The sequence below is a fragment of the Coloeus monedula genome (genome assembly GCF_965178545.1).
Source record: "Coloeus monedula genome assembly, chromosome: 29".
Lineage (NCBI taxonomy): Eukaryota > Metazoa > Chordata > Aves > Passeriformes > Corvidae > Coloeus > Coloeus monedula.
The window spans coordinates 1-65194 of NC_138809.1; the positions used below are offsets into that span (position 1 = coordinate 1).

Below are 65194 nucleotides of genomic sequence, written 5' to 3' on the forward strand. Positions count from 1 at the left end.
GCTGAGAGCCACAGGGTGGGGAAGGGCTGGTGAATAAAGTACCTAGTTGGTATTCTGAGTTGGCATCCAGTGTTCCATGGTGGTCCTGACCTTGTGATACCCCAGCTCCACGCTTCCCCTGGCTCTATCCCTGCTGTGACCCCAGCCTCTCAATACTTCCCAGCCCCCATCCCCAGCACCTTAGTGCCACCATCTCCATCCCCACTGTGCCTCCAGTCCCTACACATCCCTGTCCCCAGCCCTTATGGTTGTCCCCAGCCCTTATGGTGTCCCCATTCCCATCCCTGTGGTGCCCCCAGCCCCATGCTGCCCCCCACCCCTCATTGTCCCTCTTCCCACACATGGTGCCCCTTCCCCATCCCTGTGGTGCCCCAGCCTCTCAATGTCCCTGTCCCCAGCCCCGCAGTGCCCCCAGTCTCGAGTTGCCTCGGGGCAGGGGTGCAGAATGGACAGACAGCTGGACGCGGGGGAAGTCCCTGCTTCTCCGTTTATTACCAAGCAGCCTTCGTTTAAAAAAAAAAACAAACAAACAAACACAAACAGACATACAGACAGGCAGAGGCGGCCCGGCGGGGCGGAGGGCCGCCCGCCCATGGTTTGTTTGGTTCCTGACACCAGAGAGGTTCAAGTAGCCGAAAAGGTTCAAGTTCACCATAAGGCACTTTAAAGCCATGACGGGAGCAGAGCCCCCCCCGGCCCCATCACCCCTGCCGGCACCCCATGGCAGATGTGGGGCCGGGCAGCGCTGGTGGCTGGCAGCGGAGGGGCTGTGAGAGGGAATATATTACATCATCTTTTTAAATATAGATAAAACTCTTATTGTAGACAAATAGTGCCGGTCCCCTACACCCCCGGGGAGGCTGCGCCCCGCGGGGGGGCATGTGCAAAGGACAGAGGGGTGACCGTGGGGGCCCGGCCACCCCAGGGAAAGGGGGTCCCACAGGGCCGGGGGATTTCAGAAGGGGAAAGGGGCCGGGGGGGGCCAGGGCTGCCCCGCACCCGGGTGGGCTCACCCGAATAGTGCAACCAAGAGAAAGCAGCCGGGAGTGCAGGGGCGAGGGGGGCTCGCCGGGGGGGGGCTGCTCGGAGTGGGGAGGTGGGGACAAGCTATGCACAGCGCAGGGCAGTGGCCGCCCTCCCACTGGGGAGAGGATGGGGGCTCTCCCCAACTGGGGGGGGGGCCTCGGTCCATGGGTGCCCCTGCCCGGTCCTGGCATCCACGAGGGGTTTGGTGGAGGGACATCCAAGTCCCAATCCCCCCTTCGCCCACCTGGGCATGACCAGGTGGGCCCGGGCACGCTGGGGGGTGGTAGGGGCCCCCCACTCCCTTGTGCAAATCGGCCGAGGGGAGTTTCCCCCTTTGCATAACTAGGAATGAACCGTGACGGGAAAAACAGGAACAGAAACCCCAGTGGGCACGGCACAGCTCGGCATGGAACGGCACGACACCTGCCGCTGCATCGGCCCTATGCCGTCTCCACCGGCACGGCGCCATCTGGCTGCGGCCCTTCCTCACCCTCCGGCTCCTCTTCCTCCTCCTCGGGCTGCCCTGGAGGCCAGTAGCGGGCAATGGAGAGGCGCAGCCCCTCCAGCCGCCCATTGGAGAGGTCGAGGCCAGGGGTCCCAGCGGGTGGTGGAGGCGGCTCATCGCGGCGGCGGCGGCGGGTCCGCACCTCCAGGCAGTTCTGGCCCTTGAGGTGCCGCTGGAGGTGGTCGTCCTTGGCGAAGGCCTTGTGGCAGAGGTAGCACTCGTAGGGCCGGGCGCCTGTGTGCAGGTGCATGTGGTTCTTCAGGTCATAGCTGTGCAGGAAGCGGGCACTGCAGTGCTGGCAGGAGTAGGGCCGCTCACCTGTGTGCTTCCGCATATGGATCTTCAGTTTGTCATTCCTGGAGTTGGGACACACAGGGAGATATTGGCATTGAGTAGCTGACATGCCACTCAGCCACAGCAGGAAGGGCAGTGGTGCTGGAAGTCCCAGAGCAGGGATGCTCTGCAGGGCAGAGGGGTCTAGGGGCTTGACAGGGCAGGGGACCATTGAACGGCTGCATGGCTGAGATGCAGCTGGGTGCTGGCAGGGGGGATGCTGCTGGGTAGTCTGGCAGTGCTTACATAGTGTGGAAGACTCCCCTGGACCTGCATTACACCATGCCAGGGCTGGCAGATGAGGTGTTATGGGTGCCCATCAAGTATCAAGCCTTGGTTGATCTGTCAGCACTCAGAGAGTGCAGAACACCCCACTGACCTGACTTCACCAGCAGGTATGGCAGAGGGGCACCACAAGGGATGCTACTGGGTACCTTACATCAGTCCAGCAGCACTCATGAGCTGCAGAAGGCCCCATAACCCACTGCACCCCAACAGAGCTTGCAGGGGGTGCCATGGAGGATGCCATTGGGTACCCTATGTTGGTCCAGAGCACTCATGGAGTGCGGAAGACCCTCTGAATCTGCACTGCACTGGCAGGACTGGCAGAGGGGTGCTGTGCAGTATGCCATCAGACAACCCAGCAGCACTCAGGGGATGCAGAAGACCCCATGGACCATGCCAGGCCTGTGACCAGGCCCCCCTAGGACTGGCAGGGGGAGTGCCATAGGGGATATCATTTAGTACATGTCAGGCAGGGAGAGTCCATCCAGCAGCACTCACCGTGTGAATCGGACTCCACAGATCTGGCAGGCAAAGGGCTTCTCGCCCGTGTGCGTGCGCATGTGGCGAGGCAGCTTGCCGGCACCATGGATGACCTTGTGGCAGACAGGGCACTCCTGGGGCATCTGTGAGCGGCGCTTGCGCACCAGCTTGTCAGGGCTATCGAGCCCAGGCGCCAGCGACTCATGGTGCAGCGAGCTCAGATATGCCATCAGGTCGGGGTCGATGGCGTCATCGTCAGAAGCAGCCTCATCAGGGGATAGGGGGGGCTGGTAGGGGAAGGGGTAGGGGTGTGGGGGCAGCTCCTCCTCCTCAGGCAGCTCAAAGCTGTCATAGGGCAGGGGCAGCCCCTCAGGCAGAGGTGGTGAGGGCAGTTGTGGGGGCGGCGGGGGGCTGCCAGAGCCCTCAGCCTCGGCGGGTGGCTCCTCGGCATGGTTGTTGAGCCGGGCACCACGGGCTTGCAGGAACTTGCGGGTCTTCTTGCTGCGGCGGGCGATGGGGCGGGGGGGTGGTGGGGCAGGCACCTCACCCTCGGGGAGGGTGGAGAAAGCCTCCAGGTAGCGGCGGGCACGTTCGCAGTCGCCATCATCAGGGCCAGGTGCCTCCAGCCCACTGCCCTGCAGGATCTCCACACAGGCAGCAATGACACAGGGGATCTCCAGGAGCCGGGCAGCACGCAGCACCTCGCCCATGTTAGCGCTGCTGATGGTCAGCGTGGCTGTGTAAGCAAACTCCAGCAGCGCACCCAGTGCCTCTGGCCCCACAAAGTCCAGCTCACAGACCTCCTGCCCTGGCCCCGGCCCTGCAAAGAGCTTCTTGAAATAGCGGCTGGAGGCAGCCAGGACAGCACGGTGGGTGCGGTACTCCAGCCCCTGTGTCTTGATGGTGACGTCGCAGAGCAGCCCCAGCTGCCGTTGTTCGTTCAGGCAGCTTAGCAGCTCGCTGCTGTGCTCAGGGAAGGGGATGCCGATTAGGTCGTCCTCTGGGCTGGCCATCGTCCTCACCTGCAGGAAGGATAGGATGCTGCCTGACTGATACAGGAACAACCTGGGAGAGAGCACTTGGAAGAAACACTGCAGCTGGAGCATCGCTGTCACAAAGCCAGGGCACAAGGAACCCTCCATATACATGCTGGGTGGCACTGGGGTTTCAGCGGGACACTAAACTGGGGCAGGCTTGGGGCCCGCAGTCTGCCCTCAGTCCCCTCCATGCTGTGTCGAGGTTGGCGGGCACAGGCCCCTTGCCACAGGCCCCCTGCCACAGGCCCCCACGCTTCCTCCACTACCACCAGCACCCAGCCGCCCGCACCGCCACAGCAAAGGGGGAAATCTCAGCGTGGTGCCTTTGAACAGCACCAAGGTGCAGCATTTCCTGTGCCAGCCCACCCACAATCCCCCCCAGCCCACTGTCATGGCCAGGCGCAGCCACTGGCTCCCAGCAACCCATCCTGGGAACGAGGGCCTCACTGGCAGCAGGCACAGGTGGGCGGGCAAGTGCTGGGAAGAGCACCCTGAGGGCTGGGGGCCGCCCCATGGAGCCCAGCTGGGCTGGGAACAGGGGCCACACTTCCTGCCACGGCAGATTAGGATCAGCACCCGTGCCGCCGGTTCCTGCCCCCGCTCCTGGTCGGGACTGGGCCCCCTCCCTCCCCCTGTGCCCCAGCCCGGGGCCACTCCTCGCCCAACCAAGCCCAGCCTGCGCCAGTCAGGCCTTTCCCACGCTGCAGCTGGCAGAGCTTGGCCTCAGCCCTAAACCCAGCACTGCTCGCACTCCCGCTGTTGTCCCCATGGCGCACCACCAAGGACCCACATGTTCCTGCGGAGCCAGCACAGGTGGGAAGGGGGAGCCCATGACCCTCACAACCTGCAGGCAGGGTGCAGGCAGCAGTGGCAGTTCCGGAGCTGCAACCTGCCCTCTGACACCATGCCCAGCTATGGCCCTTGAGGCCAGCCAGGCTGCTGGGTGATACCGGCACTGCTGGGTGACAGTGGGATGGGAATCCAGCAACTGCAGCCCGGGGGAGGCAGAGGTGGGTACCACCTCTGGGTTGTGACTCTTGGTGCTGCCAGAGTTGTGCCATGCCAAGCCAAGCCATGGTGGACAGTGGCACGTGGCACTGGGCATCGCCAAGCCATGCCAGGCAACGCTGAGCCATGCCAGGCCCATCCACCCCAAACCCACCACACTGTGCCAAGCCACACTCTGCCGTCGGCAGGCAGGCGTGGGGGACGTGCCCCCTCTTGCCCATGGAGGGGCGGCGCGGCCGACGGCCCCCGGCACAGGGGCCCATCCCCAAGCCGGCCGCTCCCTGCGCTTGGGCGGCCGCCAGCTGGGGCTGCCTCGGCAGGCAGCTGGGAACGGCCCCGGAGCAACCGGCTGCGGAGCCGCCCCAGCCGCTGCCGAGCAGGCCCGACCGGCATGGCAGGCAGCAGCCGCCCCTGAAACTGGGAGCCAGGCAGTGCCGACCGCCTGGGATGCTGGCGCCAGCACCCATGGCCAAGCCCCCCTCCTTGGCAGGAGCCCATCCCACCACTGGTTGGGGTCCCCTCTGCCTGCTGAGGCGGGGGTGATCGGATTAGGGGTGATTAAACCATCAGGGCCCTGGGAGCCAACAGGCAGTGACAGCCCCCAGTGGGATTAGGCAGGATTAGCTGCAGGGGCAGGATTAAGATGGGGGGGCAAGTACCCCATGCCACAGCTTGGGCAGCTGGAGAGGGATGACAGGGATGTGGCACCTGCCAAGGGTGGCCCAGAGCCCCACAGACCCCCAGGACTGTTGCAGGCAATGGTCACAGGATAGGGTGGCACTGTGTCCTCCCTTCCAACACTGCCTCCCCCAGCGATGGCACCAGGACAGCCTCCCTTCTGCCCTTGTCCCCACAGCACCTCCAGCCCCACAAGCTCTGGGCACAGAGCACTCACAAGACTGATGGCACCCACTGGGACGTGTCTGTGGAGGTGTTTGGGTGCAGGGCAGCAGCTGAGACCCTGTCATATCCCAGCGGGTGGGGGGTGCTCTGAGAGATGGGCACAGCCACCAGCCTCACTATGTCACAGTGCAGGTGGACACAGCCTCAGTGCTGCCAATGCCACAGAATCCACCAGCACAGGTCTGGTAAGGGAGTTGGGACCCTTGCGAGCAGCCACAGGACCCAATGCCAGCAGACATGGCTGCAGGGCTGGGGCAGGGTGGGGGCGAGGTGGCGGTGACAGGAGGGGGATTTTCCATCGCACTAAACCGCCTGTTACGGCTCCTTTGCTGACACCCCCACCCCCCCGCACATCCTCCTCACTGGAGCGAAGTCACATGCTGAGCGGGCGCTGCCGTCGAGGAGATCACCGCAGTGATAAGGAAATGGCGGAGGATGAGGTGTGAGGGGACTGGAGCCACCCCCGGCCCCCCAGCATTCCCTGGCTGGTGCTGGAGATGGTGGCTGGGAGGGAGCAGGTGGTGATGCCCATGTCCTCGCCATGCCAGAGCTTTCTCAGTGATGTCAATGCTGTGGCTGGGCACATTTCAGCTGCAGCAGCCAAATGGGACTGAGGAAAGGGGGAGTTGCTCCCCATGCTGAGCTGGCTCCCATGCAGGGCGGGTGGCAGCACGAACAATGCCTGCCCAGGTCACCCTGACATCCCTCTGCCAGCCCATGCTGCCTGGAACAACCATGGCCAGGCTCCACCCACCTGCCAGCTCCCTCCATCCTAGGGGTCCAGCCACCCAGCCAGAGCCACAGACACTGGGGTGGGGCCCCTGCAGCACCCATCCTGCATGGGGATAGGCTGCATCCCATGCCACCAAACTGGGATGGTGCCCTGGATGAGGGCAAAACGCCAGCCTGCGCTGAGCACTGGGCCATGGCTTGGGGACGGTGGGAGTTGTGAGGTGGAAAGGGGTGTCTGGGGGGAATCTCCCGAACTGTTCCCCCATGGGGAAGGAGGGCAGAGGTCCTGGGGAGTACAGTCCCCACCCTGGGCTGCTGCCAAGTACCCCTGCTTTCAGTCACAAGAGTCACAAATGCTGTCGAGGGACTTCACAGCCACATTGGGGAGAATGAGTCACCCAGGAAGGGGAGCGCAGCGCAGTGTCGCCCCGGCCCCTCACCCTGTGGGGCCCCTCACCCTTTGGGAACGTGGACCCAGGAGTCCGGGCTGTGCAACCCCCCCACCCTGCTACTGCCCTGGCTGAAGCCGATGGGGAGCAGCAGTGGCCCTGGTGCCGATGGCCACAGTGTGGAGGGTGGTGTGGCTGCAAGGCAGGGGCTTTGCAGTCCCTCTGTCTGCCCAGCAGGGAAGGTGGCGGCCGGGCTCTGGCTCAGCTGGTGACCCTACAGCAGGCACATGCCGGCGGTCCCACTGCTGGAGGGAGTGGGAAAGCAGCACTGCTCTTTGAAAGAAGAAAAGAACGAGCAGAGACAAAAGGAAATGGTTTGGAGATTAAAGAGGATAAACAGTCCCCCACCCCACAGCACTGAGAGTGAGCCCCATGGCACTGCTCAGACCCCCTGATACTGGCCAGCTCACCCACAGAGCTCCCAGGCACAGCCGTGTGCTGCGCAGCCATGGCACATTAGCCATCGGCACTGAAAAAGGGGTTGGGGCGCTGTGGCCCAGGACTGCCTCAGCGCCCAGCCGGCACTGCACCTGGGGCCCAGTGCCAGCCCGGTGTGATAGCTGCCATGGAGGCTGGGCACAGGCATCCCTGTCACAGTGGAGCAGGACTAGCGACGTTGCCAGAACCACTCCTGGCATCTGTGGCAGGGACAAGAAGCAAAGTCCCCATGCCGCCCACCCAGCCTGCTGGAACTGTGCTGGCATCCTGACCCCCTCCTGCTGCCAAAACCTACCCCACTGCCACATCCAGCCGCCTGGCATTGCCACTGGGGGGTGTGGGCCCTGCTCTGCCAAACCAAAGTGACCCAGATCTTGCCACTCGTCCCTTCCCGTCCCATCCCGTCCCGTCCCGTCCTATCCCACCAGCAGCAAGGGTGGTGTAGGGCTCAGGCAACACCAACATCCTGCTGGTGCCAAAGCAGCTGGCCCAGCTCTCCTAGTGCCCAGTGGTACCACACTGGGTCCCCACCACCCTGGCAACTTCCTCCACCATACCGGCCAGTGATGGCAGGGTGGGTGTGTAGCTCACCTGCCCCGGGTCCTGGCGTGGCTCAGCGCTGCGTCGCGGCCGTGCTGGCGGCCCGCGAGTGGCAGGGAGGGGAAGGCAGGGTGCTGTGTGAACTTGGCCCCGCTCCCCGCTGCACTTGAGCTCAGGATCCCACCTCAAAAGGAGTCGACGCCCACACCCCGGGTCACGCACCTCCCAGCCCCGCTTCCCAGAACACATACGGCATTAACCCTTTGCAGCCGGCACCGCGCCGTGGGGCGCCAACCCGGAACCGGGCAGGGGGCATCCCCTGGCCCAGTCCCACGGGAGAAAACTGCCAGCACTGCCAGGACAGGCACTCCGTACCATAAGTATGCCTTCCTCACCACTGGCATTGTCTCCAAGCTGTCTGCCCCTGCCCCCCGTGCCGAGGAATCATACAGGCCCTCACCTTCTCCTCCGCCCCAAGGCAGGGTGCTGGGTGCTCGCCACTGGCCGTGGCCAGCCTGGCCGAGCTGGGAGGGCGCCTGCGCTTGGTGGGAGCAGGGCTGGGCTCGGTGCAGCATGCTGCAGCCTGCCCGGCCAGCCCTGGAGCCACCCCCTGGTCCTATGGATTCCTGTCCTGCTCTACCCTTGGAGCAGGTTCCTGAGGTCCCATGGGGAATGTGGGAAGCAATGCCGGCCCAGCTGGACTATGCTGCCTGATCCCCTCCACTCCTTGGACAGGGGCACTCGTGGGCCCCCCAGCCAGGCTGCAGATTCACGCAATCCCCCCATAATTACACCCTCTGTGTCCCCAGCTAAACAGCAATTAGCAGCCTGGAGAGCGTGCCCCACACCCCACCACCAGTACCAGCACCCGCCCAGGCCACCCACGCCAGACTGGTCAGGGGCACCTGCACTGCAGCACCCTGGCATGGCCCTGGATAGGCTCCAGGCACTGTGCTGGTGCCGTCTGTAGCAGGAGGCCAGGCAGAAAGGGGAAGAGCCCCACACCAGCTGGACAGCAACGGGCCTCTGGCCCAGCCCCAGCAATGCTCACAGAAAGAGCTGGGTTGTGCAAGAGCCCGTGGGCAGGCAGCGGAGATGGCAGGTGGGCAGAGGGGCATCGCCAGCGTGCCCTCCATGGTATCCCACCTCTCCCATCACTGTGGACCATGTGCTGGGCAGGAGCCAGCTGTGGTACCACGGGTTACCCAGTGCCTGGAGTGCAGGCAGCACACAGCCAGTGGCAGCAGGGTTGTGGGCAGCATTGCCCACCGCACTGCCACAATGCTCCAGGCTGACCAGCTGCTCCAGTGGGGGGCACAAAAGAGGGCACAGCCCTGGACAGCGTCCGTGAGAGGAAGGGAGGGAGGACGGAAGGGAGGAGGGAGGGATGTGGCACCTGCTGCCAACCCTTCCCCTGCCCTTTGTTCCCCATAAAGGAGGGGAACGGCGCCAGTCCCCCCTGGCCCAGGTGTGCCAGGTGCTAAGGGCGGGAGATAAGGTGGGCGAGGCGGGCAGGGAGGGGCATGGCACGGCATGGGCACGCAGCCCTGAGTCAGGGTTCCTACTGGTGGCCAGGATGGGGTGAGTCACTGTGGCCCCCCCACCCTGGGGGTGTTGCAACCACCCAGGTGCTGGCCACAAACTGCTGCTTGCCTTGGCTGAGGGGCTGAGGGGCAACTTTCATCCATCCATCCATCCATCCATCCATCCATCCATCCATCCATCCATCCATCCATCCTCCTCCAAGCTCTACCCTTGCCTTGGCCAGTGGCACCCTGACCAGTGTCACCAATGATGGGACATGGCCTCATCCCAGCTCCTCTTCCAACAGCAGGAAGGGCAACCCCATCTTCTGCATCACTTCCTGACAGAGAGCAGCAACCCGACCTGCCATGGCATGGGGTGCCATGGCCACACATCGCTCAGGACAGATGTGGCCTCTGTGTGTCACCTCTGGCCTTCCCAATGTGCCAAGGAGATGGCTAAGGCACAGGCAGGAACATGCAAGGGGGAAGGACAGATGGATGGATGGATGGAAGGAAGGAAGGAAGGAAGGTGGGGCAGCAGGACAAAGCTCTGCCAGCCACCAGCCTGGGACAGGCAGGCTCACCTGCAACTGGGCCTGCTCACTAGTCCCAGGGTGAGCTGGCTCTGGAGTTGCTGGCCCTGCAGCACAGTCATGGGAACCCCTTGGAGGGCAGCCAGACCCCTTGGGTCCCACTGTGCTGCACAGCCCCAAGGGGCCCCCCCAGCTGGTGGCACCTCCTACTCAATATGCAGGGTTCATGTCCTCACAGCACCTCGGGGACTGAGCATCGCCAGTGGCACAGGCTGGGCCCCAATGCTCCATCCTGGCACCAGGGTGGTGCTGGTCCTGGTGGGGTCACCTGGCAAGGACAGTGCCAGCCCACAGCCCCCCCTCCACACCCTCCAAAATAGCCCGGCTTCCGCCCCCACGGCAGCTGCCTGCTGCCAGCTCCCCGCTGCCCACGGCTGATCCTGGGGAGGGAAGGGGGGCAGGAGATTCTAATCCCCCCCCGTCCCCCCCCCGAGCCCACACAGCACAGCCAGTGAGGCCATGCCCACCACACTCACTCCGACCCACGTAGCGCCACTGGTGAGACCCCACCAGCCCTGCACCAAGGGGAGGGCGATGGCCCCATGGCTCCACAGTGGAGCAGGCATGGGCAGCCTCTGTGGAGCCCCTCTATGGGACATGGGGCTGTCCCCAAGGCCCACCATGATGTCTGCACCACACCAGCTGCCTTGTGCCACCCAAGCAGGACCCAAGGGCCTCTTCCCTTCTCTTCCTTGGCCCTGCAGTGGGGCTGACGATCCTCCTGTCCAGCCTTGCTATGGCTCCAAGCCCTATGCCCTGATGGTTGCCCATGGGAGGGGAATCAAAGCAAAACTGCTGGGGTGCCACTGTACCCAGCATATGTCAGCCAACATAGCCACACTCTCCACCCTGCTGGTGTCCAGGGTGGGCAGTGCCCAGCACCCACCCTGCCTGGGACCCAGTGCCTGGCAGCAGGACCCCCTTACCCAGTATCCACTCAAGCTACTGCCCATGGGGCCTGGGAACACGACAGAGACAGATGGGCAGAGTGGAGCACGCAGCACAACCGAGGCTGCCGGGAGAGGCCAGAGCTCGCCTGACCTACTTCTCCTTCCGCATCACCTGCTTTCATTTTCTCTCACCCTGGCTGGTCCCCCTGCCTGCCCATGGCTCCATTAAGTCATGCCACTAGCTCTGGGGATACAAGTCACCCAGGCCCCATGGCTCCCATTGCACCACCCTGCATGTCAACTGACCCCCCAGCCCTGGGCACGGGGCATGGCCGGATGCACTGAAGGTCACCGGCTACAGCCCCGGCACCATCACCACCCCCCCGCCCGCATGGCTACCCAAGCACCACCTTCCTGGCACAAAGCGAGTTTGACGGGTCTCAGCCCAGCCCCTCGCCAGGTCCTCTGACCGCCCTGGGGCTTGCTGGGGTGTGGACATGCAGCTCTCGGGGCATGTCAGGGACGCCAGTGCTGCCACGGGGAGCCAGGCGGGCGCCAATCCTCCAGACGGGGCGGCCGCTCCCACCGGCACCCTGCCTGCTCCCGCCGTGGAGTTACCATGGGAAGGCAGTGGTGGCGGCGCAGGGGGAGCGCAGGCTCCCGGGGGCTCCCGCCAGCAGCCCACACGCTGCCAGGAGAAATTTCTCCCTGGTTTCATCATCCGCTGCCTGCCCTGAAGGAGAAGTTCCTGCTTGACGCACGGGGCAGCAGCCACTCCTCGAGGGCTGGGGTGCAGCAGGGGCTACGCTGGTCCCGCACCCCCTGCAGTGCCCACTCCCCGCCCCCGGGTGCTCGGGCTTGTCGCGGTCGTGCCACGTGTGCACTGAGGGTGCACGGAACCAGCTGGCAGAGCCGTGCTGCCACAGCCTCGGGCTCAGCACCACAGCGCTGGGGGCAGCCTGTGCCCAGGCAGGGGGTCTTGGAGGGTCCCCAGGACCCAACACTGATGTGCCCCCACACACACCTGTCACCTCCCCATGCTCACCTCTGCACCCGTCCCCAGCATGGGCACTCCCAGCCCTGCTGCCCCACACCCTCCACTGCGCCAGAGTTTCCCCTTCTCTATGCACCCAGTTTTAAGTTCCTGAGCTCAGTCCCTCCCTCCGCACCCAGCACCAGCATCACCACTGAAGCCTTGAGTCGCTGCAGTTGCCGCGTGCCTCCTGAAGCGCCGGGGATCCCAGCCCGCTCCCCACTACCACTAGCCCAGCTGTAGTGGGGGAAACCGAGGTACGGCGCGACTCACCCCACGACAAAGCTGGCACTGTGTCCCCTCGCCAGGTGAACGCAGCCACGGATCAAGGGCGGCTGTGGCCCAAGACGTGGATCTGCTCTGGCGGGAGGGTAAATACCGCACCCCGCCCCGGGCAAACAGCGGCCGGGGGCAGCCAGCCAGGGGGACGAGGACAGGTACGGCAGGGCTGGGCGCACGGGGCAGAGTCCACCGGTGCTTGGCAGGTGCTACCACGACACCGATCCCGGTGGGGACCACTGCACAGCCCAGCAGTAAGGCACCCACTGCTGCTGCCAGTGTGCCAGGTCCGGGGCTCATCAGCGTAGCACAGCGTGCCGGGACACTGGGATACCCTCCAACTCAACCAATACCGGTGTAGAAGGGACTCCCTGAGTTGCCTTCCCCGTGCAACGATGCCGTCCCTACTCGGTGCACCAGGCACGCCGCCAAGCTGCTCACCAGGTTAGGAAGGGGGTTGGCAGCACCCAGTCACCCGTGGGAGACCTGCGGGGGACCCTGGCTGGATGGAGCAGCACAGCAACAGGACCACAGCGGAGCCTTGGCAGCCGCCCCGGAACGCAGCGGGGACCTCCCGATTTCCCGCAGCCCCGTGCGCAGGGACCGGGAACAGCCCACGAGTGACACCCCCCGCCCCACGGGCGACGTGTCCACCGGCTCCGGCGGCGGGCGGGGACACAGGGGACCGTGCACTGATCCGCGCGCCAACCGTGCCCGCCCGCCGCCCGCAGCATCCCAAATCCACGCGACTCACCGCAACCAGGCGGCAAAAGCGGTCGCCGCACCGGTCCCTGTCCCGATCCCGCTGCCGGTGGGTCAGTACCTCCGCGCAACCCCCGCCGGTGGGTCTGTCCTCTCCCACCCACCGCCGCTCACCTGCGCGCCCCGCCCGAGCCACAGACCGGTCCCGGGGCCACAGCCCCGCCTCCGCCTTCACCTGCCGCCGCCGCGCCCCGCCCGCCCCCTGGCCACTGCCGCCGCCGCCGCCGCCACCGGGGCTCCAGGAAGCGCCCGCCCCCGCCTGCTCATTGGGCAGCGCGCCGGCGGTCACGCGTCCGATTGGTGGGATGCCCCGCCCATCAGCCCCGCCACACGCCCCTCGGGAGGGCGGGGGTCTTACGGGCCCCCGGGACCGCGGTGCGCGGGTGGGGGGCAGCTGAGTCAGAGGCGGGTAACGGGGTCGGGCGGGGGTCGGCCCCGGGCCTGGGGAGGAGAGCACGCGACGGCCCCAGTGCGGCCCCGCCGGCGCCGAGCGCGGTGCCAGGCGCCGAGCGCGCCCCGCCCGCTGCGGCCGCCGAGTGCCGGGGCCGGCACGGCACTGCCCTCTCCGCGCCGCGAACACGGGGGGGCGGGGAACCGAGCATGGGGGGGGGACAGGGGGGGTAAGAACCGAGAAGTGTGCACCGAGGGAGAGTTTCGAGTACCGGGCACCGTGCATAGGGTGAGGTAGCGGGTGGAGAGCCGAGCTCGGGAAACCGGGCACCGAGAAGCGGGCACCGGGGGACTGGAGTGGCGGGCACGGGGACATGGAGAGCTGGACACGGAGAACGTGGCACCGCAGGGTGCCGGGCAGGCGGACGGGCGTGGCGCGGAGAGCAGCCCCCTGTTCTCGGCGGCGCTGCAGCGGGGCGCGGCGGCCCCCAGCGGGGTGGCTCCTTCGCAGGTGCCTGGGCGCGGGCCCGCGCAACCTGTTTGGCCGCTGCCGGCTCAGGGAGGCAGCGGCGGCCGCGGGGCTCACCTCGGCTCACCCCGGCCCCCCCCGCGCCTGGCTCGGAGTGCGGCCACTGCCCGGCGCTAGCGGAAAGTGTGAGGAGCCACCGCCGCCCCGGGGCTGCCAAGGCAAACACGGCCCCGCGCAGACGTTATGTCAGTGGGTGGGGGGGCCGCGCCGGGGCACTGCGCCGGGGCTGAGAACGGGACCCCCCACCCCTTCGCCAGGCCCCGGTACCTCGCCCAGCCGCCCGCTTCGCTCCCCCCAGCTCCGTCCCTCTGTCGGTGCACCTGCATCCCTGTCGACGGCACCGGCCCGCCAGGCTCCGGGCTTCCGCGGGGGCGGCGGGGAGAACCCGCAGAACCACCTCAATCCCCGCGCCGCTGCCACCGACCCCCGGCTCCATCGCTCCCCGCCCGTCCCCTCGGGCCACGGTTCGCCATAGCCGCTGCGCTCTGCCACTGCCTGCGGCTGTGCTCCCGGTGTCTCTCCTTGCCTGCTCCCCCCGAGGCGACGCCGACGGCGCGGTCGCACTGACCTCTCGCGGCGGGGCCAAGACCGGGGCCGGGCGGGGGCCGCGGGCTCAGCCGGGCCGGCGGCGTGGCAGGAAGGACCGGGTGGTCATCGCGGCCCGTGGCGGCTGCCGGCAGAGGGCACTGCTGGTTCCCGGAGCCGAGCCCCGTGGGCGGCACCGATATGCGTAGAGACACGGGGGTCTCTTGGTGCCGGTGGCACCGTTTATTTGGGTTAAAAACTGCAGACACGACTCGGGCAATTCGGGATCCCCTCGGTTACACTTGCTCGGGGCTCCCCCATGCTGCCAGAACGGTTGAAGGATCCCCCCGGGCCTGGGACCCAGCTTGGGTAACCCTGAACTGGTCCCGATCCCAGGAGTGTTCACCTGCCCTCCCCTTCATTCTACCTGCCCAACACCTATCCAGCTGTTCTAACCTGCCCCAGCACCTGCCCCACACTCCAGCTGTTCTCACCCCAGCAGTGCCAGTTCACTCCCCTTCCCTTTGTCTGCTGTGACACCCAGGCCCACAGCTCTCCCCTCCTCTTCACTCTGTCCCACCTCCCGTCTCTCCTACTCCCCCTGTCCCCACCGGCCCTGGCCCTGACAATGGGGACTCCTGCCGCATGCTTTGCTTTTTTTACAAAAATAGATGAATTAATATAAACTTGAACATTAAAATAATAAAATTTTTAAAAAAATTAAAATCATGCTCTGTGTCACTGAGAGCCCCATGGCTGGGGGAAGCAGGTGCTGGCAGGGTGGTGAGCCATGCAAGCAGGGCACTGCATCCAGTCAGCACTCGGGCAGAGAGTCCCACAGAGCCAGGATGATCCTGCTGCAACACAGCCCTGGAAGACACAGGCTGGGGAACAGTAGAAGGGCCCCCCAGCTTGCGAACCTGCTTTGGGGGAACTCCCTGGCACCCCCTTCCAGCCCCAGCCTCAGCATGGCTGGTTCAGCAGGACCTCAAGCCAACATGGGCAGGAGGTGATGAACTGCCGGGAGTAGCAGGGTCCCCAGCCCTTGGCAAAGCTGATGCGGATGCTGTGAGGGTCACAGGGTCCCTCCCCAGGGAGCTGCCAGCCCCCTCTGTCCCCTGCCCACTCATAATCAAACACCTTTGCTGAGTAGCCAGGCAGCACCTTGAGGACAGTGAGCCCGCAGGCACCAGGGGGGCTCAGGGTGGGTGAGCTGACGAAGATGGGATGCTCGCTGCGGTTGTATGCCCAGACGCCACCTGGCTCCCGGCTCAGCAGCAGCCCCCGGCCAATCTTGCCACGTGCCCGCCGGACAGCACAGCTGCGGTAGGCGGCCGGCAGCTGGGCCAGGCAGAACCCACTGCCCCATGGCAGCTCGCAGAAGACATTCACTGATGCCTCGTGCACGGCGTACAGGCGGCCCACGCGTGTCCGGTACTCCCAGTAAGCCAGTTTGCACCAGCAGCCATCCTTGATGGTGCTCCATGAGAGGCTGGTGTCTGGAAGGGGAGAGCAAAGCTGTCACCACCAGGACATGACTGAGCCAAGCAGCTGGATGGGCCAAGGGAAGTGGGCACAGAGGGGGTATGAGGACAGATGGATGGATGTGGCACACCAGGGATGCCTCAGCACAGGCTCCTGCACTGGGCATGAGTCTCTGGAGCCGTTCCCAGTTCCCGAGTACCGTGGTGAAGGGGTGGGGGAGGGCTGTGAGGGGGGTTGGTCCCCGGGTGCAGGAGAAGGTGGGGCGGTGGCAGCTGGCAGCCTTGGTGGCCAGCAGCCAGGCGGGAGCTGCGGCTGTGTGCGTCAAGGCACATTGTGTGTGTCCCCATAGGCAGCGCTTCCTCCAGCAGGGAGCCTGGCGCCGCCAAAAATAACAACAGGAGCTTCGGGGGGGGGGGGGGGGGGGGGGGGGGCTGGGCCCAGGCTGCTCCCCCAGCAGGAACCCCTCATCCCGTGTCGGAGTCTTTTCCTCCTGCTGGGAGTGACTGCTGGCTCCATTCCCTGATTTTCATGTTCTGTCCCCTCCAATGTCTGCTTCTGACCCAGGCGTTCAGCCCTGCCCAGTGCTCTCCTTTCTGCTGGGTGTGGCAGGGGGTTGTGGAGTGTGGAGGGCCCATCTTACCGCACCAGTCCCCACCGTTGTAGCTGAACTCCAGGAGCTGAGTGCTGGGGTGCTGGGGCTCATCTGGCCAGGAGGGACCACAGGATGCCTTCAAGTAGGGGGGTGGCGGGGTTTCTGCAGGGGAGAGAGAAGGAAATGAGAGGCTGGGAGTGCATCCTGTCCCCCTGGAGCCCACTGGAGCCCTGAACCAGCCCCAGAGAGCAGAGGTCAGAGCCTGAGTGGGCAAGGCAGCCTCCAGTATTGCCACCAGCACTCACCAGGTACAGCCAGGCGGCTGAAATGATGGGGGTTGCAGCACAGCACAGCCAAGTCCCCGCAGGCCCCCTGACCCCCAGCGCAGTAGCAGAGGTGCTTGAGCTCATGGGACTGGTGGAGGTCAGGCCAGCGGAAGAGGCGACAGAGCAGGACTTGAGGGGAGAGTCCCTGCTTGACCCCTCGTGGGTCCCCGCGTGGTGCCAAAACGCAGCCAGACTCCCAGGCACCCCCGCTCTCCACCACCTGCACCAGCAGCTCCAGCTCCTCATCCTTCAGCTTCTTGAAGAGGGCATGCGCCGCTAGTTTGAGGGCACTGGGGCCATCCTCAGGGCTGGCTGCTGCACAGCGCTGCCGCCACAGCCTCCGCATCAGGCCAGCACGGTGTGAGCGGAACATGGGGTGGCCGTGGGGACCACCTGCAGGATAGAGAGAGGCATCGCCCCTGTGCCCTGAGAGGGCTGGTGGCTCCAGGGAGTCCCAGTGGGGACCCTGCTGCAGCCTCCTGTGTCCTCCCCAATCCCTGGCAAGGCTGCTTTGCCTGGGTTTGCTGCTGCCACCCCCACCGTGATGGCACGGTGCTGCTTCGAGGGGTATTGGCATCCCCAGAGTCACATCAGACATGACCCCAAAAGCAACCCCCACTGCTGGGGAACCTGCCTGTGCGGAGACAGCAAGGGCAGGGGTCCACATGCTCCTGCCCACAGCACCCGCCCACTCCCCTCTCACCCCCCTATCACGGGTTTGGGCAAAGGGTCCCTTGGAGAAGAGGGTCTCACTCACGGTGGGTGGCGGAGGTGGGTGAGAGGCTCCAGGGCAGTGCATGGGGCTGTGCTCTCAGGGCGGCCGGCACTGCTCTGCCCACCACGCGTCACTGCCTGGACTTTTTCCTGTGCTGGGACGCTCTCCCCTCCCCCAGACCTTCCCGTTTGGGGAATTCATTGATTTCCCTCATCCCAGCCAGCCCTGGGGCTGAGCCACTGCCAGGGCCACCATATCAGGGCCACCACGCCAGGACGTGGCAGGTGCCAGATGCGTGGGCTCCAGTAGTCAAGGATGCCCAGCACCACGCTACCAAGGCAGCTGGCCACAGCCAGGAGCCCAGACAGCACTGCAGACACCAGTGCACAGCCACAGGGCAGGGTCCAGCTGAGTAGCTGATCTGGGCAGGGGGAAGCCATGTGGCACAGTGGCAGGGCACCATCGTAGCAGACCCCATCCCTACTCGTGTCCTCACAGGGACCATTGCAAAGACCACCTAAGCCCCTCGTGGATCTTGGGCAGGGGTTCCTGTTGCCCCTCATTTCTTTGCCCAGCCAGGGCCCCCCCCGTGGGCAGTGGGTGAGGGTGGAAGCCTGCTCCACAACAAAGGAGCTAATGTAAACGGGACCCTTATCCCGCACCGGGCCAGGCTTCCTGCTCCTGACTTCCCGCCGAGATAAGGGAGGCCACACTGGCGCCACTGCTGCTGCCGAGGACGGGGCATGCAGAGCTTCCCCTGTGCTAGGGCCAGGCACCAGCACAAGCAGCACTGGGGCAGGGTAGGCTCACGGACCCACAGCCACCCCCACAGCCACGCTCTGGTGCCACCAGGCACAACCTTTGCCACAGCCCCCAGCCAGGCTGGGCCCACTTGGAGGTATTTTGCTCTGGCAGCTTCCCACAGATTGAGACAGGAAATGGCCACGAGTGGGGGAGCGGGTGGGAGGTGCAAGCAGAACCCCAGCTCCCCACGCCTGCCTGTTGGCCCCAAGGGGTGTGGGGACCCTCAGTCCTGAACAGGGGCAAGGGGTGTGCTGGAGTGCCTTAGTGCTACCCAAGACTAGGATTAGAAGGTTTAGGGACACACACAGACACACACATTCCCAGAGCTCTGCCCAAATAGATGCAGCCAGTCAGGCACTGCTCAGGTTTATTGGGGTCTCTGACGGGGGGGAACGCAAGCTGGAGCAGAGTCTCAGCACCAGAGGTCCATCAGTTCCATCAGCACAGGGTAACAAGCACAGTCCTGAGGAGGGGAGAGAGGCACAGGGGTAAGGACCCACTGACCAGTACCAAGGCTACACCCTCTCAACCCCCAGAAGCACCACAGCCAGGCTCCCTGTCTCCCCTTAAGCACTGTGGCCAGGCCCTTTTCACTCCAGGAGCACCATGGTTGGGCTCCATCACCCCCAAACACCATGGCCAGGCCCCTGTCACATTCCAAGCACCACGTCAAGTCAAGCTGCAGGCAGGTCACTCACCCACAGCACCAGAGCAGGCAAGGGGGGTGCCAGAGTCCCGTGACACTGGGGAGGGGGGGGCCCTTCCCTAGTCTAGCAGCTCACGGATGCACCAGCTGCAGAGAAGAAGGTAGATGCATTCCCGCAGAAGCCGCAGCAACCAGGAGCCCAGGCGCAGCCCCAGGGAGGTGGCAGTGAGTGCTGGCAGTGCCACTGCCTGTACCTGTGCCACTTGCCGGGGAGTACCCGGCAGACAGGCTCCCACAGTCCAGGAGAGGTGCATCGCCCATGAGGAATCAGCAGGATCTGACACGGTGGGAGAGGAGCAGTGCTGACATGCGGGGCTCTGGCAACCACTGGAACCTGCTACATTCTCTGCACTTCCAAAACTTCCACAATAGTGGGTGCAGGGAGGAGGCACAACCTGGGGACCCTTTTGTTCCTCCCACTCCCGTCCCATGGAGCCCTCAGGGCTTGACAAGGCCACGTGCCAGTGCAGTGCAGACTGCAGCGCATTTATTCAGTGCTGACAGGCTGCAATTTTATTCAGTGTCACCCCCAGCAGCATTCCAGTGGAGCCTCCCAGAGTGTGGCCTTCACTGGCGGGAGGTGCGCTCTTCTTCCTCATTTTCCAGCTCATAGGCAGGCCGGTAGCTCTCCCGGCCCTGGGCGTCAGTATAGCGTAGTGCTGGGTTCTTCTGTGTGTTGGCCATGCTCCCCAGGGATGTGTAGCTGTGGAGGGAAGAAGCAGCTGCAGGACTGCACCCAGGGGCACTGGCTGCGCATGTGAGGAGGGCAGCACTGGGCACTCACCCTTTATCATAGAGGATACAGTAAGGGACAAAGAGCTTGCGCAGGAACTCCCAGATGTCCCGGTAGGTCCAGTCCTGCAGGCAGAATTGGGCACGGATTGAGGCAGAGGCAACAGGCTGCTCCCTTGCCCCCCAGGCAAGCAAGTCGGACCTTCCTGGAGAGCAGCTGGGAGAGCCAGATGGTCATCAGAGCACCAATGTCCTTCCCAGCACCTCCCCAAACACAGGGAAACCCCCCCAGCAGGCCAGAATGAGCCTTGCCCAACAGCACCAAGCAGCATCACTGCAGCAAGGGGCACCACAGCTGCACAGTGGGGCAGCAGATACTCTGGGAGAGTGGGAATTGTGAGAGAAGCTGTCCAGGATGGGGGTGGATCACTGCTGGTTCCCAGCTCTGTCAAGTCCCCCTGCCAGGCCCTACGGCAGCAGTCCCAGCCCCAAAGCAGGTGGAGGCCACGTACCAGCAAGGGGTTCACCCGCATGTAAGGGGGCCAGTCAGGGTCTGTCACACACATGGAGGTCAGGGTGCACGAGTAAGGGTCTGTCCGCCGTGTTCCCATCAGGACAGCCTCCAGCTGTGGCTGCTGCTCCTTCAGGTGGGCCAGCGCCTCCCGGATGGAGCCCTCCACAGTGCAGAGCTGGACCCTGTACCTGTGCAGGCAGGGGGGGCAGCTGCCTGCGGGCTGCAAGCAACACTGCACACCCTCTGCTCAGCAGCCCACCCCACTCTGCCTCCTACCTCTGGACCGTTGCCTGAATGAACTGCTCCATTTCAGGGAATGGGGACACAGTGCGAATGTAGAGCACCTGTAGCCTCTCCTGCCTCGCTGGGAACCGCCTGCAGAGAGACCCAGTGCAGCTGGACTCTGATGGCAACTGGAGGCAAGACAGCATCCAGTTCCCACCAGGCAGACCCCAGGAATCCACTCATTCCCCCAGGGTGGAGCAAGCAAGAGCCCCAGAGCCTTGGCCAGGGTCTGTAGGACCTCTCAGCCTTGCCCCAGCCTGGAGCCCCGTGGGTGGGTACCTCTGCACGGCAGCATGGACGAGGTGCAGCAGGGCTGTGCAGTCCTTGCCCCCGTTGAAGCCCACACAGAGCTGGACCAGGCTGTACTGGTCCAAAGCCTCCTCGATGGTTCGCAGGGCTGCTGCCACCTTCTGCCCCAGGGCCGAGCCTGCCAGGACAGGACAGTTGGTGCCTGCCCGGATCATGTTCCCTCGGCACGGCCCCAGGGCCTACAGCACTTCACCCTCTGGATCTGTCTCATATCCAGACACATAGCGAAGCCATTGCTCACACCACAGCCAAGAGCTTGTTCAGCCCAGAGATCTGAGCCACATTGTGACAGGGATCATGAGGGCACTGGGCGACTGCGGCACTGCTGCTACTACTGCGCACTGTGCTCTCAGACCCTGCCACCAACAGCCCTAGCTGAGGTTACAGGTCCCATTCCCACCTGTGTGGGATGAAGCCCACTGCAGCTGCAGCACCCCTCAAGCCTCCCAGCACACCGCAACAGGCAAGCTCTGCTCCTAGGCTGGTGTTCCCACTGCCCCAGCCCTGCTAGGCTGCACAGAAGCATGGAGGCACGGAGCTGTGCTTGGAGCACCTCTTCCCGGTACCTGACTCAGCCAGGCCATAAACCTCCACAGCTGCTGGAGAGACGCAGTCTGTCACCAACGGCACAGCAATGCCCGGTGGCAGCTCCTTCATCAAGAAGCAGTACGCTTCCTCCAGGTCCTGCTCCGACTCTGAGTCCAGGGTCAGCTTCACGCGGTAGTAGTTGCTGGTCCAGTCTGGGTAGGAGCCCAGGCTGACGCGTCCCCGGAAGGCGGCATCAGCCCGGTCCAGCACGGGCGCAATGAGCATCTCATCGGATGCCACGTAGATGGTGTGGGAGTAGAAGTGGGTCTGTTTGCTGCGAAAGAGATGAGCAAGACCATCCAGGGCACGCTCCATCAGTGCTGGGATGCCTGGGAATATGTAGACGTTGCGCACACTGACTAGCGGGTACTTGAAGGTGCTGCCAGTGTGCCCGTCCGTGCCATAGTTGAGGCAGGAGGACTCGGGGACGCGAGCCAGCTTCATCTCAGGGCACTGCACCTCTGTCTTGCCAAAGAACTTGTGCACCAAGGCCACCAGCTCGGGATGGGGGACGAGCCTCTCCCCAAAGGCCTTAGCCACAGCCTCGAAGGTCACATCATCGTGCGTGGGGCCAATGCCCCCGGAGGTCAGCACGTAGGTGAAGCGGGCAGCAAAGGCGGCCACCTCACTGGCGATGGCCTCCACGTCATCGGGCACCACCGAGATCCGGGCGACTCTCACGCCAAGAGCACGCAGCCGCCGGCACATGAAGTAGGAGTTTGTATCCTGCGTGTGGCCCTGGGGGGAACGGGAACGCCCATGACGGCAGGGTGCCCCGGGCCCAGCCCGCCCCACCCCCGAAGCCCAGGCCCACCCCCGGCCGCACCTTGAGAATCTCGTCGCCGATGACGATGATGCCGGCGGTGCTGGCGGATCCCCGGGCCACCGCCGCCGCGGCCGAAGCAGCCATGGGGCGACAGGCCACAGCGCGCAGGGGCCGGCCCACTGGCCCCGCAGCCCGCAGCGCAGCCCGCAGCACCCCCCACATGGAGCCGCCCGGCCGCCCCCGCCGCCCGCGGCACCGCCCCGCGCGCTCACGGGCCGGCCAGGACGTCCGTCACGCGGCGTCGCCAGCGCCCATTGGCCGGGAGGCGGGACCTACGGGGACGGAACCATCACGGGGGGGGTGCCGGCGCAGCTCCGCCTCCGCGGCCCTGCCCGTGGGGCCGGGGCACGTGCGGCCCCCTCTGCGGTGGGCACGGGGAGGCCCCCGCCGGGAACCCAGGCAGGAGAGGCTCCACGGTACCGGGACCCCACCCTACCCCATCTCCCCACGGCTGCAGACAGACAGCTCCCAAACATCACTTTATTGAAGCTTTGGAGGCCTTGCAACGGGAAGGGCCCCCGGAACCAGGGCCGAGTGGCCAAAACGGTGCCCAGGCAGCATCGAGGGTCAGGGGGTGAAGCCCCCGAGGAATGCCGAGGAGAAGGAGGAGGAAGGTGCTTTCTCAGCGTGGAAGGACTGGGAGCTTCGACACACCAGGGGCCACTCACTTTTCCGGCTTCTTGGGCAATGGCCGTCGGAAGAGCAGGATGTGGGGCTCTGTGGGGCAAAAGAGGGGGTCAGGCCGGGCCCCCCGGGCGCCACCCGCTCCCCCGCGGGGCTCACCTGGCTCGTGGATCATGTAGTGGACCCAGCCCTGGCTCTGCTGCACCCCCAGGTTCCGCCACTCCGACTCCGACAGGAGGTGGGTCTTGGGCACCAGCTTGGCGATGTCCTTGGGCAGCATCACGTGCCTGCGCCCCCGCACCTCTCAGTCAACACCGAGGCACCCCCCACAGCCCCTCATTTCCCAGGACGGAGGTTACCTACTGGGGAGCAGCTAATGGGACCAGCACCGTGACCCGGTATAGAACCCTTACCGGGACCCCCCTCTCACCCTCTGTTACCGGGACAATTCCCCTCTCGCCTCCCTAGGGAGCCATGACTCGCCCACCACTCCCCTCCCACTAGCGAGCCGTTAGAAGCCTCTCCACCCCACCTCTTTACGTTAGCGAGACATTTCCCTCCCTCGCTCGGGTAACCCTTAACCGAGATCCCTCCATCCCTATCAAACAGACGTTACCGGGACCCCTTCCCGCTCCGTACCGGTACTCAAACTCCTCATCGTCGTACTTGTCGGAATAGTAGATCTGTTTGTGCGCCATGACAGCCCCGCGCTGCCCTCCCGGCGGCCGTTGGCGCCCCCGCCCCCCGCGGCGCTTTCAAACGCCGCCGCCTCGCGCGCCCATTGGGCGGCGCCGCGCCGGGGCCGGTCCGGGCCGGCTGTCCATTGGCCGTTGCGCGCGCGACGCGACCGGGCCGCGGCGCCGCTTCCCGCGGGTCGGGCGCGGCCCACGATTGGCTGGCGGGGTCACGTGACACGGGCGCAGCGGGGCCACGCCGGAGGGGCGCGGGCCGGAAGTGAGTGGCGGCGGGAGCGGCGGGGGCGGGCAGGGGGCAGAGGGGGCGCGGGAGCGGCGGAGAGCGGCGGGAGGCCCGCGCGTGACCGATGGTGCCCGGTGAGCGCGCGCCGGCCGGGGCGGTGAGGGCGCGCGCGGATGGAGGAGGGGAGACCCGCGCAAGGCCCGGGATCCAAGGCTGGGCCCCGCGGTGCCCCCGCGGCCGCAGTGCCGCCGGACTTAGGCCGCATCGCTCGCCGCCGCCGCTGCCTTCCGCGGAACGAGTGGGGACCCTGCCGCAGCCGCCCCCGAGACGCCGCCGCTCCCAGTGCTGCGGGGGCCGGGCCGCCCTTCCCAGCTGCCTCGTTTGCCCAGCGTGGGGGAGCCTAGCCGTGGGGCAGGCCCGAGCCCTCCCGTGTGCAGCCCGACGGGCGCTGGAGGAGCCGGTGCCACGCTGTGTTAAGGTCTTGGGGTGACCCACCCGACGTGGTGGCTGCTTGTGTGTGCCTGGGGCTCGGGCGTGCATCGCCCCACCCTGTGCTGGTGCGATACACGGGAAAGACACCAGCTCTAGAGGTGCTCCAGGGTCTAGGGCTGGAACGCCGAGCCCCGAGATTGGCGTGACCTCGGGCACCGGCTGGGTTTGAAGGGTTCCTCGTCCTCTGCCGTGCTGGGGTCTGCCCTGCTGCCATCCTGCCTTCTGTGCTTCAGAGTAAGGCAGCGGTGAGTACGTGGAGCAGACCCGACTGTTGTGGACAGGGGTAGCTGTTTCCCCGTGCAGGTCTGTGCCTGCTCTCTCGCAGTGTGTTGTGACCATCTGTCCTTGCTTCTCCCCTTGAATCTCTTCAACGGGGTCACCTGCGCAGTTTGTAGACCATGGACATGGGTTCCAAGGAAACGTAACCTGGGCCCTGCTTGCCACGTTGGCACTGCAGAACTCTGTGGGCAAAGGGCACTTCTTGTTGGTGCTTGCCAGGGCTGCCCTGGTCTCAGACTGTAACAGAGGAGCTGAACATGCCATCTCTTCCCAGCCAAGCAGGGTGTGAGGATCCATCCACTGCCCTTTGGTGCCTCAGCTGGGCCACCTCTGGAGCTGTGCAAAGCAGTGTCCCATCCTCGGGAGAAACACGAGTGGGCTTTGGTAAGGCTGAGCACCCTCGTCTGGGTCCAGATGCTCCTTCCCTGCCACCAGCCTCGATGCCCGATGTCCAAAGGGCCCGGTCGCCAACTCTGCTTGGCAGTGGCCTAGTGCTGCAGGGGTCAGTCTGCTGCCATTGCCAGGTATAGCCCTCCTTATCTTGCTGCCTTCCAAGCTAATGGTGACAGCTGGCACAGGCCACAGATAAGGGTACAGTTGCTGCCAGGCAGTAAATCATGTCTGCTGCCCTGCACTGCTCCACTGGCCTGGCCTCGACTGCCTTGGCTGGACAGTGGGAGTGGGAGTGAGAAGAGCAGCAGCTCCGGAGCTGCTGCTGTTTTGCTTGCCTTGTTTTCCCCTTGCAGAGCTTCCTGCCTCTGCCAGCTCACCCCTTGTAGACTCTTTCCATGACTCCTGTCTTCACTGCTGCCCTGAGAGGAAGGGACACAGCCCTGGGGGCTCTGTGTGTAATTTTGCATCAGGGTGCCAGCTGAGGGGGTGGAGGAGGGGGCAGCTCTTCCCCCCTGGCTTGCCTCCACTCTTCCTCCTTGTGTGTGGCTTTCCAGTGCTGGTTTTTTGGGCTGGGCAGGGATCGGCTCCGACACTTGTCTTAGGTCACAGAGTGATTCTTGGCCCCCGGTACCTTTTGCCAGTGTGAGCAGGGCCCAAGCAGGGCCAGGCTCAGCCTCATGTTCCTGTCCCAGCGCATCACAGCTCCATCCTCTCGCCAGTGGGAAGAAGGTGGCTTCCAGGTCTCTCTCACCCCATGTGTCAGCAGCTTGTTGCACGGCAGCCACAGCCCCATCCACCTGTGGACAGCATGGAGGAGCAGGGTCTGCCTCTTGGCACCATGGCCCCCGCCTCAGCGGGCTGGGACAGGGCTGGCTAACTCCCTGTTTGTCCCCGAACCGCAGGTCGGAGTGCCAGACGAGAGGGGCTGTGTGTCTCTGCTCCCTGCCCGGGGCCTGCCCTGCCCTCCGCCGGCGATGGAGTATGTGGTAAGGACTTCGGTGGAGGGCTAAGTGGCTTCGGTGGTGGATCCTGCCTGCCTCCTCTGCCTTCCAGGAGGGTTCCAGCCTCTTCCCCAGATCTCCACTGGCATCCCCTAACCCCCTCTTCAGAATGAAGGAGAGGTTGCGTGCAGGAATGCATAAATGTTGTGTGATGCTGCTGTGATGTGTGGGGGAAAAATCAGCTATTGGCTGGATTTGAGTGTTCTCCTTTGCTTCATCCCTGCCCCGGAGGTTCAGCATTGGCTGCAGTTGGACAGAGGGGTCTCCTGCCCAGGGCAAGGTTTGTATGTGTGGCTGCCTTGCTGCGATTTCTTGCCAAACCACTGGCATGTTCCAGGCCTTTGACTCAGCTCCCAGTTTTTTTCCTGGGAGGATGTTGGTAATGGGGCCCTGAGCGTCCCCTCTTCACTTCTCTTCCTTGCCCCAGGCTGTGTGTGAAGTCCCAGTCTCAGGTGCCTGAAAGTAGCCCATGTCCCTGTGTTTCTCTGATCCGTTGTCTTTCTGTGGTGGCAGGGCACATGGAGCTGCTGGGCCAGGACATGCCCCCAAGCTCCTTGGGGACATGTTGTTCCAGCTGCTCTGCTCATACTTTGCTGCAGGGGCAGGAGCTCCTGCCATCTGCCTGGCCAGGGGAAGGGCTGCAGCCTGTGGGATGGAGCTTGGGGCTGCCTGTTCAGGCAGGGCCAGTGTTCTGTGCCTTTGCACACCTCCAGGTTTGCCTTCTGCACTCAGAGCCCACTGGGAGGGAGCTCTGATGCCCTGGGGTGGACGCTGGAGTGGGGGAGCTGTGATGGTAGCACGTCTGGTCTCTGAGGGCTGGGAGCAGCAATGCACCTTGTCACAGGCTGTTGAATGTTGTGGGTGGACTGGCCTTGAAGGTTATGAGAAAATCAGGAATTACTCTAGCTTATAAAAGCAGAGATGTGTCTGAGCAGGGGCTTCAGCTGGGAGCCCTTTGCTGCCTGGAGGTGATGGACTGCTCCAAGCCCTGGAGTGGTGGGAATGGGCCAAGGAGACGCTCCTGCCCCCTTGCAATTCCCTCGTGCTCTTATCCTGGGGAAGCATCAGGGTTCACAGAGCTGCCGTGCCAGGCCCACATCAACCAGTGGCCAGTCCCTCATGGGCAAACCCCACTGTCCTGTGGCCACTTGATGCCGCCCAGCCAGGGCTCCCCTAGCAGCAGGGCTGCACTGGTGCCTCACCGGGCCAGCAGCTTCCTGGCTCCGGGCTTCCTGCTTTTCTTTAGAGGAGTGGTGCTGCGGCCACAGGAAGGTCACAGCACTGAACAGCCAGGGGCCCCTGGAGGGGACAAGCACTTTGTGGAACATCCAGCACGGACTCTCTGCGCCTCTGGGACCACCACGGCTGAGGTGGGGGGGGTGGGGGGGGTGGGGCTGGCATTCACAGGGCTAGCGTGCATGGCCAAGGAGATGATTCAGTGACGGGCCCACTGTCATGTGCCACAGCCCCTTGCATCATGTAGGTGGCAATTTCCAGCCCTGTTCTGGCTTTCCTTTCCCTGTCCCCCTGGCAGTGTGCCAGGCTTTGTGAAGTGGGGTAGGCAGCTGCCAGTACCAAGCAGCGCTGGGTGAGTGAAGGCTCCAAGCAGGGAGAGCCCTTTCCTTGGCCTGGATTTCCCCAGTTTTGGTTTGGTGGCCAGAGCACCTGGTCGTTGGTAAGGCTCTGGCTCGTGGTGTGTCAGGGGTTGGGTTCTGCCTGAAATCCTTGCCTCATCCCGTAGGTGGTGGAGGGGGGAGAGCTCTTGTCCCTCAGTGGGGCCAAGGCTGTGGAGGGCAGCACAGTCGGGCTGGCCCAAGTTCCTGCTGCATGCAAGTGCATCAAGGATAGGGGAACAGGAGAGACCTGCCCCTGAGCCCCCTGATCTACAGGTGGGAGCTTTGCTCAGCTCCCTGAGGTTGAAGGGGCCAATTTTTGCCCCGGCACATTCTCGCCGCCCGCTTCCGCTAGCTCCGCCTGTGACCTTGATTTTTCTGCTCCAGATAAGCGCTGCGTCCCCACCCCTCGCCGGGAGCCCCTCCTGCGCTGTGCCCCAGCCCCAGCGCAGCCCCCGCCGCGGGCAGAGCCTGCCCTGCCGCCTGTGAGTCAGCACAGCTCTTCCGATCAGCCGCAGCCCCTTCATCTCTTCTCCCGGGAGAAACGGCTGGGATGCGGGAAGCAGCAGTGATTAGCTGCAGCCTCTCCCACTGGCTCCCCACCATGGCTCGGGGTTCGTGCTGAGCCCTGCCTCGCCCAACGCACAGCCTACCTGTATCCTGCTCCTGGCCATCCTCCTCTTTCTCCCACCAGCCCTCCAGGCAAGATCTGTGCTCTCAAAGGACTGCATGTCCCTGTATTCCAGGAAGCTGCGAGCAGCGGTGTCATCTCGGCATCGCTGCTCCCCCCGGCAGAGCCCAGCGAGCCAACAGCAGCTGCTCACCGCCGGCACGTGGGTTGCATGGTGCTGGCTGCCACAGAAGGACCTTGTTCCCTCCTGGACATTGCTCGGAGCAGGGCTGGGATGGGCTTGGATGCACTCTGTGTCTGCCTTGTCTCCGGGCTTTAAATATTCATGCTTTTGATTTTCTCTTAGCGGGCAGCGGCACAGGGGCTGGAGTGAGCTGTGGGGCGGAGGGTGGCCGTGCTGAACCCAGCAGCAGGGCAGAGGGAGCTGGATCTGGCCCTGGATGAAGACAATGGGATTTGTTGCTGGCCTGGTGTTGGAGTGGCAAGGGGCTTGAGGACCTCCAGGCTGGGGACAGAGCATTCTGAGCTCCCCTCCCTGTGCCAGCGGCTCCCCAGGGTGTCGCTGCAGCCCCATTTCCTCCCTGCTGTGGTGTGCTGCTCTCGGTCTGAACGGATCTGCACATCCTTGCTGACGCCGATCACGATTGATAGGCTGTACCTGCCGGTGCCGGGCAGTCCCTGGACCCGCTGCCCAGCATCCCAGGCCCAGCTCTCCCTGCCAGCCATGCCGGGCTGGCGTGGACCTAGCACAGAGCTCAGCCAAGGCTTCTGCTTGGGGGCAGCTTCCCGGTGGCTGCAGGCACTCGGACTCTCAGTGGGGTCCCTGTGAGGCCCAGCTGGCTGCATTCACCACTCTGGACAGGGCGGCAGTGGCCCTTCTCACCTGTCTCCAGCATGGATCTCCTGCAAAAGAGCAAATACAGCCACCTGCGGAACGAGTCTGTCTCCTCTCTGGAGGAGGCCATAGGGGGTCTGGGAGTCCCGCCCTCCCCAGTGGAGTCCCTTGCAAGCATGCGGTCTCTGCCTGATTCCCTGTCCTCCTCCTCCCTCAGCCATGCTGCACCTCTTGGGGAGCTCTCGCCTGAGTTGGAGGAGAGCCCTACCACCCTCTGCTCCTTCTTCCCCAAAATGGCCAACCTGAAGCTCTCCAATCCCGCCAACCTGCTCAGCTTGCGGGGCTCTTCAGCCAGCAGCAGCCCAGGGGAACCTGGTCCCCCTGGGATGCCAGCACAGGTGCCAGGGGGTGCTGCCAGCCCTGGCTCAGCGAGACCTGTCACTGTCTGTTCCCAGGATATGAACAAGCTGAGCTGTGGGAAGAAGACGCGGGTGGAAGGTGGCCAGCTGGGGGGTGATGAATGGACCCGCCATGGCAGCTTTGTCAATAAGCCCACCCGTGGCTGGCTGCATCCCGATGACAAGGTCATGGGCTCCGGCGTCTCCTACCATGTCCGGGTGAGTGCTGTGGAGTGGGGGAGAGTGGGAGGGGTCACTGGGGGGGTTTAGGGACCTCCTGGTGGTAGGATGCACCATGCTCTTTGGGGGAGGGGGAGGGCAGGGCAATGGGCAGTGGGATTCCCAGGGAAGTTACTGCTGCAGAGCTGGGGTGCTTGAGGCCCCAGCCCCCTCCCTTGCTGCATGGGGGGCAAACCCCATGGCTGGCCAAGCTCACCTTGCTCTCTTGCACAGTACATGGGCTGTGTGGAAGTGCTTCAGTCCATGAGGGCTCTGGATTTCAACACCAGGACACAGGTCACCAGGTGAGCTCTGCCTTTCCCCAGGGGCTGCTCCTTTTGGGGAGGGGTGAGGAAGTTGTCTGAGCCCTATGCAAGCCCCTGGTAGCACATGGGGCTTCCACTGGGGGCCATGGGTTGCTGCAGCCCGTCAAATACTAATACCAGACCACTTTGCCCACCCAAAGAGCCCCAGCTAGTACTGCCTGAGAGCTTCCCCTTTGTCACCCTGTCTCTCCTGTGCTGATCCCCATGTCCTCAGTCCTGTGGCTGGGGGGGTGTTGGGGCAAGGCAGGCACTGTGAGGACTGACATCTCACTTTACTCCCTGCAGGGAGGCCATTGGGCTGGTATGTGAGGCTGTGCCTGGTGCCAAGGGAGCTGTGAGGAGAAGGAAGGTGAGGCCAGGCTGGGGAGCTGCTGGGGGATCATGCATGGCTGATTTGGGCACAGGGCCAAGGATCAGATCCCAGCCCAGCTGGCAGTGCCATGCTGGTCAGCCCAGGGCTCTGATCTCCTAAGGCTTGGGCCAGGGCCAGTGGTGAAGACAAGGTGCCCATCTCTGCTGTGGAAGCAGTGGGATGTGCTCTGTCCTCCTGCTCCTGGGCTGTCTGGTCTGGGGAGCCCCTTCTCCACACTACCATTTGCCCCTAGCCCTGCAGCCGCTCCCTGAACTCCATCCTGGGCAAGAGCAACCTGAAGTTTGCAGGCATGCCCATCACCCTGACCATCTCTACCAGCAGCCTCAACCTCATGGCTTCAGACTGCAAGCAGGTGAGAGTGGGGAGGGGTTGGACTGGCTTTGGACACGCAGGTTCATCCTCATGTACCTCACCCCAGGTCTCGCTGGGGCAGGGGATGCCCCCAGCCTCCCCAGGGAATGTCTGGGTGGGCTGTGTGATGAGTGCCCACCTCCCCACAGTCCCTGGGGCTGAAGAGGTGGGAGGAATATCCCTTGTGCTTTGTGGGATCTCTCCTGGAGATGGTGAGACCCAAGTTCCCGTGCCTGGGGCCAGATCTCCTGGTTTTGACCCCACTTCTGGTGATGTCCCAGTCCTTTTCCTGGTGGTCTGTGGTTCATAACCAGGGCTCTGGAGGATTTTGAGCCCCCATGGTGGGTCAGCCCTGGGAGGAGCGGGATGTGCCACCCCTGGGTGGGTAACAAGAAATTCCTGGCTGTGTCCAACAAGCTCTCCACTTCGCAGATCATCGCCAACCACCACATGCAGTCTATATCCTTCGCTTCAGGGGGAGACCCGGTGAGTATGCAAGGTCCCCATCCACGCCGTGTGTAGGGGACTGGTGCCTCTCCTGCCCTCTCCCAAGGTCTCAGGCCCAGTGCTCCCCAGCAGCCCTGTCTCACTGCTGCTGTCTCACCCACAGGACACAGCCGAATACGTTGCCTATGTTGCCAAAGATCCCGTCAATCAGAGAGGTGAGGGTGCTGCAAGGGTCCTCAGTGCCAGAGCCCCACTTTGGAGGTGTTTAGGATCAGCTCAGTGTAGGGTGGGAAACTGGGTGACCTGTAAGAAAGCTCTGGGGTGTACAGGGCAGGCTCAGGGGTGAAGAACCTTTTAGTGCTGGAGTTCCACAATTCCATCCCTCTCTTTTTTACCCAGCCTGCCATATCCTGGAGTGTCCTGAAGGCTTGGCACAGGATGTCATCAGCACCATCGGGCAGGCCTTCGAGTTGCGCTTCAAGCAGTACCTGAAGAATCCCCCAAAGCTGGTGACCCCCCACGACAGGTCAGGGCAGGGTTGTGTGAGGAGGAGGAAGGTGGTTTTGGAGAGGGGATGCAGCCGTGGCTGCTGTCACAGGCTTATCTGTGCTGTGCTCTCCCAGGATGGCAGGGTTTGATGGCTCTGCCTGGGACGAAGAAGAGGAGGAACCAGCCCCGGATCACCAGTACTACAATGACTTCCCTGGCAAGGAACCTCCCATTGGGGGGGTTGTGGACATGCGGCTGCAGGATGGGGCTGCTCAGACCCCAAATCACTTGGGTGCCACACTGGTGAGGCTCGGGGCATGTCCTTTTGGGGAGGCACCATCTTGTAAGGGAGATGTAGGGACCCCAACTGGGCCCTGGGTTCTGCTGAAGGTTATTCATGTCTCCCCAGTGTCTCTAACAGCCTGGGGTGTGGGGAGCAGGAAAGGGGGTGGGGGCTCATCACTGCCTCTCCCTGCAGCCTGTCGGCCAGTCATCCAGTGGGGAGTATGACGCCCAGAAGCAGCATACTCCTGCCCAAGGTAATGTGATGGGTGTGGCCAGTCTCCATCCTCTTTCACGGACCCCGAGTGCTCTGATGGTGGGCACTGGTGGGGGGCCAAGGTGGGCTGAAGCCCTGCTGACCACAGTGTTCCTGGTAGCAGGGAGAGAAAAATATGCAGCTCCAGCAGGCACACCTGGCCGCACAGACCTGTTTGATGACCCATCTTACGTCAATGTGCAGAACATAGACAAGACACGCCAAGCTTCAGCTGCCGGTGCCACAGCCAACGGCAGCACACAGAGGGACCTTTTCGACATGAGTGAGTGCAACAGTGGCTGCAGCCAGGGCAGGGGGTAGGTGGCTGTGGGCTCGGTCATGGTCCCCCTGCTCTTCTCTCCCTGCAGAGCCCTTCGAAGATGCCCTGCGTGTTCCCCCATCTGTGCCTGTGGGGCTGCCCCCCGCCCAGGTGGTGGCCTCCATGGAGGAGCAGCTGAGACGGGAGCCCTGGTACCATGGGAAGATGAACCGCAAGGAGGCTGAGAAGCTGCTGAAGGTGAACGGAGACTTTCTGGTTCGGGAAAGCACCACCACCCCGGGCCAGTATGTGCTGACTGGCTTGCAGGGTGGGCAGCCCAAGCATTTGCTGCTCGTCGATCCCGAGGGAGTGGTGAGTCTTTGTAGGGACCTGGGGGGTCCTAGGGGTTACAAGAGCTACTAGAGCATTGGGGTTGTGCGCTGGTCATCAGGGGACAACTCTGGGCTGGCTTTGGGGATGGAGAGGGCCTGGTGGAGCATGGGTGTGAGACGGCAACCACAGGTCTGTGCCTAGCCCATGCCATGGAGGGTGGTGGCACTGGCCTTACATGGGCACTGACAGCCTCCTGAACCACCCCTTTTCTGGCCCCCCAGGTGCGGACAAAAGATCATCGCTTTGAGAGCGTCAGCCACCTCATCAGCTACCACATGGACAATCACCTGCCCATCATCTCGGCTGGCAGTGAGATGTGCCTGCAGCAGCCAGTGGAGAGGAGATTGTGAGCGCCTGGGGGCCCCAGTGCACAGCACCCCCAGTGCGCAGCCCTCAGCCCTGTTCAATGCCCCAGGGAGCCCTCAGACTCTTCTACAAGCTCCATCCGGCACTGAGCTCGGACTTGGCTGGAACAGGGCCTCTCTCCTTTCACCACATGGAGCTGGTGGCCATGGGGGGCTCAGGCTGTGAGTGCCTGCAGGGTGGGGAACTGTTCTTGCAAAGCCCCTAACCCTCAGCTCCAGCCTTTGCAGAGCAGCTCAGCTCCTACCAAAACCCAGCCCTGCTGTCATGCCACAGCCATTCTTGTGCTCACCAGCACGGGCTCAGGACTGGCAGGGCTAAACCCCCCTGAGCCAGAGACAGCCTGTCCTTATCTCTGGCCCCTGGGCCGAGAAGGGGGCCAGTGGGGGGGCTCTGCTCCCCCAGGCACGAGGCCCTCGACTGTACCGGATCACTTTACGTGTTAACTGTGCCTTGACCCCGCAGGTCCCACACTCTTATGCAAGGGCAGGGGCTGGGGACAGAGCCTCCCCCATGCTCCCAGCACCCTGTACCCCATCCGTGACACGCTTGTGCTCCAGGACACGCGCCACCACGTCCGCTTCCTCCCTGCCCGCCCAGCTGGGGCCTGGGCAGTTCTGGCAGCCCCGGGGGGCTGGCGGGAGGACCCCCCTGCATGCACAGTGTAACTCCCCCCAAGCCAAAGCGCAGCCCCGCCCGTCGCAGCCCCAGGCCCCCGGCCCCGTTATACCAAAGGAACTGGCGGTTGTATTAAAGTCGGTATTTCTCTAGGCCCTGGCTGGTGTGAGAGCTGGGACGGGTCGCTGGGGGTGGGGTGGGCGGTTGTATTACAGGTGGTATTTCTCTAGGCCCTGGCCGGTGTGAGCCGTGCTCGCTCTGGGCTCCGCCCTGTGCTCCCCCCCTTCGTCCTTTTCCCGTGCCCTCCCCAGGCCCGCCTCCGTGGTTTGTCCCGTCTGTTCCCTTCACGCATCCTCCCCCCCCTTCCATTGCGCTGCACTTGGTTTAGTCCGGCCGAGGGGTGGGGTGGGAGTCTGCGGTGATTGACATGTCTCGCGCGCTTGGCGCCGCCCCCCGCGCGGTGTGATTGGCCCCGCGCGGGTTCCGGTTCCGGTCGGGCCATGGCGGCGACGCGCGCGCTGTGAGGGCTATGGCTGCCCCGCACGCAGAGAAGCTGGAGGGACCCGTCCCGGCCCCGCCGCCCCCGCCGGGGCCCCCGCACCCCGGGGGCAGCACTGCCGCCGGCGGGCCCGGCCGGAAGCAGGGGAAGGCAGGTGAGCGCGGGTGGACCGGGACCGGGGTGGGTGGGGGTCGCCCGGGCCCTGCTGACGCGGCCTCACTTGTCCCCGCAGGGCTGCAGATGAAGAGCCCCGAAAAGAAGCGGCGCAAGTCCAACACGCAGGTAGGGCCGGGCGAGGGGCGGCGCGGGGGCCGGGGGGGGCCGGGGGGGGCCATGGCAACCCTGACCGTCACCTTTTCCCCGCAGGGCCCTGCCTATTCGCATCTCTCGGAGTTCGCCCCGCCGCCCACTCCTATGGTGGACCACCTGGTGGCCTCCAATCCCTTCGAGGATGATTTCGGAGCCCCCAAGGTGGGGGCGGCCCCTGCCCCCTTCCTGGGCAGCCCCGTCCCCTTCGGCGGTTTCCGCGTGCAGGGGGGGATGTCGCCGCAGGTGCCCCCCGGTTACGGCGGGGGTCCCCAGCCCCTGCGGAGGCAGCCCCCGCCTTTCGCCCCCGGGCAGATGGGCCCGGCCTTTAGCATTCCCCCCCAGAATCCCAACTACGTGCAGCCGGGGGGCTTGACCTTCGCCGGGCAGCCCTTCAGCCAGCCCCTTGGACAGAACTTCAGCCCCCCTATGGGGCAGCTCATGCAGGGGCCTGTTGCGGGCTTCGGGCCCATGATGTCCCCCACTATGGGGCAGCCCCCCCGGGGGGACATGGGCCCCGGGCCAGCCCTCAACCCCCCCGGGGGGCCAGCAGTGGCTCAGCGCTTCAGCCAGCCCAGCAACCTCTTTGGACAATCGCCCATGCAGCGCCCCGGGCAGAACATGCCACCCCTGCCCCCCACCGCCAGTCCCTTCCCTGGGGCGGATCCCAGCTTCCCTGCTAGCAGCGAAGAAGGGGGCAAGAACCCTCCCCCCAGCACCTTTGCCCAGGAGCAGCACTCGGGCTCCCCCGCCACCGTCAACGGGGCACAGCCTGGCTTTGCCCCCAACAGCGCTGGCCGCAGTGCCAGCACTCCGGAGACCAACAGCCTCCCACTGCCGCCCCCCGGCAAGGCCACCAGCACCTCAGGGCACCAGCCACCACCGGGGCTTGTGTACCCCTGCGGGGCCTGTCGCAACGAGGTGAACGATGACCAGGACGCCATCCTGTGTGAGGCCTCCTGCCAGAAGTGGTTCCACCGAGAGTGCACGGGGATGACCGAGAATGCCTATGGGCTGCTCACCACTGAGGCCTCTGCCGTCTGGGCCTGCGACTTCTGCCTCAAGACAAAAGAGATCCAGTCGGTCTACATCCGGGAGGGCATGGGACAGCTGGTGACCGCCAACGACGGCTGAGCCACCATTCAGCCGCCATGTACAGCTTCCCCCACTGATTTAGGACCAAACCCCCATTTTTTGTAGCTGTTGCCCCCACACCAGCCAGAGAGGCACTGCCATGCACTGGCTGTGGCTGCTCGCCAGGCACTGCCTGCCACCGGGACCCACCGGGGGATCTGGGACGGTGCTGGCCATGCCGTTGCCAGGCCCCAGTGCAGCGGCTTTGGGAGGGCTGAGGCTTCCTGGTGCTCCGCAGTGCTGCCCCCAGTTAGGTCACTGCCCTTGCAGGGGGCACCTCCTGGGCTGTGCAGCGGTCCTGGTGCCTCCTTCCACATTCACGGGGCAGTCCCGGTGCCCCCTGCTCCGGTGCTCGGAATGGTCCCGGTACCCGCTCCCCACCCCAGCTCCGTCCGTTTTAGCCAATCGTTAATGGAAATTTTTGTACCGTCGTTATAAAACTCTTAAACGCGCGTCTCGGTGTCTGTCCGAGGAAGGTGTGCGGGGGTGTCGGTGGTGTCCGGTCCCGGGGGGGGGCGCGGGGTGGGGTGCTCGGTACCGGCGGGGCCGCGCGCGCTCCCCCCGCCCCCCGCGCGCCTCCCTGCGACGCTCCGCGGCCGCCGCGGGCTGCGATTGGCTGTTCGCGTCACGTGCGCGCCCCGTCCCGAGGGCGGCGGCGGCCCCGGGGAAAGTTCCCGGCGGGACGCGGCGGGCGCAGGTACCCCCCGGGGCCACGGGGAGGCGCTGCCCCCGCCGGGCCGGACCTGGCCCCGGGACGGAGCGGGGGGCGCGGGCGCGGCTCGGAGGAGGCCGTGGGGAGCGGAGAGGAGCGGGTTGTCACCGGCGGGGCCGTCACCCCCAAGCTGGCTCTGGGTCCCGGGTGGGTGGGGGGGAAGAGGGAGGCGGGGGCTGCCCGAGACCCCCTTCCGGTGCTGCCGTTTTGCTGTGGGGCGGTGGGATCCGGACCGGGGGCCCCTGGTTTCCCCACGCCAGGCCCCGCGTCACCCGTCCACCTGCCGGGAGGCATCACCGGCTAAAAATACCCAGCGGCGGCAGCTGGTGTCAGTGGGAGTGGAGCCGTGGAGCCGCAGAGCCGGTGCACCGGGACGGCTCCCTGAAAGCTGCAAGAGAAGGGGAGGTGTGAAGGGGTGCAGGAGGAGGGAATCCCTGGGGACCCCCGGCACCACCCACAGCCACAGGCTGGGGGGGAACTGGCTGGCAGCGGCACCATGGCTCTCCCGGTCATATCCAGCTGGCACTGGGAGCTGGGTCATGTCCTGCTGTCCGTGTGTCCGTTGATCTGTCTCCTTGCAGGTAGCACTGGACTGTCCCTATGGCGGAGAAATTGGAGCCCCGAGATTCAGAGAGCAGCTGGGTGCTGGCGGGCAGCGAGGTGAGGGCTGGCAACCCCTAGAGCAGACCCTCACTACTTGAGATCTCCAGGACAACATCCCAGAACTGGGGCCCCTAGGGCAGCCCCCCAGAGCTGGAGACCCCTGGGCAGACCCTCCAGAGCCTACCTGGGGCTGCAGGCAGAGTGGGGCACATGGAGGTCAGGGCTAAGGGTGTCTCCATATGTCCTCACTTCCCCTAGGGTCTGCCCATTGACACGGTGGGTCCAGAGCAGGACTCAACCTCCCACGGGTCTGAGGATGAGGAACCGGAGGAGGAGGATGAAGACACCCAGGACACAGTCACAGGCAGGCAGCCACGCTGGGTATGGGGCAAGCCTGGTGTCACCTTCCTGTGCCACTGTCTCATCCCCATGCTCTGCCTCTCCCCAGCCACGGCCACCAATGGCACCACTACCTTCCCCAGCTGGACTTTGTGCCCTGAGGGCAGCAGGCAGGGGGTGAGTCAGAACCGGGGCCCTGGGGCTGAGCTGGGACTGGTGGGCTGCTCCCCATACAGGGACACTTCATGTGCTAGTGCCTGTGTCTGCAGGACCCAGAGGAGCGTGAGGACTCCAGAGTGTCAGCAGTGCCTGCCCTGGATGGCTCTGCAGTGCCCAGCATGTTGGAGGGCAACAAGCAGGAGCCAAATGCTGAGGCTGAGCCACAACCCTGCCCTGACACCCCCCAAGCAGGTCAGGGCCTCACAGGGGACTGGCCTGGGGGAATCTGTGCTGGCAGTGTTTAGGTGCAGACCCTCCCTGGAGGTCCCCCCGTTTCCCCCTAGGGCCAACAATGGAAGACGTGTGCTGCACCAGCAGTGACAATGACACGGAGGGGCTGCGGTGGCGGCAGGGCCACAAGCCCCATCCTGGGCCCCCCACAGTCACACCTTCCCCACAGCGGGGAACATCAGACGCTGGTGAGGATGGGCTCAATATGAGCAAGTACCTGCTGGGAGCCTTGGCGTTGGTCGCTGTGGGGCTGCTGATCATCACTGGTAAGTGGGGGTCTCAGTGGCCGAGGCCCCAGGGACAGGATGAGGTCCAGACATCCCCCTCATTGTCCCCTCCTCTCCCCAGGTGGTATCTACGACATGGCAGAGGGTGAGTACAGGGGACTAGCCCACCCGGGCAGGGGGACATCTTGCAGCAGCCTGGACATTCGGACCCATGTCCTCCTCTGCAGGTCCTGTGGAGAGTGTGGGGAGCTGGGACTTGGCTGCTGGGGAGCAGGAGTTGCTGCTGTCTGTAGACAGCAATGTAAGGAGGGGTCTCGAGCAGGGCTGAGTGAGGGCAGAGGGTGTCTTCAATGTCCCCAGGGCTTCCAACCTTCCTGTCCTCCAGGACTCGCAGCAGAAGGCCCCTCTGCCAGATGCTGGGGGCTCCCAGAGTGTGCAGTCCATGAGCCAACTCCTGGACAAGTTGGCCAAAGAGAATCAGGAGATCCGGCTCATGCAGGCGGAGCTGCAGGTTGGTGCCTGGTGCCATGTCCCAGTGCTGTGTCCTGGTGCTGCTCTCCCACTGCCACCTCTTTCACAGCCCTCCACCCTTGCCCCAGGCCCACAAGGAAGATCTGCGGACCCTGCTGCACAGGAGCGAGGGTGAGGCGGCAGCAGCCGGGGCACAGCAGCAGAGTCTGGCCGCAGAGAATGCGCAGCTGCGCGCGGCGCTGGAGCGGGAGGTCACTGCGCTGCGGGAGGCCCAGGCTGAGCTGCGGCGCCTGCAAGCCACAGGGGCACCGGGCAGCCCCAGGGAGCCAGCAGCAGAGCAGCCACGTGCCACAGGCACGCCCGTGCGTGGCAAAGCTGCGGCACGGTGGCATGGCAGTCTGGATTCATTGCGGCAGGAGCTAGCAGACACCCTGGACCGTGCACGGGGCTCTGGGGATTTCAAGGGGCTTCTGGAGGAACTAAGCACCCTGGAGCAGCACCTGGCCCAGGTGCTGGAGGCAGAGGGGTTGGGGTCCTTCCCATCACCCTGGAAGAAGCCGTTTAAGATGGAGAAGGAGAGTAGGTGGCACAAGCAGCATGGTGCCAGGGGGTACCCCCACGAGCAGGAGAGGAGAGAGCATGGCAAACCCCACGAGCAGGAGAGGAAAGAGCATGGCAAACCCCACGAGCAGGAGAGGAGAGAGCATGGCAAACCCCACGAGCAGGAGAGGAGAGAGCATGGCAAACCCCACAAGCAGGAGAGGAGAGAGCATGGCAAACCCCACGAGCAGGAGAGGAGAGAGCATGGCAAACCCCACAGGAAGGATCCCCGAACCCCCCATGAGCACAAGCCAGGCAAAGCCTGGGGGAAGCTGTCTCACAGCCACCCCCAGCATGGTTCCCGTGAGTTGCCCTGGCTCAGGCGGTACCGGGCACCACAGGGCTGCTTTGGGGTGACTGACTGTGCCCACAAGGAGGGCCAGGAAGTGCTCAGGGCTGCACTGGAGCCGGTGCAGAAGGTGCAGTTCCTGCAACTGCTGGAGAGCTTCATGGGGCAGCTGGGCTTGGGGAGGCACTTCAAGAGGCTGGCAGCACAGCTTGATGGAGCCTTTAGGGCTGACGGTGTCTTTGCCCACGACCGCCTGCGGTTTGTCGATTTTGTGGATGATGTGGAGGATCTGCTTGAGGAGGTGGCGTGGCAGGAGTGGGGCGACAAGGAGGCGGTTGATGGCTTCGAGGAGTACATGCTGCAGCACTACAGTGGGTGAGCTGGGGCGGGTGGTGCCGGGGGTCCCCAGGGATTCCCTCCTCCTGCACCCCTTCACACCTCCCCTTCTCTTGCAGCACCTCCAGGAACATGTGGAGACAAAGAGCCCAGAGGCAGCATGGCATGGGTGGGTAGAGCCGGGGGGGCAGTGTTGTAGTGTGCCAGCACCCCCACGCAAGGGCTCCCCGCGTGCTCTTTGTGGGCATCTGGGGGCTACCATCGCACCCTGTAGGGCCAAGTAGGGCCACATTCCCAACCAAAAGCACTGTGTGATGCTGCACTGCCACCATGAATAAAGTCACCGCTGGGCAGAGCTGTGTGGGTGTGGGGAAAAGGGGGGTGCTGGGGGTGGGGGGAAGGGAGAGTGCTGGGGGAAGAGAGCTGGGGAAATGGGGGTTCAGAGGAGGAATAGGGAGTGTAAGGGGAGAGCAGAGGGAAACGAAGTGCTGTAGGCAAAGGTGCTGAGAGGGAAGGAAGGAGTGCAGGGAGGAGGAAGGGCTGTTGGGGGAGAGGGGGTGCAGATGAAAAGGGGGGACAGAGAGGAATGTGGTGTATTGGAGGGGAAGGGGGATTGCTGGGGGAGAAGAAAGGGTATTGGGGGTGCTGGAGGAAAAAGGGGGTTTAGAGGAGGAACAGTGAAGGGGAAAAGGGAGTGCTGGAGGAAGTGAGGGGCAGCTGAGAAAGTGGGGTGCAGAGGGGGCATAGGGAGTGTTGAGGAGGAAGGGTGCTCGGAGAGGAAAGGGGGTACTGGGGGAAATGGATGCTGGGAGAAAGCGGGGTACAAGAAGAGGCATAGGGGTTGTTGGGGGGGAGAGTGCTGGGGAAATGCAGATGCTGGGAGGAAAGGGGGTGTTGGGGGGAGCAGGATGCTGGGGAGAGGGAGCTTCAGAGGAGAATGGGGGCGTGAAAGGAGGAAATGGGAGGGAGGGGGACAGAGGGTTGCCTGGGGTGCGGGATCCTGGGGGGGGGCCCGGGCTCGCGGTGTCCCGGCGGGGACGCGCGGCGCCCTCGCTGCGGTGCCGGCTCTGCCCTGCAGGGGGCGCCGCGAGGCGGGCGCGCCGCCGGGGCGGGGGCGGGGGGCGGGGCCATGGGGCGGGGGGCGGGGCCATGGGCCGGGGCCGGGGGGCGGGGCCGGGGCCGGGGGGCGGGGCCATGGGGCGGAGGGCGGGGTCATGAGGCGGAGGGCGGGGGCGGGGCCATGGGGCGGGGGGCGGGGCGGGGCCATGGGGCGGGGGGCGGGGCCATGGGGTGGAGGGCCGATGGCGGCGCCGCGCGCGGTGCTGCTGCTGAGCGGGAAGAGGAAATCGGGCAAGGATTTCGTGGCCGAGGAGCTACGGAGCCGGTACCGGGCGGGGCGCGTCTGGGGCCGGGGGTGTGCGCGGGGATGGCACCGGAGGACGGGGAGGCCGGGACTTGGCCGAGTGGAGCCGGTGCCAGTGCCCGTCCCGCTTACCCCTCTCCCGCAGGCTGGGCCCCGACGTCTGCACCGTCCTGCGCCTCTCCGGGCCCCTCAAGGAGCAGTACGCCAAGGTACCGCGGCCGCGCCGAGCTGTGCTAGGACACTTTGTGCCGGGCTGTGCTGTCCCACGCTCGTGCTGTACCACACCGAGCCGTGCCGTGCCACGCTGAGTTGTGCCAGGGCATGTGCTTTGCTGTTCTGTGCCTTCCCGTGCTCATGCCACGCTACACCATGCCACACAGTGTTGAGCTGTGCCCTGCCCTGCCGCACTGTGCTGTCCCGTCTGATGCTTTGCCATCGTGTGCTGAGCTGTGCCATGTTGCACCACACCAAGCCGTGTCAGGACATGCTGCGCCGAGTTGTGCCATCCCCTGATCGTGCTGTACCACATCGTGCCAAGCTGTTGCACACTGTGCTGTACTGAGCCATGCCATTCTGCCGTGTTGTGCTGAGGCACGGCTTGTCACAACAGCCATGGCTGTGCCATGCCATGGTCATTGGCCCAGGCCATGCCTGCTGACCCCCCTTCCCCACAGGAGCATGGTCTTGACTTCCAGCGTCTCCTGGATGCCAGCGCCTACAAGGAGACATTCCGCCAGGACATGATCCGCTGGGGTGAGGAGAAGCGCCACACTGACCCTGGCTTCTTTTGCCGGGCAGCAGTGGAGGGGGCACTGCAGCCAGTGTGGGTGAGTTTTGGGGGGTGCACAGGGGCTCTGGGGGCAGAGGACAGGTGCTGATGGAGCCCCTGCACAGGTGGTGAGTGACACACGGCGCCTCTCGGATGTGGAGTGGTTCCGGGATGTCTATGGGGACGTGGTGCAGACTGTGCGGGTGGTGGCTACTGAGGAGACGAGGAAGAGGAGGAACTGGGTCTTTGTCACTGGTGAGGAAGTGAGGGGCAGCTTCCCCAAGTGTGACACCAAAACTGGGGTTGCCCATGGGGCAACAGCCTCCACTACCAAAGCAAGAGGCTTTGGATCAAGCCCCCCAGCTCTGGAGGGTGAGGCCATAGTGGGGGTACAGATGGACAGATCCTGACCATCCTTGGGGCCTCCCTGGACTCTGTGCTGCTAGGGGTGGACGATGCTGAATCTGAGTGCGGCCTGGACCAGGGAGTGGCCTTTGACTGGGTGATCACCAATGACGGGGATAAGGTGGCCCTGGACGAGCAGCTGGAGATGCTGTTGCAGTCACTCCACAGGAGCCTATAGCTCCACATCTCTCTGCTGGGGCTTGGGGACCACATAATTCCCCCCCCAGCCCCTCAGCATCTCCCCCTCCACCTCCTGCTAATGCTTCCTGTTCTGGAATAAAGCTCTGACACTGAGAACTGCTGCCACGCTGGGCCTGTGTCTCATTTCTGGGGAAGGGACACACAGGTGATGCTGCCCCACCCTCGCCATGGGCTTCCCAGCTTTTGGGAGGCATAAGTGCAGTTCAATACCTTCTGTCCAAGCAGGGAGTCCACCAGCTGGATTTGTCATGGTGTCCTTTAATAGGGTTTCTACCAGCCAATTCCCTACAGATTATCTGCTTCCCAAACTCCTGCACTCTGCTCCTCTCCTGCAACAGCTGGGCACGGGGGGGTGGGGGTGGTGGTTCTTGGGTGGGCTGGGGGTTTTGAGGGGGGATTTTATATATATATATATATATATATATATATATATATATATATACATATATATATATATCCCATACTCTGGGTCTACCATTAGCCTGACCCCGACCTTGGGGACATCGTGAGACACACACCCCCAACACCCCCAGAATGAGAACACCTGCTCCAGCTGCTGCTCGTAATCTCCAGCCTCTAAGAGGATTAAGGGGATTATATAAAAGGAGGGGAGATGCCCGTGCGGGCACTCAGTGGGTTAAACAGATGAGGGGTCGTTCGGGACTTGTCCGTCGGGGCGCACTGGTGCAACCCGGTGCACTACAAGTCCCGAACGACCCCGCAGAGATGCAGGAACCGGGGGTGTGATGGGGGGGGGGAGATACAAAGCGGGGAGCGGGCGGGGATGATGTCAGCCTGCGGGGAGCCCCAGCGTGGCCAATGGCGCTGCGGGGCCGGGCCAGCGGCAGCGGCGGGGGCGGTGGCGGCGGCGATAGCGGCGAGAGCACGGAGCCCATTCATGATCCAGCGAACGGGGCCGGTGGCAAGTAAAGCGGAACCGGTGCCCTGTAAAGCGGCGCCGGTACCGCCGTCATGGAGACATCGGGGCATCTCCACGATTCGGGCGTGGGGGACTTGGAGGAGGATGGTCGGTGTCCCTGCCCGTTACCGGGGGATGAACGGTCACCGCCGCCGCCCTCCGCGCTGCCGCCGCTCCAGCACAGCCTGTTGCACTCCTCGCCCGGGTCGTTACGGGCCCCTCCTCCTCCTCCCGCCGCCCCCGCCGCCCTCCACCCTTCCTCCCGCCACGGCAGCCAGCTCAACCTCGGCGACCACCCAGCGGGCTCTGGGGTGGCTAGCAGCAAACACCGGCAGCCCAGCCCCTTGGTTCATCGGCGGGACAGCAACCCCTTCACCGAGATTGCCATGAGCTCCTGCAAGTACAGCGGGGGGGTGATGAAGCCCCTCAGCCGACTCAGCGCATCCCGACGGAACCTCATCGAGGCCGAGCCGGAGGCACAACCCCTGCAGCTCTTTGGTGCCGGGGAACCGCCTGAAATTGTTGTCTCACGCGAGGACAACCATGCACCTGCCACCCACCGTCCCACCCGCCCGCCTGCCCGGCCAGCCCCCACCACCTTTGCCAAGGGGCCCAAGCGCAAGGCACAGAACATTGGCTACCGGCTTGGGCACCGCCGGGCACTGTTCGAGAAGAGGAAGCGCCTCAGCGACTACGCGCTCATCTTCGGCATGTTTGGCATTGTCGTCATGGTCATTGAGACCGAGCTCTCCTGGGGGCTCTACTCCAAGGTACCAACGGGGCCAGGGGGGTGTGTGTGTGTGGGGCTGGTGGCACCAGATGGTGCCTGGTGGGGTGAGCATGGAGCCATTTGCTTCATCTAGTATCCCATGGGATAAACATGGAGCTCTTTGGCCCGTCTGGAGTGGAGCAGGGTCAGACAGGCTGGCTGGTGAGTGACAGGATGTTCCGGAGCTTTAGTAGATGCCGCAGCCACAGGTGTTGGACAGGGTGACCACCTGGCTGGAGGCGTGGGGGCTGTGTGCTGGTGGGTGCTCTATCGAGTCCTGCCCCATGCACTTGCAGCAGCAGGCACCGACCCACTGAGGTCTGTGGTGCCTGTTGCTGGCATGGCAGTGCACTCCTCAAAAACACTGTGCCCTCGGCGGTGCAGCAAAGCACCCCCTCCCTCCTCCGCCTCCTCCCCCACACCCTTTCCTGCCTTTTTTTTTCCATTTTTTTTTGCAGGACAGTGTCTTTTATTTATAATTCTCCCCCCCACGTCCCTTCCAGCTCCTGCTCCCGGGCTGCGCTGGTTGGCAGCGATATGAATAACTCTTTGTATAGACATCTGTCATGTTATTTATATCTATCCAGAAAGGGGAAGGCATCAGCACCCCCACCAGCACCCATGGGCGTCAGCGGGACGGCACTGCTGAGGGGGCTGGGGTGCAGCCAGCGGGGGTCCCCATGCCATGGTGCCGCCAGTGGAGGGGAAGAAGCAGGGTGGGAAGGGGCTGCTCACCACTTCCTGCCATTATCTGGCATGGGCAGTGGGGAGGGATGTGTGAGCAGAGGAGGTGGAGGAAGGGAGGCATGTTGCCGGGGTCCTGTGGGTTTGGGGAGCCCTGCTGCCTCCCCACAGAGGTGCCTCGTGGGGCGGTTACTGAGCCCCGTCTTCCCATGGCTGCCAGGGTCAGTGGGTGTGGGGGGGCTGCGGGCAGCAGTTCCACTGCTCTGTCTGAGGCAGGGGCATGCCTTGGTGCCAAGCTGGCATCCCTGGCACCCTTGCTGAGAGAGAAAGATGCTTCAATGCCAGCACCTTTTTCTGGTGGTTCCCACTCCCCTTTGGCAGGAGCGAAGCCAAACCACCATCCCCCAACCCGCATCTCCTACCTGTTGAGTCGCAGCCACCCTCACAGGCTCCACATGCCTGCATGCCTGCTGCCAGGGGGACTGTCCACTCTTACCAAGCTGCCAGCAGTACTGCTACCGTGCTCGCTGGCCCCACGACTCTGAGCTGCTGTGTCAGCTGGGGAAGACCCCATGAGTCAGCGCTGCTGCCATGCAGCAGCTGTGACACGCTGCTGCGCCCCTGCCCCGCTGTGACACAAACAATTGTGCCGACAGCCACAGGGTGCAGGAGAGTCCCTGGCTCCGGCCTCCGCAGGCCCTTGGCCAGATTTGCAGCAGCGAGCGACCGTGTATAAATCCCCCCACAACAGCCCCCGGTGAGAAACCAGCACTCACCAGCAGGGACATGACCATGAGTGTGGGAGTGCGTGTGATCAGGGCTGGCTGCCTCTGTGCATTTGGGGATGTCAGCACAGCTCCAACTCTGCCCCATGGCCCCAGCCATGCCACCTCATGCTCCCAGCCAGAGGGTGCCAGGGCTGAACTGGGAAGTGGCCAGGGTTTGCCTGCTCCCTGCCTGTCAATCGATTGTGGGCAGGACAGGGCCTCTCCTGCCCACAGGACAATATTGCTGCTTCCCACCACTCGTGCAGCACCACCAGAGTGAAGCATCCTGCCACCCACATGGTGGAACAGGACATGTGCCAGGGGTGCCAAGGTCTTGCCCCACTTCAGCCAAGACCCCATGTTGTTTGCTGCGAGCATGGGATCCAGGAATGGCTCCTCCTGACAGGTCTCTTCAGACCCAGCACTGGCAGGAGGCATTGGTAAACATAGTATGTAACACTTGCCAGGTGGGGCAGTGGGTGCCCGTGCATCAGGCAGGGTTTGTGTGCCTGGGAAGGGTCTTGCCAGAGCCACCTTGGCATGATGCTGCCCCAGAGTTTGCCTGTTAATAGCTAGTGTTTAGTCCCAGCACTTTTCTCAGCACCAGCCATTATATCCACACAATTGCACAGCCAGAGCCAAGTTGTTAACAATGCAGTGCCGCCTCCGCAGCAAATAGTCCCTTCTCTGCATGCAAACACCCTGTGGAGATGAGGAACACTGGGGAGAGGGAGCCAAGCAAGGCTGAAGCCAGCCCAGCACGCTGGGGAGCCATGAGTGTGCCAGGTCTTAGCATGCCATGAGTGTGCCAGGCCTCACCATGCTGGGGCTCGGCATGCTGGGGATGGCGTGGAGGTGTGTAGTGCAGTAGTGAGGGGGTTGGTTTGGGAATAACACCTTGGTGAAGGGCTGCCAATGCCCTAGCATCAGTGGGGCTGGATTGTGGCTGGCACGCACCTGAGTTTACCAGTATCCAAAGGGAACAGTGACTCCTGCTTTTCCCAGTGGGGTTCTGGGGACCCACCAGTTCAGCCATCAGCGAATCAGGGGCTGGTTTAATTTACATAAGACTAAGCAGCAGGAGGGTCTAGTTAGATCATCGGTTTGGATACCATAACACTGGGCTCAGGCTAGACGGGGCCAGGGCACTGGCATCACACATCTCAGAGGGGAGGCTGGGAACTGCACTCGGCAGAAGAGAATTAAAAAAGAGTTTTGGAGAGAGGGCATGTGGCGCTGGTGGTACCAGCGGTGCCAGTGATGCTGGTGGTACTTATGGTGCCCTTACTACCATGTCAAGCTGCTTGGGGGGGAAGCTGAAGTAGCAAAAGTGCTATTGAGGACAGGGACAGCAGGTGTTGGGGGGCAGCATCTTCTTTGGGGTGTGGAGTCCAGTGCCAGCAGAGTCCCACAGCTGTGTACCTCCTAATGCCTTCCCTGCTTTCACCCTGCAGGACTCCATGTTCTCCCTGGCCCTGAAATGCCTTATAAGCCTCTCCACCGTCATCCTGCTGGGCCTCATTATCGCCTATCACACACGGGAGGTGCAGGTAGGTCCTGGCATCACCAGTGCCTAGCAAGGGGCTGCTGTGGGGTTTGCCAACCACCTGGGTGGGACACAGTACCTGAGCTAGCATCCTGCTCCATCCTGGAGACTCCTTCCTCTTTGTCAGGGTCTTGGGGGGCAGTGAGGATTCTTGGGGGGCAGTCAGACCAGGCACCGAGGGGGTCTGTCTGGGCCCCAGGTGCCTGGCAGATTTGCTGGTGGCTTGGGGAGACTGTAGCCAGGAATGGCTCAGACCAGTCAAAGTGCCAAGAAAAGCCATGAAATCCTTTTCTAATCAGGGCTGCACACTCTCTTCCTCTCTGGGAAGTTAAAGGACTCCCAGTTTTTTCCAGGAAGGCTGTGCTTCCCTGTGCGACCTAGCTTTGGCACAATGCCAGCCTGTTTTGGGCACGGGAGGAATGAATCACCAGTCAGGAGAAGGAGCATCCTGGGAAGGGATGTCAAAGCCCCTGGCCCTGAGTGCACCATAATCCCACCTTGTCCCTCCTGGGGCTGGGGAACTGAGGGGTTTTGCTGGCAGCAGCATCCCACTCTCTGCCTGCCTCCGTCTGGGCAGCCCCCAGTCCAGATCAGCCTGCCTGCATGGGGACCAAGCCTGGGGGTGAGGTACTCAAGGCAAATATTTGAGAGCTCTGGTTCTTGCTGGAATAATATTTACCCTGGGATGACGGTGGTTGGGGTCAGCCGGGCGAGCCGTGCCCCTGGTGCTCAGTGTTTCCTCCGCTTGTTGTTCCTGGCAGTGGGTTGTGCAAACACAACATCCACCCAGGCAGCACACAGGTCATCCCACCTCTCCTGCCTTGACCAGAGCCAAAGTCCCACTGCTGTCCCTCTGCACATGGGGACTGAACCTCACCATGGTCCTTCCTGGCTGCTCTGCCAGGCCAGTTACACTGTCAAGATAGGGAATTAGATGACTTTGACTTGGTCTGCTCCAAAGGAAGTTGTGCTGGCTGCTGGTTGCCCTATGTGTTATAAAGTGTTCTGAAGGACTTGTTGATAATCAGCTGAATGGAATGGGGCTGCCAGAGCTGTAAATCCTCAACTTCTTGTACCTCTCAACCAAGGTGGGGAACTGTGCTCACCTGGCCATGGCACTTGTCAGACCTCCCAGCCTCTGGGAAACAATGACTTCAGCCTCTTCCCTCAGGATTCCCTCTTCCTCTCTTGTCCAGAGCAGCTGTGGCTGCCTCATCCCTGGAAGTGTTCAAGGCCAGGTTAGATGGGGCTTGGAGAAACGTGGTCTAGTGGAAGGTGTCCCTGCCCATGACAGGGGTTGGAATAAAATGAGATTTAAGGTCCTGTTCAACCCAAACCAGTCTGTGATTCTATCATCCTACTAATTGTGTTAATTAGTCCTTTGGGATACTTGAGGGTCTTCCTGTGCCTCAGTTTCTCTGCTATCCTCTGCCAGCACCACATTATCATCACAACATGTGAAGGACAGCAGTGCTGGCAATGCTGCCATCTCCTGCCAAGGTGTTTTGGGGGAGCAGAGACCCCTTGTCCCTGTACTTGGAGTGCCTGGGGCTGTTTACGCTTTTGGTGAAACTTTAGTCCCCATGAGGTGTCTTGGTAGCTTTCCTTGGGCTTTGTTTGTCTGGAGATGTGGTGGCTGACACTCTTGTTCCTTCCCCTGCTGGAGCCAGTGATGCTGGATATGTCGGGGAATGCCCCCTTGGGTACCACCGAACCACACTAGGTTTCCATGGAAACCCATATTGATGCTTTACAGGTACAGAACTGAGAGGGGCTGGCTCAGGGGAATCCTGCCCAAATCCTCTCTTGCTCCTTCCCTTCCCTGGCTTATGGCAACCCCCCACCATGCAGTCAAAAGGCTCCTGCCTTTTCCCTCTTGCTAATTTGTTTATTTTAACACCCTTTTCCAGGAAGGAATAGGCTGTCAGCTTGCTAAATGCCTGAGGATCTCCCTTGACAGCTTGGAGCATTTTTGTAAACAATTTCTCAAACAAAGCAGCTAAAAGGAGCAGAGTTTTCCCTACAGAAAGGGAGGTGGCTGGGACAGCCACTCCATGAGTCAGTCCTGGTGGCTCCTGCCATCCCCAGGGAGAGCCCCAAGTGCTGTGCCATGCCAGCAAGGCGGCTGGCACAGGTGCACTGAGGCCTCTGGCAGGGCAGGAGGGTTGTTCCTGGGCTCAGTGCCAGCTGGGGCCATGCTCCCCACCCACCACTCATCGGCTGCCCTGGCTGTGTGCAGCCCTGGATCAGTGAGCAAGCCAGCATCGTTTCATGCTTGCAGGGCTGGGGACGTGGACAGTAGCACCGGCTGCCACATCCCCCTTGGATCCCTTCCTGGTGGCTTCTTTGCCAAGTGCTGCTTGCAGAGAGGCCCTGAGCACATCCCTGCTGCTGTGGGTGATACTGGTGTCCCCACCACACCAGGGAGAAGCCGATGGCAGCCTCAGGACAGCCCTGCCGAGGCCGGAGAGGGTGGGTGACTCCCAGGGCTCTGACAGCATCCCAGAGAGGCCAACTGAGCTGCCATCTCCCCAGCTCCTGCAGAGACCCCAACTCCATCACTGATGATGGGAGAGGAGCTGGTGTACCCAGGATGAACTGTCAGTTGCCATGACAACTGGATCCCATCTCCGCCGGCAGCTGGATGCTCTCGCTGTGGCGTTCACTCCCCAGAAATTGCCCTGGCACTCAGGTGACTGTCAGTGAAATCAGTGCAGCACCAGGAGCACAGGGGCTGGGGTGGCTCATGCTGGTGCTCTGTGGCACCACGGCTTGCCCATCTCCGTGGCCTGGGTGAGGGGGACATTTCGGGAGGTGGGCTCCTGCCAGACAGAGTTTGAGTGAGCTGTCCCCATGCTGTGCCTGGGTGTGTGCTCCGGGCACCTTAAAGCTTTTGGTGTCCCCTGCAACGTGACCATGTCCAACACATTTTAGCAGGGCAGCAGAGAGGTTGGTGGTGGCTCATTCCCACATTTTTCTTCTCCGTTCATCCCCAGCACTCCTGAATAAGCCACACCCAGCTGCTTTTGGCTCTGGTGTCAGACCCCCACTGTCTGTGGAGGGAGGGATCCCAGTGGGCAAGTTGTCTGGGGCCACTAGTAATCGTGTGGTTTTGTGTCTTGGTAGCTCTTTGTGATCGACAACGGAGCTGACGACTGGCGGATAGCGATGACCTATGAGCGCATCCTCTACATCAGCCTGGAGATGCTGGTTTGTGCCATACACCCCATCCCTGGGGAGTACAAATTTTTCTGGACAGCTCGCCTGGCTTTCTCCTACACACCTTCTCGGGCAGAGGCTGATGTGGACATCATCCTGTCCATCCCCATGTTCCTGCGCCTCTACCTGATTGCTCGGGTGATGCTGCTGCACAGCAAGCTCTTCACTGATGCCTCCTCACGCAGCATTGGGGCACTCAACAAGATTAACTTCAACACCCGCTTCGTCATGAAGACACTCATGACCATCTGCCCTGGGACAGTGCTGCTGGTCTTCAGCATTTCCCTCTGGATCATTGCTGCATGGACAGTCCGTGTGTGTGAGAGGTGAGAGGGGTTTCGGATGCACTGGAATTGGGGTGCTTTGGGATTCATAGTGGTTTGGCATGAGCAATGGTTTGGGGTATGTGGCAGTTCAGGATGCTTGGCAGTTCAGGATGCTCAACAGTTTGGAATGCTTGGTGGTTTGGAATGCTCAGCAGTTCAGGACAGCACAACAAGCAGCAGTTTGGGATGTGCAGAGGTGTGGGATGCTCCATGGTTCAAGATGTGCAATGGTTCAGGATGTGCATGATGATGTGCAGTGGTTCTGGATGCTCAGCAGTTTGTGATTCAGGATTCATGGCAGTTTGGGATGCTTAATGGAGATGTGGTGTCCCAACATCCAGCTGGAGGGATGCAGGGCTCTGGAGCCTCGGCAGCCACGGGTTCCCTCCACTGAGCCCTGTTGTTATCAGATGATAAACTGTCTACACAGGCAGGAAGCAGAGCAGGGTCAGCCCTGTCCTCACAGTGCAGTACCTGGGCCAGGCAGGGTCCTCGCGCAAGGGGACAGTGTGTGGTGCCAGAAGCCCCAGGAGCACAGGTGGGGGACATGGAGAATGGTGGGAGCCTGGGGGGCTGTGTGTGGGGAGAGGCCAGAGGTGCTGATGGTGAGTGACAGGGCCTGGCTCAGGCTCCAGCATCACTGAAACTGACTGCCATGACAACACTGCGGTGACAAACCCACAGCCTGATGGCATGATGCCAGCATCGGCGTGCTCAGCACCGGGGTTGCTGTGGCGACCGGCCTGGTGGGTATCACTGCACCTCCATCTCTCAGGGACCTGCCACCACTCTTTGTCTACTGAAAGAACCAGGGGGCTGCGCTGGTGGCATCCCAGTGCTGTGCCAGAAGGTTTTCTCCACAGCCACAGTGCAAGGTGCCAGCAGCATCTAGGGCAGGGAGGGCAGGTCCTCCACAAGCTGTCCTTTTGTGGCAGCTTTGTGTCATCCTTGGAACTAAGGATGGAACTAACTTGGTGGGATCACACCAGCTGGCACCCCAGCGTTACCTGGGACACCCAGATTGCTTGCAAAGTGAGAGGAGGGCCACCCCTCCTCTTCCCCAGGGTGGGACCCATTGCTCTGGTCATGCTGCAAAGGGGCATTAGGGCAGCTGTAAGTGCTGCAGCAGTGGTGTGGGATGGCACACTGAGATTTTATGAGCTTTTACTGGCTGTGTTTGCCTTCCTGCCTCCCTTAATGATGCTCTCCTTATGAGCTGGATCCTCAGGCACTGCCTAATTGTGTTTGAGAAATTGTGGTTTATGCCTCCTAAACAGGGAGCAGGCAGACAGGCACCCAGGACATACACGGGAGGGTAATCCCACACCTGGTGAGGCTTAGGCTGGAAAATGCAATTAAGAACTATTAGAAACAAAAAACCCCAGAAATTCTGCCGACAAGGCTCTGCAGATCATCAGCACCGCAGTTGCCATCACCTCCCTCTATGTACAGAGTGGCAGAAGCGAACCCAGGTGGGCTGGAGATGCGTCAGTCCTGGGGGATGCAGGACTGGGGGAACACAGAACCCCTGGGACATGCTCCATGTGTGAGGGATGCAACACCCCTTGTGCATACACCAGCCCTGGGGCTCACACAGCTCCCACAACGGCTACCCCGGATGTGTCCCCCTGTGCACACTGATGTCACTGGCACTGGAAACCAATTTGCTGTGGTTTGCAGGACCATTCCCAACCAGCACCCGCTGGGGCCAGGCAGCTTAGAGGTGGCTGTGCCTCTCCGAGACATGGTCCTCGGGCTGGGGTGGCACGGCCGTGGCACGTCTCCTCGGCACTGTGGTCTCCAGTGTCTGTGGGCGCAGCATCCTCCCGTGCGCGCCGCGGGGCCGCACCTCTCCGAAGGCAGAGAGTCGCTTAGCAACCTCGCCCGCTCGCCCGGCCACCGCACCGCCGCCCGCGGTGCCTGCGCTGCCGCCAGCGCTGCCGGGGCTGCCCGCCGACGGCGCGCACGGGGGCTCGCACGTGTGCCTGGGCGAGTGCCTGTGCGTGCAGCCAGCCCGCTCCCGGACGGGGCTGCAGCCAGCCCCGAGCACCGGCTGCGGCTGCCCGAAGCGATGGGGTCGGTTCAGCCGGGGTGGTGCTACCACAGTGGCATGGCGTGGCAATAGGGTGATGCTCGCAGCCGCCACAGTTGTGAGGGTGGCCATGGCCTTAGTGGGGGCGGGCGGACAACGGGACAACAGAAAGTGGTGCTGGGGTCTGACTGATTGCAGCAACCCTTGGCATAAGCAGGTGGCCCCTCTTCCTGCCCACACCAGCTGTGGCACATGCCAGCCCCTCTGGTTTATCAATTCTTGCTCAAAGTGCTGCTCAGAAGAGTAAATGCCCCTCTGTCCAGTAGGCCTGTAACTCCCTTGTCCAGCACGATGCTCTCGGGACATTCCATCCTGCGGGATGAGGTGGGCTCAGCTCTCCTCAGGAGAGTACCCTGGCCGGGATAAGCGTGCATGCCCCACTGCTGGCGCTGGAGTTTTGGGGAGCTCCACTGTGCTTATGGGCTCTAGCTCCCCTGGCCAACCCTGCCCAGAGTGAGTCTCACCATGGCTGAGGGTGCTTTCTCCTGAACCAGGATTTCATTTGAGTCTCCAGTTGAGGAAAAAACATTTCAGAAGAGGAGAAAACCCAACTGCTCTGCGAGTGATGATCTTGGAGCCGGGATTGCCAAAAGCTCCATCTGTTTTCCCTCTCTGGATTCTGTGAAGAGGCTGGGAGAAGCCTGCCAGGGAGGCAGGAGAACAACCATCCTGTTGATAGTGGGGTAAAGGCACTGCCTGCCCCTGCCAACTTAGGGCTGAGTCCCACTGCAGACTGGGCCAGGCTCTGCTCCGCTGCCAGGAGTCGGCACCGCATCCCTCAGGAAACGTACCTGCATGGTTTGGCTGTGCTTGCGCCAGCCCTGGGGAGCTGGAGGCAGCTGGGGCCCCTGGTTGCGTGTTTGCTGGAGGAGCCACAGCCAATGTCTGAGACAGCCGGAGTGGTCATTGACCTCACATCTCAGCAGGGACCTGAAAAATTTGCAGCATTCCCAAAGCTGCAGCCACTCCACATGTGCTGTGTCTTGAGCGCGTGAGCTGTTCCCCTGTTCCTGAAAGCCAAGCACATGCCAGAGGCTCGATAGGATCCATCCCTAGCAGTTCTGCTGGGGCTGCTGACAGTACAGTCTTCTGGGGCTGCACAGCCCAGGCTGCAGCACCAGCAGGATGCAGGCGAGGATGCCCACGGTGGGCTGCTGTGGTCAGGGGCTTTGCAGAGCCACAGCTCTTTCTCCCATCAGCCAGTTCTCACTGCAGCAGCACATGACACTGGGGACACCCGACAGGACTGGGATGTGGTGACAGGCCTGACTGAAAGCAGAAGCCCTTTCCACTGAGTTTTTGCTCTCATTTTGTCCATGCGGGTTTTCCAGTGCCAGAAATTGTGCAACCACTGCTACTATGGCACATCCCACTGTATTGTTAATCCTGTACCCTGTGCACAGCCTGCGCCGGGGAAGCCACGGTGCCCAGGTACCCCCATTTCTGCCACATCCATCCCTGTCCCCTGCTGTGACACTGATGTCTGTGTCTCCTTGGCAGGTACCATGACCAGCAGGATGTAACCAGCAACTTCCTGGGTGCCATGTGGCTCATCTCCATCACCTTCCTCTCCATTGGCTATGGTGACATGGTCCCACACACCTACTGTGGGAAGGGAGTCTGCCTGCTCACTGGCATCATGGTAAGGGCCATGCCAAGCTGGTTGTCCATCCTGTGGGCTCTGCCTGTCTCCATTGCAGAGGCAGGGCCACTGGATTTTACGGGGACCTGTTTCCCACCTGTTTTGTCCACGTACAAGGCCTAATGGCTTCAGGTCTGAGGTCTCATAGCCTGGAAGTTGATAGAGTTGTCTCGGCTGATGAATTTCAGGTGGATTTGGACCCACATTCAGTAAGGTAGGAGGCCCTTGGTGGAGTCCCTGGTGGATGTCACCAGGGAGCAGAAGGGCACCTGAGTATCCCTTGGCCATCTGGTCCATACCATCTGGCTTCCATTGCTCATCTGCCATGGCTTCCTTTCCTTCTGGCCAAAAGGTCACCATTCTCCAGGGCCTCCAGCGTACCTGCCCCAAGGCACTGATGAGATCTCCTGGCTTGTGGGACTTTCTAGCCCAGGCTGCTGAAGGAGCAGCTGGGGGCCCTGTGGTCACAGCTCCTCCACAGATCCACCCCAGCCATCAGCACCCTGGCTCTGCCTGCCTCAGCTCCAGGCCCTGGGGATGGAGCCATCCCTCCTCCCAGCTAGGGCAGCGCGAGCTGACACCCCATGAGTACCATCAGTTGTGGAGGCTCCACCAAGGGGTGTTAATTCTGTATTATCTGCAAGTCCTTGATCAGTCTTGGATGAGGTCAGATGCAGCAAGGCTGCTGTTAGTGGTGGGAGCCAAGCAAGGGAGAAAATCCCTGTGGATGGGGTGATGCAGCAATTGCCAGCAGAGGAGAAGCTGCTGGCTCAGCCAAGGGGATTCCAGTGCTGCAGGCTCCCAGAGCTCTTCCCTAACCAGTGGTTACTTTGAAGTGAGACACCATCTGGCAAAGTGTCCCCCCACACCCAGCACAGCCCCCCCACCCCTGGGAACGGAGACATTCGTGTCCACTGGAGCTGGAGGCTTTGCTGGGCTTCCCCACTCCCAGCACCAGGGGTGGTCGCCCTGCCAGGAAGAGGGAGGTGGCGGGAATTGAGAGTGTGCAGCAGGACCTTTGAGGATGCTGAAGGATTCAGCTCAGGGTATGAGATTAATTAATGACTCTTTATTAAATTAAGGAGAGCTTGCCAGGCTGACAGCGCTCTGCCAGAGCACTAGGGGGAAGCGACTCAGCTGGTAGGAGCAGCAGCAGACAGAGCTAAGGAGCACAGCATGGAGGCTCTGCAAAGAGCACCTTGGCACAAATGTGCACTGGAGATGATGGCTGCCACACAGATCTGGCCCTGATTGCTGGGATAAGCGAGTTCCCAGCTAGTGCAGTTGGGATGCATGGCAGTTTGAAGGGTCCTGATTTGGAGCCTCTTCTCTGCTCTCACGCATGTTGCCTGGTGCTTCCCCACTGCTCTCCCACTCCAGAACTCTCTTGGGAGTGGAGGGCTCCCCATCTCAGAGGGCACTGGCACGGGGCAGATCTCTGGCCCACAGTGGCACAGGCTCACCACTGACCACTGCTGACCTTGTTAATAGCCCTGGCCTCTGCCATTAGTTACACAGCCTATCATCAGCCACTCAAGGACATCCAGGCTCTGTAATATCTCCTTGTTAGGATAATGGGGAGGACATGTAGCTTTAGTTAATTAGCGGATTGCAAGGATGAGGGTGGGAGTGCTGGTGTTACAAGAAGATAACAAACTGTTTCCCCAACTGATGTCCCTGCACAGGGTGCTGGATGTACAGCACTGGTGGTGGCTGTGGTGGCCAGGAAGCTGGAGCTCACCAAAGCTGAGAAGCACGTCCACAACTTCATGATGGACACACAACTGACAAAGCGGGTAAGGTGCCATGGGGGACAGCAGGAGTGGGGGCCATGTTGTGTGCCAGGAGCTGGGGATTTGGGCTACCATGGCAGGAGGAAGGTGTAAGCACCTCTGGATCCTGTGGGTACCACAGTGGAAGAAGGTGGCAGCATCTCTGAGTGAGGGTACAACAGGAGAGGAAGGTGTTGGCATCTTTGGATGTGGGTCCTGCAGGTACCACTGCTGAGGATGTTGTCCAAGTGCTGTGGATGCAGCACAGGCACAAGTGTTACGCTGAGACAAAGAGCACCAGTTCTGTTGCAGGGATTTAGGTGACACTCCCTCCAGGAGCATACTCCCTCCTCTTCCAGAGCATGATCTCACTTCTCTTACTGTCAGGAAGAAAACTGGATGTCAGTGATTAAGCGCCCACTACAGATAAGAACCACATGGTGAGGCTCCCCTGAGGAGGGACCCAGAGCCTGCAGTGGGGCATCCATGGGGTCACTGTCATACAGGGTCTGGTGTCACATCCCTGGTAGCCTGTGGGAGCTGCAGGAAGTCTCTGGTCTCGGCAGCCTTGTCATGGCAAAGCATTGGCAAACCAACAGTGGCATGTCATATAATGGGCTCTGCACACTAGAATATGTTTTAGAGGGTATGGTGGCAAAATGAGCATCAGTGCAGCCCTTGGAAAGGAAACCAGTGGTGGTATGCAACCAGGGAACCCACTTCACCCCAGAGAGCAGAGCCCCAGACAGAGCCCTGACACCCCAGGAATAGTCAGGACCTTGGTGTGACCGGGCTGGGAAAGCAAAACAGCTGGTCAGCCCCGCTCCACTGGCCATTGATATGGATCTGCAGGCTCCATGCCAGGCAGACGACAGCCAGTTCCTCCTGGAATGAGCAGCAGAGCTGCGGTTTAGCTGGGGAGTCTGCGGAGTCACATCCCAGTGCCAGCAGCACAACTGGGACCTGCCGAGAGGGCAGATGGGTGCAGGAATCAAGAAAAACTTGGGGATTTTTTTTTTCTTGAGGCTTTGTGTGTAGGCAAAGAGCCAGGTGCTGGAGCATGAGTGCAGAGTAGGATGGGGATGTGGGTGCTCTGCCTTCTCTTACTCCTGCTTGAGCTGCCCATCATCGCTTGCAACAGTCCAGGACAGCGTGCGGGTGCAAAGCCAAGCGCCTCACGCCAGCTGGGGCAGGTCAAGTGCTCTTGCAACACTGGTTCACAGCAGAGCCAGACCAGTGTCTCTGTGAAATCTCACATGGCTGGTGACCTGCAGCAACTCTTCCTTTTCAGATCAAGAACGCAGCAGCCAACGTCCTGCGGGAAACATGGCTTATCTACAAGCACACCAAGCTGCTGAAGAAGATCGACCATGCTAAAGTCAGGAAGCACCAGAGGAAGTTCCTACAAGCCATCCACCAGTAAGAGGCTGTGTAGTGGGCTGGGGGCAAACTGAGCTCCAGATAAACCAGGATCCTGTCCCTGGCAGGGGTGTGGGGACAGTTTTCCATTGCCTGGGATGCAGGCAGGTCTCCAGATGCACTGTGAAACAGGGGAGGGAGTACAGCCATGTGCTCTTTCCTTCTCCCCAGGTTACGGAGCGTGAAGATGGAGCAGAGGAAGCTGAGTGACCAAGCCAACACCCTTGTCGACCTCTCGAAGGCAAGTCCCACAGGGACCCTGGGGCTTGGCCAGACTACCTGAGTGTTTTTCTTCACTCGGAAAAACTAAAGCAGCCTGGCTGACCTCAAAATGCTCCGACTCAGTAAATGTCAGCAAGGAATAGCTGCTATGGGGCGGCTGCCCTTGCAAAGCTGGAGGAAAAGCACATACATGAGCCAGGGGTTCCCTGCAACCCTTTTTGCAAGGGATACCACTTCTCAGCAGCACAGGGCCAGCAGAGCTTCCTTGCTTTGATGGCCAAGGATGAGCAAAACTGCAGTCACAGAACCCTTGGAGGGGCTGCAACCTGGGGCGGGCTGAGATGGGGCAGCTCTCAGGGCAGAAACGGGTAAAGGAATGAGCTCTGCCAGCAGCAGCAGCACTAACCCCTCCAGCCATGGTGCTAACCCTGCCACTGTCCCCTGTGTCCCCTCCCCAGATGCAGAACGTGATGTACGACCTCATCACTGAGCTAAATGACCGCAGTGAGGACCTGGAAAAGCAGATCAGTGGCCTGGAATCCAAGCTGGAGCAGCTCAGTGCCAGCTTCAACTCCCTGCCCCTGCTGATGGCCGACATGCTGCGCCAGCAGCAGCAGCGCCTGCTTGCCGCCGTCCTGGAGGCCCGGGGGGTCAGCGTGCCGGTGGGCACCCCCCAAACACCTCTCTCTGAGAGCCCCATTGGGGTCAGCTCCACCTCCTTCCCCACCCCTTACACGAGCTCAAGCAGCTGCTAAAATGCAGCCCCTCAACCCCACTGTGGACAGGGGAAGCATTTCCACACAGATCATGAGGTCTCTGTGAACTTTCTTCTGGTCCTTGAACCGCTGCAGGACCCTTCAGCTGGAGCCAGTGGGACCAGCAGTGCCGAGCAATGCTCGGAGCTTTGCCAACGCCTTGGTATCGGGAATTGCATCCCCATTCAGGTGCCTCTACACGTGGTGAAGGAAGGGGACAGAAGGTGATGCCTCGGGCCAGCCTGTGCTGCGGCATCCAGTGGCAGACGGAAAACCCACGCTCAATCTCAGGTCTTCACATTTGAAAAAACAAAACAAAACAAAACAAAACAAAACAAAACACCAAGTCAGAAGCACTGAAGCAACGGAGACACCGGAGGGAGAGTTTATCTCCCTGGGGCACTCCCCTTGCCCCCTGCCCCTCTCACCATTGCCAAACCTCGCCAGGCAGATGCCAATATGGGAGGTTCCTTATGCAGGCTCTGGCTGACGCTGCCTATGCTCCCTGCCATCCCATCTCCTTGCCAGGACCCACAGGACAGCCCCTTCACATTGACAGCTGGGTGACAATGTCTGGCTGTAACCTTCCTGGGGAGTTCTCTGGAGCTGTGAGTGTTTTCTACCCAGGGAAGAGCAATGGACACTTCTTCTTTCTGGTCCTTAGTGTCATATCCTGCCTGGAGACACGTGCCAGAGCCAGGAAAGCAGTGCCTACAGCGTGCAGGGCCACGCACGGGCTGCCCCAGCCAATGTGTTGGTGGCCAGTGATGGGGCTGGCAGGCCAGCCCGGGCGCTGGGGGGGTCTCCAGGTGCTCACATCACTGCCTGCTGGGAGCCTCTCAGCATTTTGCAAAGCCAGTGGGCTCTTTGCAGCAGTCTCAGAAGTGCTGGATGAAACACCTCACCAGCTCCAACCACCTCCACTTGTGCTGGGAACACAACTGGGCTCCCTGCCTGAGCCCAGTTGGCAGTGTCAAATCCACCAGGATCAAGCAGGAGCTCACTGGCAAGTGATGTGGTAGCAGGGGCAGGTGCTTCATCTGTTTAAAACAAAGCCCATCGCCTTCATGCCACTTCTGCTGGGTTTGGTGGAGGGCAGCAGCACTCTCTGGCAGCATCTTGGCAATGGCAGTGCTGCCCATGCCTGCCAAAGTGCAGCATCTCAGACTCCATTATAGTTTTTGCTGGTGTGCAGCTTCCTGAGGTACCCTTGGCATTGCTTGGCTGCTCCTGGAACCAGCCACTTTCTGTTTTGCTTTCACTATTTCTCCCTTTTTCCTCCTCAGTTCTTCCCCAGTGTCGTGTTCTGGCTTTCCTGGATCCTTGCATGGAGCCGTGCGAGGCTCCGACTTAGGGGTTGGTGTTTGCTGCTTTCCATGAAAACTCAGCAGAGAATATTTATATATTTTTAAACAGATGAAGTAACCATGTAATTACTCTGCAATATTAATTACACCTCACCCAGCGGTGTCAGTAATTGTAATCAGCCACTGTGTTACTCCAGGTATACTCAGCCTGTAATGTTCCCCTTTGTAACTTTTTCCTGTCCATAAATAATGCTGGATTTTGTGCGCATATAGGGGCAGAGACACAACATCCTCCTGCACCGCCACCCCTACACTCCCAGTGCCGAAGAATTTCTTTGCTGCCAGTGGTGTGAGGTGGTTGCACACCTCCTTGTGCCCTGCAGTTAGAGTTACGTGGAAAATAAGCAGTAGTTAGTGAGGAGTGCTGCCCCCATGCTGGCCCTAGGAGGAGGAGGAGGAGGAGGAGGAGGAGGAGGAGGAGGAAGAAGGCTGTAAGGCAACAGCAGGAGTACTGCAAAATGAGCTGCCTGTGCTGCAGATGTGCTGGTAGCAGGGGACCGAACACGGGCATCCCTGTTACCTTCAGGTAGGCATGTGCCCATTGCTACTGGTCCTTGGCCAGTAAGACATGTTCGGCTTCTGGGAATGAGCTGCTCTTCCGAGCTCTTGTAATTAGTGTCCTTGATATCCCATGGGTGGCTGGGAATTCACTGCTGCCTTGGCAGCCCCCCATGATCTATTCCTAGCCCAGCTGCTGCTCCCTGTATGCCTCTGGGTGTCTCCCTGTCCATCTTGCCCAGCAGAAGCTCCTGCTCATCTCGGTCAGGAGGTTCCCAGCACAGCAATGGAGAAAATGTTAGAAATTCTGAGAAAGAGCCTGAAATGCAGCATTTTCCCTGGCCTGCAGGCAGCTAGTGGAGAAAAATGCTTTCTGGGCCTCAGAGAAGAGCAAACTGCCCATGGCATGGGGCTGTGCGTGGGGCAAGGTGCGAAGACGTGTCCTGGGGCATCAGAGAGCCAGAGGAAGTGTTGATCGTCAAAGATCAATATTGCCAGCAGGAACCCAGGAACCTCCCTACAGGCTCATGATCAAGTTTGGGAAATCCAGCCAAGTGAGACAAGAGCAGGCACTGTCAGCTCGCAGGCCCCAAGGCTGGAGGTGGCAAGGAGCACAGTGAGAGTGTTGGAATTGCAACTGGAGCAAGAGATCCTTGTTCTGGGGCAGAGCAGCTGCTGCTGCAGTGGGATTTCGATCCCTGCGCACCCCACAACCTCCCTCCCCTGGCCTCACCTCAGCACAACCTGCACAACCTGCAACAACCCTTCTGCCTGGGACTTGGCAGCCCAGTGTCTGCACCCTATGCCCTGCACCTTGCACCCTACACAACCCCACACACTTATCCCACCCCCTGCACCCCCCATTCCACACCCCTGAATCCCCATCCCAACCCCCAGAGCCCCCATCCCACCCCGTGCAGCCCATGCAACCCACAGCACCCACCCCACACCTCACCCCCTGCACCCCTGTATTTCGCCCACACCCCTGCCAGTTCTTCAGCACTGGTGCCAGTAGCCCTGATCCATCACCCTGGGCACCCTACACGGTGGCCAGCACCGACACTAACCCCCCTCCAGCCCCGCTGCCAGGACTGCAGAGCCACCCCGAGGCCACGGTGAGGGCAGGCGTGGTGGGGAGCCCCCAGTGCCATCCAGCCCGGTGCGCCCACCCAGAGCTGCTGCCCTGCTCCCTGACGGCAGCTCTTGGTCACCAGCAGCCTGGGCTGGCACGGCTCCAGTAAACAGCTCCAGTAAATGCTCCCCAGCCAGTCCTATCCACACACCTGAGATCATCACTTTGGATACCCTAAGGGACAGAGAGAAGAGCTGAGATCGGCTACCAAGGTGGAGGAACAGCACAAGAGGAAAATCGCAAAGAGATGCCAACCTCCTGCAGCTGGGAAGCATCTGACCCCACACTCCAATGGGGCCAATCCCCAATGTCCCTCCAGGACTCACCTAACCCAGCCAGTCCCATTTTTGGCAGTCTTGGGGGCTTTTTTGCTCCACGACTCTCCTTCCTGCGCCGCCTGCAAGGAACTATCCTAGAAATACCAGAAAAATTCAACAGTCTCTCTGCAAACTCATGGAGGTTTCTGTCCAGACTTAAGGAGCTTTGACCTGGGTTTGCATCTTGCCTCTGTACTGCTCGCTTCTTTTTTAATGATAGGGGAAAGCATAATAGTTTATTTTAACTATGAAATATATTGCTATATTATGATGGTTATGGTAACTTTCAATTATGGTTTTGTACCCAACATGGTTGTTAGCAGGCAGCAATGCCAGGCTGCTGCCAAAAATGTCTGTTTCTGAGTACAGCTACTACTGCCAGTGAGGATGGGGGACAGGGAGGCAGGGAGAGGTGCAGAACCTGAGTCGTTATCCTTTATCCCCCTTGTATTCATTCCCATTACTTGGAAGCTGACCTCTAGCAGGTCTGGATCTGTGTGTAGCCCAATGGCACCAGAGCTTTGCTTCTCCCTAGGGAAAGGCCAGGCTCCCCTTTGTTCCCAGGTTCTGGAAAGCCATCCCCCCCAGGTTGTCTCTTCCAGCTGAAAGAGGGACTCCACTCCCTGGGCACAAGCCGTGCAAGAGTCAAATTTCCCCTTTTCCTCCAGGACAGAGGCTCTTGAGGAAGCAGTGGTGTGGAGCATATTTTCATGTAATTATGGAATCATTAAGGTTGGAAAAGTCCTCTAAGAACATCAAGTCCAACTGTTAACCCAGCGCCACCAAGCCCACCACTAACCCATGTGCCCAAGTGCCACACACACATCTTCTAAATTCCTTCAGGGATGGGGACTCCACTACTGCCCTGGGCAGCCTGTACCAGAGCCTGACCACACTTACACACAAGAAATTTTCCAAACATCCAACCTAAACCTCCTCTGGCACAACTTTCATGCACTTCTCTTGTCCTTTTATTTGTTACCTGGGAGAAGAGACTGGGCCATGTCCAGTTCACATTTCACACCCTGCACTGGGGAGCTGCAGCTTTTGCTCAACTGCAGGGTATTGATGGCATAGGAGGACAAAACCCTGAGCATGAAAGAGAAATGAGATGAGTTTGCAGGGACTACTTTGTCTCAGCCTTCCAGCTGGGAACAGGCTGCCCAGAGTTGTGTCTGCCCCATCCCTGGAAGTGTTCAAGGCCAGGTTGGATGGGGCTTGGAGCAACCTGTTCTCGTAGAAGGTGTCCTGCCCGTGGCAGGGGGTGGAATGAGATGAGCTTTAAGTCCCTTCCAACCCAAACCATTCTGTGATTCAGTGATTCTGTGATTCTATGGACTCCTTGAGCCTCAGAGAGCATCACTTCCTTACCTCCAACCCCTGAGCTGCTGGACCTGATCCCTACTGGATCATAAGTCTTAAACTGCTCTTTGGCAGCCACACTTCGTCCTGACCAGTCTTCACACACAGAGCATGACACACCTGGAAATGAGCAGCACCTATGGGACCAATTCCTGCTGCTTTTGTCCAGAGAAAGCCTAAAAGTCCCCACACTGGCCCTTCCTGATCAGAGCTGCAGTCACTGCCATGCTGTCACTCTTACCACTGTCAGAGCTGTGTTGGTGGAAGGTCTCCCCCTTCCAGGACAGTCAAACCCAGCACAGCCCTAGCAGCAATGAGCTGCCATGAGTTCTGGAGGCTCCTTGCTGGACCCCCGACCTGAATCTCCCTGCAGGAACCAGCTCTGATGGAGGAAAGAGGCTGGTTCTTCTGAGACCAGAGCTGAGCCTCTGCTACTGCCAGCTAGGTCTGGGGCTCCCATGGGGATTCCTGGTCCTCTGCACCACTCTCCCTTGGGGTTCTCCTGCCCAGCATCTCCCAGCCAGCTCAGAGCCCTGTGCCATGGCCACCAGGTATGTTTGGGGGGGGCGGTGGCGGCGATTGCTCAGCAGTTTGGGAAGGGGAAGATTCTGCTGCCAGGCTCTGTACTGGTCTGAGCTTCTTCCCACCTGACTCTGAGCTCCCTCCCAAAAGATATCTAAAGTGTTCAAGCTTGTAGAGAGGGGCTTTTGCAGGAGAGAGAAAAAGCTTCTCCATGGCATTAGTTATTTCCCTATGGGATGAGCCACCTCAGAGCCCCACGAGACACCAGGCAGGGCCCAGAACAATCTGCCCAGTGGGTGCTCTTGGCTGGGGGCCCTGGTGCTCTGGGTGCTGCAAGCTGTGCACCCAGCTCTGCTCCTTCTTCCACCCAAAGTGTTCTTCCCCCGCTGGGGTCTCGGCACTGCCGATGCACCTGCCAGTGGGAGCTGCTTGCATGTCTCTGGGGTCAGGATCCAGCCCCAGGCTTACATTCCTCCTTCAGGGCCAGTCTCTCAGCTGGGGGACAGGAGTGGGGACTGGCCTATATGACAACAGCCCGTCCCCACAGCATTGCCATAAACCTGAGCTGTACCCAGAAACAGGCATGTTTTAAACTATGGCTTTAACCTGTTCACTGTAAAAAGTGCCTTGGACTTTAATCTGAAGAGGTCAGTATCTAGAAGTATTTACCTGTGCGGTGTGTAAGGATGCAGCTCTCTGTGCAGAGTTACACACACAAATATATGATCTATACGTACTGCTGCCAGTGCCTCAGACCCTCTGTTCCACAAGCCGTGAGAGCTCTTTTCCTTCTGCCACTGGGGCCAACAGTGGAGCAATGTTGGAGGCATTCCTGACACAGGGACTCCTTGCCAAAGTGAGACTTGGTGCCACAAGGGGTGTGCTGGGCCCAGTGATTCCCCTCGGTGGTGCTGAGCTGTCCTGTTCATCCTCAGGAAGCAGCTTTGTGCTTCTCAGGGTCCATCTGCACAGTTTGGGAAGACCCCAGTGAAGGGAATACATCCCTGTTCCCTTGTGCAAAGGGAAGCTGAGATTAGGATTACATCTCTGGACCCCCCATGCCAAGAGCTGCTGGCACTTTGCAAAACCAGGGGGAACCCCCAGATGCCTCGTTTTATGGGAGCAGTGAGAGGTTTTCCAGACCTGCTCCCAAAAAGGATTTTTGGTTCCCATGTTCTTGGGCTGTGGCTCAAGAAAGGAGTGTAGGAGGTTGATGGCATGGCAGATGCTCTTTCCTCTGGCTCTGCACTGAGGCTCCCCATGCTCACCCAACTCTGCTCAAAATCAGAGCTGGGCTACTCCCTCCAGTTCATCCCTCACCTCTAAATAAACAACGATAAAATTTGTCTGTGGTGCAAATAACTTTCCCAAAGTTAATTCATTGGTTAAGATAAGGGGAAGCTGGATCCTTTCCCAATGAGCACCACTCTGAGCCTTGCTCAGAGCCTGGCAATG

The 65194-nt window shown here is 61.8% G+C and overlaps 7 protein-coding genes across 25 annotated transcripts; 3 read left to right on the forward strand and 4 right to left on the reverse strand.

Moving 5' to 3' along the window:
• Positions 1-1466: 1466 nt before the first annotated feature.
• ZBTB7B (zinc finger and BTB domain containing 7B) lies at positions 1467-13006 on the reverse strand (the record flags this gene model as incomplete). The annotated part of the gene is made up of 3 exons (XM_082298484.1): positions 12934-13006; positions 2648-3651; positions 1467-1887 (listed from the first exon to the last, which is right to left on the reverse strand). The coding sequence occupies exons 2-3, from the start codon at positions 3640-3642 to the stop codon at positions 1467-1469; spliced, it is 1416 nt and encodes a 471-aa protein (XP_082154610.1). The 5' UTR covers positions 3643-3651; positions 12934-13006.
• Positions 13007-14508: 1502 nt separating this feature from the next.
• Positions 14509-17490, reverse strand: LOC309583047 (mothers against decapentaplegic homolog 6-like). The gene is made up of 4 exons (XM_082298562.1): positions 17424-17490; positions 16646-17059; positions 16389-16502; positions 14509-15762 (listed from the first exon to the last, which is right to left on the reverse strand). The coding sequence occupies exons 2-4, from the start codon at positions 17037-17039 to the stop codon at positions 15227-15229; spliced, it is 1044 nt and encodes a 347-aa protein (XP_082154688.1). The 5' UTR covers positions 17040-17059; positions 17424-17490; the 3' UTR covers positions 14509-15226.
• A 1047-nt stretch (positions 17491-18537) lies between these two features.
• On the reverse strand, positions 18538-22311 carry FLAD1 (flavin adenine dinucleotide synthetase 1). 2 transcript variants are annotated; one of them, XM_082298559.1, is made up of 9 exons: positions 22146-22311; positions 21298-22057; positions 20702-20849; positions 20414-20512; positions 20136-20325; positions 19676-19749; positions 19086-19594; positions 18884-18978; positions 18538-18648 (listed from the first exon to the last, which is right to left on the reverse strand). In XM_082298559.1, the coding sequence occupies exons 1-7, from the start codon at positions 22305-22307 to the stop codon at positions 19459-19461; spliced, it is 1569 nt and encodes a 522-aa protein (XP_082154685.1). In that variant the 5' UTR covers positions 22308-22311; the 3' UTR covers positions 18538-18648; positions 18884-18978; positions 19086-19458. The 2 variants fall into 2 exon arrangements, with proteins under 2 accessions (XP_082154685.1, XP_082154684.1); XM_082298558.1 differs by having other exon boundaries at positions 18884-19594.
• A 377-nt stretch (positions 22312-22688) lies between these two features.
• Positions 22689-23484, reverse strand: CKS1B (CDC28 protein kinase regulatory subunit 1B). Of its 2 annotated transcripts, XM_082298865.1 has the most exons (3): positions 23409-23484; positions 22929-23056; positions 22689-22862 (listed from the first exon to the last, which is right to left on the reverse strand). In XM_082298865.1, exons 1-3 carry the CDS (start codon positions 23465-23467, stop codon positions 22810-22812), a joined length of 240 nt encoding a protein of 79 aa, XP_082154991.1. In that variant the 5' UTR covers positions 23468-23484; the 3' UTR covers positions 22689-22809. The 2 variants fall into 2 exon arrangements, with proteins under 2 accessions (XP_082154991.1, XP_082154990.1); XM_082298864.1 differs by having other exon boundaries at positions 22689-23056.
• SHC1 (SHC adaptor protein 1) lies at positions 22989-33857 on the forward strand. 7 transcript variants are annotated; one of them, XM_082298861.1, is made up of 13 exons: positions 22989-23007; positions 29387-29548; positions 29783-29853; positions 30160-30223; positions 30480-30599; positions 31031-31084; positions 31209-31260; positions 31445-31571; positions 31669-31837; positions 32013-32073; positions 32194-32355; positions 32441-32703; positions 32946-33857. In XM_082298861.1, the coding sequence occupies exons 2-13, from the start codon at positions 29390-29392 to the stop codon at positions 33072-33074; spliced, it is 1431 nt and encodes a 476-aa protein (XP_082154987.1). In that variant the 5' UTR covers positions 22989-23007; positions 29387-29389; the 3' UTR covers positions 33075-33857. The 7 variants fall into 7 exon arrangements, with proteins under 7 accessions (XP_082154987.1, XP_082154985.1, XP_082154982.1 ...); XM_082298859.1 differs by lacking the exon at positions 22989-23007 and adding an exon at positions 23686-23723; XM_082298856.1 differs by lacking the exon at positions 22989-23007 and adding an exon at positions 23724-23821 and having other exon boundaries at positions 27853-29548.
• A 354-nt stretch (positions 33858-34211) lies between these two features.
• On the forward strand, positions 34212-42057 carry PBXIP1 (PBX homeobox interacting protein 1). Of its 11 annotated transcripts, none has more exons than XR_014227149.1 (14): positions 36186-36341; positions 36938-37016; positions 37218-37323; positions 37408-37475; positions 37568-37709; positions 37802-38014; positions 38097-38120; positions 38203-38276; positions 38361-38486; positions 38575-39710; positions 39791-39840; positions 41180-41243; positions 41709-41861; positions 41929-42057. XR_014227149.1 is itself a non-coding variant. In XM_082298828.1 (14 exons), the coding sequence occupies exons 2-13, from the start codon at positions 36957-36959 to the stop codon at positions 41776-41778; spliced, it is 2133 nt and encodes a 710-aa protein (XP_082154954.1). In that variant the 5' UTR covers positions 36186-36341; positions 36938-36956; the 3' UTR covers positions 41779-41787; positions 41929-42056. The 11 variants fall into 11 exon arrangements, 3 of the variants coding, with proteins under 3 accessions (XP_082154954.1, XP_082154955.1, XP_082154956.1); XR_014227150.1 differs by having other exon boundaries at positions 38575-39706; positions 41709-41787; positions 41929-41995; XM_082298828.1 differs by having other exon boundaries at positions 41709-41787; positions 41929-42056.
• Positions 42058-43381: 1324 nt separating this feature from the next.
• KCNN3 (potassium calcium-activated channel subfamily N member 3) lies at positions 43382-58541 on the forward strand (the record flags this gene model as incomplete). Its single annotated transcript, XM_082298910.1, has 8 exons — positions 43382-44098; positions 47003-47098; positions 50221-50639; positions 54232-54373; positions 56059-56169; positions 57437-57564; positions 57736-57805; positions 58245-58541. 8 exons carry the CDS (start codon positions 43382-43384, stop codon positions 58539-58541), a joined length of 1980 nt encoding a protein of 659 aa, XP_082155036.1.
• Between the last annotated feature and the right edge of the window lie 6653 nt (positions 58542-65194).

What these genes read in the sequence shown, in the direction of transcription:
- FLAD1 (XM_082298559.1), bottom strand. Translation starts at nt 22,307, where the DNA reads ATGTGGGGGGTGCTGCGGGCTGCGCTGCGGGCTGCGGGGCCAGTGGGC. An exon ending in TTATGGCCTGGCTGAGTCAG is followed by an intron (nt 20,850 to 21,297) that starts GTACCGGGAAGA and finishes CTGTCCTGGCAG; the next exon opens with GCTCGGCCCTGGGGCAGAAG. An exon ending in TGTATCCTCTATGATAAAGG is followed by an intron (nt 19,595 to 19,675) that starts GTGAGTGCCCAG and finishes TTCCCTCCACAG; the next exon opens with CTACACATCCCTGGGGAGCA.
- SHC1 (XM_082298856.1), top strand. Translation starts at nt 28,991, where the DNA reads ATGGATCTCCTGCAAAAGAGCAAATACAGCCACCTGCGGAACGAGTCT. An exon ending in ACCAGGACACAGGTCACCAG is followed by an intron (nt 29,854 to 30,159) that starts GTGAGCTCTGCC and finishes TACTCCCTGCAG; the next exon opens with GGAGGCCATTGGGCTGGTAT. An exon ending in TGGCTTCAGACTGCAAGCAG is followed by an intron (nt 30,600 to 31,030) that starts GTGAGAGTGGGG and finishes TCCACTTCGCAG; the next exon opens with ATCATCGCCAACCACCACAT.
- CKS1B (XM_082298864.1), bottom strand. Translation starts at nt 23,467, where the DNA reads ATGGCGCACAAACAGATCTACTATTCCGACAAGTACGACGATGAGGAG. An exon ending in GATGAGGAGTTTGAGTACCG is followed by an intron (nt 23,057 to 23,408) that starts GTACGGAGCGGG and finishes GCGGGGGCGCAG; the next exon opens with GCACGTGATGCTGCCCAAGG.
- PBXIP1 (XM_082298828.1), top strand. Translation starts at nt 36,957, where the DNA reads ATGGCGGAGAAATTGGAGCCCCGAGATTCAGAGAGCAGCTGGGTGCTG. An exon ending in GGGTGCTGGCGGGCAGCGAG is followed by an intron (nt 37,017 to 37,217) that starts GTGAGGGCTGGC and finishes CACTTCCCCTAG; the next exon opens with GGTCTGCCCATTGACACGGT. An exon ending in CCCTGACACCCCCCAAGCAG is followed by an intron (nt 37,710 to 37,801) that starts GTCAGGGCCTCA and finishes GTTTCCCCCTAG; the next exon opens with GGCCAACAATGGAAGACGTG.
- LOC309583047 (XM_082298562.1), bottom strand. Translation starts at nt 17,039, where the DNA reads ATGTTCCGCTCACACCGTGCTGGCCTGATGCGGAGGCTGTGGCGGCAG. An exon ending in CAGCCGCCTGGCTGTACCTG is followed by an intron (nt 16,503 to 16,645) that starts GTGAGTGCTGGT and finishes TCTCCCCTGCAG; the next exon opens with AAACCCCGCCACCCCCCTAC. An exon ending in CAACGGTGGGGACTGGTGCG is followed by an intron (nt 15,763 to 16,388) that starts GTAAGATGGGCC and finishes CTCCCCTTCCAG; the next exon opens with ACACCAGCCTCTCATGGAGC.